The following is a 66469-nucleotide window of genomic DNA, read 5'->3' as shown; positions in this document are numbered from 1 at the left end:
TCACCACGGCCATATTCTTGTGTGGCAGGTGTTTTCATCCCCATCTCTCCAGCGGAGGAGACAGGCTCAAAGAAGACAAGCAAGCTGTCCAAGGGGATGTAGCCAGGAGGCCCAATTCCATCCCCCCATCCCCCACCTCTTCCTAACCCCCACCTTATCCCCAAGGCCTGCTGCATTTTCCTAAATTCTAAGTCACACTTCTCTTAATCTAGGCTCCCACTCCCATGCCCAGGGCAGAGGCCAATACCAGCTGGACCCTTGGAAATGCCACCATGGAGAAATGTGAGTGTCTGCATCATGGGAGATGTTTGGCATGGCAGGGGCAGAGCTGGGCAGAGGAAGGGCTGTCCCCAACCTGGCCACTGCTGCTATCAGCCTCAGGAAAGCCAGCTGTCAATCAGCCCAGCTCATGGGCTTGGGTTAGGCCCTGCTGTTGAGGCTGAAGTAGCCTGAGGTGGGGCCTTAGACTCCATTCCCAAAAGGGTACTAGAGGTGGGATGCTGGGAACCAGCTGTGGGTGTTCAGCTCTCAGCAGCCTGACACCTCTTCTGCCAGGCAACCACATCTTCGTGGACACAGGGCTCCCTGACTTGGCTGTGGGGCTCATTCTGCTGGCTGGCTCCCTAGTGCTCCTATGCACCTGCCTCATCCTCCTCGTCAAGATGCTCAACTCTCTGCTTAAGGGCCAAGTGGCCAAGGTCATTCAGAAGGTTATCAACACTGGTAAGCCCCAGGAACTGGGTGTGTGGGCCCCAGGATGGGCCGTTCCAAATCTCACTAAGTCCCACTTGCTATGTGGTCTGGGTAAAGCTCTGCCATCTCTGAGCCTCAGTTTCTCCCTGTGAACAAAGAAGAGGTTGGGCCAGGTGATTTCTAAGGACCCTGAGGTGCTGGCAGCTGGGGACCTGTGGCTGTCTCTGGCTGTGGTTCCATTCTAGCAGGTGGCTCTAAACAGATCCTCAGAGGCCACCAATTCATTCAACAGATATTCATTAAACCTGTGTGCCCAAGCATGGTTTAGTGCCAAAGATACAGAGGTGAGCCCCAGAAATGAATCCTACCCTTAGGGGGCTCACAGGCCAGAGGGGGAGATGGATATACAATGAAAAATAAATGACTGAGTGGGGATATATTCAGATAGAGAAGTTACTGCTGAGAAGAAATCAAAAGTGACAAATATACAGTATGGAAGATACCTCTTTCAATGGGTGGTCAGCGGCCTCTGTGAGGAGGCTGAATGAGGAGTAGTAGTCAGATGTGTCTGAAGAGTGAGCCAGGCAGAGAGAGGTCAGTAAGGTAACAGGGTGGAGCAGGTCACAGGGTCCCCACAAGCTGTGCTCAGAGCCAGAACTTTATTAAGGGTAATGGGGCCACTTTTGGGTTAAGGGTTGGGGCAGGGGAGTGACACCACCTGATTTTCATTTTAAACTGCATTTCAAACTTTTGAGACGCTGCGTGGCACCAGCAGAGGCTAACAAATGTTGGAATCAGGTACATCTATGGGAGCTTAGGGAAGCAAGAACCAAAGTCCGCCAGAGGGCCAGGGGTCAGGGAGGGCTTTTCAGCAGCCATGATATCTGATATCATGTAAGAGGACTATAAGTGGAAGCCGCTGCAGTTGAGCAGGGGACTGACGAGACCCCACTTGGAAGCTGGCATCCAATACCTCCTCCCTAAGAAAGGTCCTGGCTACTCTCCCAATGCCCTCCTACTGACCCTGCTGGGATGGGGGTGTCCTCGTAGACTTCCCCGCCCCCTTCACCTGGGCCACAGGCTACTTTGCCATGGTGGTGGGAGCTGGCATGACCTTCGTTGTCCAGAGCAGTTCTGTGTTCACCTCAGCCATCACCCCACTCATTGGTGAGTGCCCATGGCAGGGCAGGGTGGGGCAGGGTGGGCTGGCAGGGAAAGGGCTGAAGGAGGGGGCTGAGGAGAATCTGTCTTCTCTGTCTGGCCGCAGGCTTGGGTGTGATCAGCATCGAGCGGGCCTACCCCCTCACACTGGGCTCCAACATTGGCACGACCACCACAGCCATCCTGGCTGCACTGGCCAGCCCCAGGGAGAAGCTGTCCAGCGCCTTCCAGGTGTGCCTAGGAGGGTGCCTGCCAGGGGCAAGACAGGGCTGGGACTGGGGTGTGGCACCTGACCCAGGGTGGGACATCATGTAACAGAGTTTTTGACTGCCTACTAGGGGCTGCCCACCATGCCAGGCTCTGGAAACTATACAGGCCAAAGGAGACCGGGTGCCACCCCCAAAACCTTAGCATCTAATGGGTAGACATTACTCACATTAATCACACCAATGACAGTGAGTGGGATTTGCACTCTGAAGAAGGGGTGCAGCGAGAGGGGGGCTGGCCCATTCTGAGGGATTAAGGACAAGTGGGGGGGGGGGAAGATGGCAAAGAGGTTGCTGTTCTAGGAGCAAAGAAGTAATGACAAACCTGAGGCTGGGGCCAGGGTTCGGACCAATAAGGATGACAGAGCAGCGGAGCCAGAAACTAGAATGAATCTTTTTACTGCTGAGTTTGGGCAGAATCTGTTGGGGAATTTGCAAGAGGGGTCAGTGGGGGAAAATGTGTAGAGTTAGGGCAGCATTTATTTACTACCTGGTCTGGAAGTGTTTCAGTATTATGCTAGGAGCACATCTACCCTCTGGTGACTTTCGTGCTGCCTTTCCAGGCCAGGCTCCTATTATCTATCCCTGCTGGCCTGACAGGGAGCTGGAGCCATGCCCACCTCAGCCCCTCTGCCCTCTCCTCTACAGATTGCCCTCTGCCACTTCTTCTTCAACATCTCAGGCATCCTGCTGTGGTACCCAGTGCCCTGCACGCGCCTGCCAATCCGCATGGCCAAGGCGCTGGGCAAACGCACTGCCAAGTACCGCTGGTTCGCTGTCCTCTACCTCCTCCTGTGCTTCTTGCTACTGCCCTCGCTGGTGTTTGGCATCTCCATGGCAGGCTGGCAGGCCATGGCGGGGGTGGGTGCACCATTTGGGGCCTTGCTGGCTTTTGTGGTGCTCGTCAATGTCCTGCAGAATCGCAGCCCCAGACGCCTGCCCAAGTGGCTGCAGACATGGGACTTCCTGCCCCACTGGATGCACTCCCTGCAGCCCCTGGACCAACTTATCACCCGTGCTACTTTGTGCTGTACCACTCCTGAGCCCCGCTCCCCCCCGCTGCCCGCCAGGGTCTTCCTGGAGGAGCTGCCCCCTGCCACACCCTCCCCCCGTCTGGCACTGCCTGCTCAACACAATGCCACCCGCCTCTAGCCCAGACTGCCACCCAGGGCAGGGAAGGGCCTGCGCCTGGGGCCCACTGTAGAAGGGCAGAGGGGTGTGTCTGTGTACTCTGGGCACGAGTCTGTCCTTGTGCAGGTCCTCAGAGGTCTGGGCTTGTGTGACTGAGAGTCAGTGTGTGTGCATGTGTGGGCATGTTTGGTAATACTGTATGTCAGGTTGCATGTGTGAACTGATGCACCCGTGGAGGGCTGTGTGCAGGCTACAGGGTACCTGGGTATGATTTTGAGTCCTCTGCACACCAGGAGGCTTTGTTTGGAGGCCTGTGCTTTGTTCTCCTGGACACACAAGTCCGACTCAGTGGAGCAGGAGTAAGGTGGGTCTGAGGACAGGACCTGCAGCTGTTTGGTTGTGCATAGATGTGGGTGCCTGAGTCACTGGCTGAGTTTTCACCCTCCCTGTCACCTTCCTTTCTCTACTTGCCACTCTCCCCCTCACCCAGTTGTTCTGTGGCACCACTACAACCCCCTTTCCCAATTCTGCGTGATGAAAAAGGAATTAAATTCTCATGCATTTACAAGTCTGTTTGCTTCCGTCTGGGGAGTGGGGGTAGACCACGGCTTGGGGTCCAGCAGCACTATTTCCTGCAAGCTCACCCCAACAATCCACTTAACCCTACCTTAATGAGCCAAACCAGATTCAGACTCTCTGGGAGTCCCCCCTAGGGCCTGGGGCCACCCCCAAGGCAACCATAAGAAGGGCTCTCTGTACCATCCCCACCCACTCTCCCACCCTCCCCATCCAGCTGACTTCCTCTGGTCTCTCTTTGCCTCTGGACTTACCCACCTTTCTTCCCCTTTCTGGGATAAGATTAGTGTTCCAGAAAACAAGTGACAGGTGGGGGCTTGTCGGGGGACACTGAGGGAGGGGACAGGGAAGGTGAAGATGGGCAAAAGAGGCCATGCTCTGGGCCCCAGCACATAGTGGGCAGGGACTGACCACCCTCCCTCCCACCTTTGTCCTTTAACTTTGGGCAATAAACCAAGCCTCATTTAAACCCATCCAAGCTTTTCAGGGCACTGGGTGGCTCAGTTGGTTAAGCGTCTGGCTACAGCTCAGGTCATGATCTCACAGTTTGTGGGTTCAAGCCCCTCTGTGCTGACAGCTTAGAGCCTGGAATCTGCTTCAGATTTTGTGTCACCCGCTCTTTCTGCCCCTTCCACCCCCAAAATAAACACTAAAACAAACAAATGCATCCAAGCTTTTCAATTCCTCCTTTTCCATAGGGCCCCTGGAGCTGAGGCCTGCAGAGTGAAGGTCAAGGGGTAGGGAATGCCTAAGTTCCTCCTTCTAGTCTAGAGAGTCCTCTGGGGCCTTTGGACTCCAAGGGGGCAGACAGCTATAGGGCCCAGACCTCCTTGTGATGGTCTTGGCCATGTGCTCTTCTCCCACTCCCTTTGGGATATGTGGGAGGAGATGCAAGAACCCGGGAGCCCCAGAGTTGCTCTCCAAGCTACCAGCCCTACTCCATCACCCACTTACACTTGAAAAGGCTTCCTCCTGGCAAGTAGAGGGGGTGACTAGTACACTGGCCTCCAGCCTGACTCCCTGACCCCATAGGGTCTAGCTGGGGTTTGCTTTGGGAGGGGTGTGGGAGGAACTACTTTTACAGTTTGTCCCACACAGAGGTGTGGAAAGTTTTCTTGGGAAAGGACCCTGGGAAGTCAGGCCAGAGGCCTCTGCAGGGCATTCATGGATAGGAGGGCCAAGTCTAGGGGACAGGAGGCTGGAAAGCCTCTGAACTCAAAATCCCAGCCCCATCAGGCAACCCCTCTTCAAGAATCTTTCTGGGGCGCCTGGGTGGCTCAGTCGGTGAAGCGTCCGACTTCAGCTCAGGTCACGATCTCGCGGTCCGTGGGTTCGAGCCCCACGTCGGGCTCTGGGCTGATGGCTCAGAGCCTGGAGCCTGCTTCGGATTCTGTGTCTCCCTCTCTCTCTGACCCTTCCCCGTTCATGCTCTGTCTCTCTCTGTCTCAAAAATAAATAAACATTGAAAAAAAATTAAAAAAAAAAAAAAAAAGAATCTTTCTGGAAACTGGTTTCCTCATCTGCAACTGCCCAACACGCAAAAACACAGGATGAGCCAGCCAGGCCCAGCAGTTTATTTTGACGCAGTCACCAGTGGCCTAGCTGTACTGCTATGTGCCCTGCTTGCGTAGCCCATTGATCAGCTCATGCACTGTCTTGTTGAGGATGCCCCCATGCACACCCCGTCGGCCCATGAGCACCAGGAGGGCGCGCGGGGTGTGGCCCACGCAGACAGCACGCCCATCCAGCCCTTTAGTGCGAGCGTCCAGAACACCATCTCCCTCAGACAGCAGGTGGTCTCGGATGACACAGCAGCGGCGGCCTGCCACACTCAGGCCAGCCTGCAGGAAGGTGTGCCGATCAGGCCCTATGAGCACACCCACCTCCTGCGGTGATATGGCAGCTAGAAGGCCTCCAGGGCGCGATGCCCACACGCAGCGATTGTCTGAGTGGCCCATGATGGCCACGTCATCAATACGCTGGTCCTGCAGCACTGCACTGATATAGCCTTTCCAGTCCCCCATTCTGGCTCAGAGCGTGCCCCTCGCCTTGCGCTTTTAAGGGATATCCGGCTGTTCCGTGTGCCTGGAACTCCATGCACTGTGAGGCATGTCAGGGCGGGGTTGTGACATCGAGGCATGGTGATGTCACAGAGACACTATGTACACTGGAGAATATGTACATCGGGTGAGGGAGAGAAGCTCATATCTTAGACCTGTGTAAAGTTGTAAAGTTAGCCTGAAAGATAAAATCACACCGATCTGTACAACCCTTGAGAAACCAACTTAAATGGCTCACTGAGCGCAGTGTGCACCCGGGTTTAAGAACAAAAAGAAAGAGGGGCGCCTGGGTGGCTCAGTCGGTTAATCGTCCGACTTCGGCCCAGGTCATGATCTCACAATTCGTGAGTTCAAGCCCCATGTCGGGCTCTGTGCTGACAGCTTGGAGCCTGGAGCCTGCGTGGGATTCTGTGTCTCCCTCTCTCTCTCTGCCCCTCCCCAGCTCATACTTGCACTCTGTCAACAATAACTTAAAAAAAAAAAAAAGAACGAAAAGAAAGAGAGCAAGTCTGGACAGCTAGACCTCCCAGACTGGTGACCATTGAACCCCCCAGTATCCTCAGTTTGGTTCAACGTTAGGAACATCAGCATCTCCTGGGAATCCGTTAAACAGATTGCTGGGTCTCAACTCGAGAGCTTCTGATTCAGTAGTATGGGAGGTAGCCAGAGAATATGCATTTCTTTTTTTTTTTTTTTTTAATTTTTTTTTTTTTCAACGTTTATTTATTTTTGGGACAGAGAGAGACAGAGCATGAACGGGGGAGGGGCAGAGAGAGAGGGAGACACAGAATCGGAAACAGGCTCCAGGCTCTGAGCCATCAGCCCAGAGCCTGACGCGGGGCTCGAACTCCCAGACCGCGAGATCGTGACCTGGCTGAAGTCGGACGCTTAACCGACTGCGCCACCCAGGCGCCCCGAGAATATGCATTTCTAACAAGTTCCCTTGTGACGCTGCTGCTGGTGGTCCAGGCACAATTTGAGCCCCACTGCTCTAGTGCAAGTTCGGGTGGGGGTGTTATCCTCATTGCCAGCTCTAAGAGTCCACAGCACTGTTTTAATGTGAAGCATTTCTAACCATGGTGCTCAGCCTTGACTGCACATGGAATCACCTGGGGAGTTTTAAAAACATACCACTACCCACACCCCCTCCCTAGAGATCTAATTGATCTGAAGTGGATCTCAGGCACAGGTTCAAAAAGCTCCCCCAGATGATTCTAATGTACAGTAGAGATTGAGAACCTCTGTCCTATAAACTTCACAAGTTAAAAAGTTAGTTCATACAAGAGATAAATATATGGAGCCACCCTGCTCAGGACTTGGTACACAGTATGGCTCAAAGAACATCAGTTGGACACCAATCTATACCTTGTTTAAGATCTTAATAGACCCTGTTCCCCAAGGAGTATGGAGAAGTGCACCAGTTTACTGTCTTGGCATTTCCCATCAGGTCCCCTGAAGAACTATGCCTCTCACACATTTTCAGACGCACTTTATTGAGTGCCTACTCTATGCCTGGCGCCAGGCTGGTGGTGCTGAGAGGAATCAAACCCAACCCTTGCCATCCATGATTATGCATCAGCCACCCTTCCATTCCAGAATCCCCCCAGGAGGGAAAGACAAGTCCCTGGATGGTCAGGAATTGGTGTGCTCCTGGATCCAGGCCAGGTAGCTGGCCACGTCGGTGTACACACCTGGTTTGTAGCGGTCGCCACAACCGGAACCCCAGCTGACGATGCCTCGCAGGACGAGCTGGTGCTCTGCAGCCTCCTCCTCACACACTAGCGGGCCCCCCGAGTCACCCTGGGTCAGGGACATGTGGCTCAGCGCCCTTGGTCTGGAGTCTGGACTTGATGGGGTGGAGGAGGGCACCAAGCCAGCCCATGGGCTCACCTGGCAGGCGTCGGTGCCACCCTCGAGGAAGCCAGCGCAGAGCATGCCCGAAGTAAAAGAGACTCCGTGCACGTCCTGGGCGGAGCAGCGCTTAGAAGGGATGAGCGGCACCTGCGCTTCCTGCAGGAAGCTGGAATATTTCCCGGCCCCTGCGAACCAAGAGTGCCTTCCTCACACCCTTTGCGACCCTACTCACTCCCCACTAACTGGCCTCTGTTGCAGCAAGCCCGTGAGGAAGAGTTGCTATTAAAACCATTTCATAGACAAGAAAACTGAGACCAGAGAGGAGCCGGGATTTGAATGGAAGGGGAGGAGCAGGAGTGCTTTGGAACCCCACTCCCACTTCCCACCCAATGTTTCCGAACAATATTTCCCAACTAGCCAACCGGCTGCCCCAGCACGAGGCCGGCATCCTTGTTAGCCCTTGCATCGCAGTACCAAGAAGTAACCAAAGGAAATTGTGATTCTCTCTGTACCCCTTAAGAGCCTTGGGGACCTCCCCTTCCCCCGCCCCAGCAGTGAAGCCCAGGCCCTGGCAGGAGCTGACTGCAGACACAAGGGCCCTGCAAATCTTCCCAACCCACCAGGTCAGCGCCACCTGTCCCTAGTGGTACCAAAGCTGAGAATTTCTCTTGCCTACCCACCGGGCCTGCCGCCCCTAGCCAGCCGTTCTGCCTACCCTCAAACTGGTGGCCCCAGCCTGCCACCTCACAGAGGGCGGCCTCGGCCTCAGCTGGGCGGGCAGCGCTGCTTGGCAGGCACACCGGCTGAACGAAAGGCGACGGGAGCGCGCAGTGGCCGTCCTCTCTTTCCTGCAGGCGCAGCAGGGCTAACCCAGGCAAGGAGGAGGGTGAGACCCAGACGCTGGGACTTCGAGCCCTCCCCCACCCTTTCCCCTGGTCGCCGAGGGGGCGCTCCCGCCCCCGCACCCAGGTCGTGCTGGTAGGTGATGGGCGAGAAGGCCTCGTGCAGGCGGTAGGCGCGCACGGCCAGAGTCTGGCACTGCTCACAGCTCTGGTTATGGCGGTCCTGGCCGAGCACCACCGTCAGCTCCTCCGGCGGGGGCCTGCGGGCGGAGGGGATGCGGGGGAAAGCGAGCTCAGAGCCGGCAACAGGCCTCCTGCCCCCGAGTCCCTTGCTGGGTTTCAGCTTCCTCCTAGGGCGCTGGGGAAGAGTGAGAGGGAGGTAGGGCATGGAGGTAGGGCAGGGTGTTGCACGGAAGCTGGGCTCGGAAGAACGAGGAGCTAGGGTCCTGGGCAGGGCGCCAGACGCGGCGGGACTCGCCGGTTCTGCAGGCAGTGCGCCGCGGTCAGCACCCAGCAGGAGGCGATGAGGTTGCCCGCGCAGAAATTGTGGCGCCAGTACAACGCCGCGATGTAGGGGTGCGCCCCGGGCAGGGCCACCAGTCCCCCAACCACGCGGCTCAGCGAGGACAGCCGTTTCCGGAGCCGTTGTCCGCAGCTGGGACTCGGCAGGGGAGTGGGCTGCTCCGGCGTGGCGCCCAAAGCTGTGGGAGGAGCCCAGGCTGAGTTCTGGGAGACCCACCAAGGGCTGGAAGGTAGCTCGCCGCGCGCCCTCTGACTTCCCGCCACTTCCCAACTACCTGGGGTCGGGGACTGAGGCTTCTGCAGTGCTGAAAGCGAGGGCAGGGGAAAATCCGGGTGCTCAGAGGGGACCTGGGTTGGAGGCAGGAACTGAGGAGCCTCTAGGACTGGGGGTTCGCAACGTGCCAGGCGGCAATATTCCCAGCTCAGCCGGTCGCCGCTCCACACGAAGCACCACGGGCGGGTGTCGTTGTCCGGATTCCTGTAACCACCGGAGGGGGCGCTGTTAAAGGGTAAGGAGCGCCAGAGGGCCCTGGGGCAGAGGGAGATGCCCCGCCCGCCCCACCCAGCGCACCTGCAGAAGGCATGGTCGCCCAGTCCCCAGTTCAGCGCTTGCTCTGCAGTCACGTTCCGGTAGGTGGCCTCTGAGGCCCACGGCTGACACCGGGCGCCCGACAGCGCAGTCTCGGCTGTGCCGCGGTAGTCAAGCCCGTGGCCGTCGTAGCATCGCGCCTCAGTGTCTGGGGAGAGAGGCGGCTCCTTGCAGCCTGGAACTGGTGTGGTTTCCCACTGCCCTCTCAGCCACTTTCCCCACTCTCCGGAGTGCCTCTCCCGGAGTCCTTCTTACCTGGGGGCGGAGCTTCTGATTCCTCCAAGATCCCTACTCACCTACGTCGCAGAAGCGTCCTGCGTATCCCATCCGGCAACGGCACAGGCGGTGGCCCTCCGCCTCTAGGCAGCTGCCTCCGTTGAGGCACGGGTTGGTGTGGCAGACTGGGAGATGGAGCACATTGAAGCACCTCTGGGCCCGAAGATCTCACAGAAAATTCCCCTTTCTTTCGGCACCCCGACTGGTTGCCTAACAGCTTTTCCTCCAGACCTCTGCCTTCCTCCTCTCAGGCCAATTCCTGACCCATCCACTCACCCTGGCTGGCCAGCGGCTTGCAGTGGGCATCAGGACCCTTACACTGGCACTCGGCCACACCCGCCGATTCAAGCCTATGCCATGTTTCTTTCTCATGGAAGAACTGGAGAAGCTGAGGCTCAAAGCATTTCTCTGGGGACAAATGGGAGAGGGCAGGGGTCTCAAGAGAAGCCAGGATCATGCCAAGTCTCCGGGGATCCAGAGACCTCTTCAGTGGGCCCAGGACTGCCCCTGTTTTTCCCAACAGCACCTCACATGGCTTCACCATCTCCTTACCTCTCTGGCAGTGCTTCCCAGTGAAGTGTTCTGGACAGATGCAGTGTGGGCCTTTTGGCATGTTCACACAGGTCCCTCCATTCTGGCAGGGGCTGTGTTTGCTGCAGTGGTCTGAGAGATGGATACAGTGGAAGAAAGAGTGGGGAGCCTGAGTCAGACAGCCTGGGTCATGGGAGATAAGTCCCTACCCAAACCTGCTTGTCCTATGACCTTGGCACTCCAAGTTTCCATGCCTTAGTTTACCCACCTGCAAAATGAGGCTACCTTCTCCTAGAACTTCTCCCTCTGGAGGAAGGGAAGGGTCTGGATGGGCCCAGAATACCAGGTGGGTAAGAACTGATGATACCCAGTAGAGTAGGGGGAAGGAGAGGGCCCTGAGCTACCCCAAAGGCTGTGTGTAGTACCTTTCACTTTCTCGGGCTCCAGGCAGTATGCCCATTGCTGGTCCTGCTCGAAGTTGGGACTGGTAGCACACCTGTAGAAAAAGATGAAGCTTCCCTGCTCTGCCCAGGGGATTGGCCCACCCTTCCTTCTCAGAGCCCCCTTTCTCCAAGCAGTGTTCCTTGGGCAGATGGATGGGCAGAATTCGTCTCCCACAGGTCCCTGCTCCAATCCCTTCTGGGTAGTCTTACCAGGGCTGGCGGCCAGGCCGGCCCTTGTGGATGCATGTGTGGTACAGTTGCCGGTTGTACTGGAAGGGGAAGTAGCAGGGCTCCCCAGTGACAGTGAGAACTGCAAAGATAACACACTCCCTGATGATGTTTCCCATGCCCCCCACACCCTGCTCAGGTGCTACCCCTCAGGGCCTGATTGGAAAACAGATAGACCCTTGAAAAGATCATTATGCCTTCAAAAGGTTCAGTTCTGCCAAACTGAACTTAAGATGTTCCCTTCTGCACTCAGACAGCTGGAGTGGGCTCCTGACCCCACCACCTGCTAATTGTGTGACCTTGGGCAAATCTGTAGCCCCCAGGCCTAGAAGAGTGCTTGCCACAAAGTAGCCACTTAATAAATACACGTTGAATGTAGAAGTCACTTGACCACTCTGAGCCTTAGTTTCCTCATCTGTGAAATGACAACAATAATAGTATAGTTGACCCTTAAAAACCTAAGTTTGAACTACACAGGTCCACTTATGTGTGGGGTTTTTTTTTTCGATAAATACAGTACTCTAAATGTATTTTCCTTATGATTTTTTATTAATGTTTTCTTTTCTCTAGCTTACTCTATTCAAGAATACAATATACTGTATAATACAGTTAACATACAAAATATGTGTTAATCAACTATTTATGTTGTTGGTAAAGTTTCCCATCAGTAGTCTACAGTAGGCTATTAGTAGTTAAGTTGTGGGGAGTCGAAGCTTCTACATGGATTTTCTACTACACAGGAGGGAGGGCCTCAGCTCCTCTGACCTTCTTGTTCAGGGATCAACTATATAGCAGAAAAGTTTCAGTTTTGAGAGATGAAAAGAGTTCTGGAAATGGATTGTGATGGTTGTACAACAATAGAGTGTACTTAATACCACTGAATTGTACACTTAAAAAGTATTAAGATAGTAAATTTTATGTTATGCATATTTTATAATAAAAATCACTTTTATTTATTTTAAAAGATTTTTATTTTTATATATTTTTTAAGTTTATTTATTTATTTTTGAGAAAGAGAGAATGCACACAGGGCAGAGAGAAAGGGAGACAGAGAATATCAAGCAGGCTCTGTGGTGCTGGCACAGAGCCCAACATGGGGCTTGAACTCATCAACCATGAGATCATGACCTGAGCCAAAACCAAAAGTCAGACACTTAACCAACTGAGCCACCCAGGCACCCCTTAGATTTTTATTTTGTGTTTTTAATTGTTTGTTTGTTTGTTTGTTTATTATAGAGAGAGCACACATGAGCACTGAAGAGGGGTAAAGGAAGAAAGAGGGAACTGTGGCTCAATCTCACAACCCTGGGATCATGACCTGAGCTGAAACCAAGAGTCGGACGCTCAACTGACTAAGCCACCCAGGAGCCTCTAAAGACTTTTATTTTTAAGCAATCTCTACACACAACATGGGGCTCTAACTCACAACCCCAAGATCAATAGTTACATGCTTCACTGACTGAGCCAGCCAGGTGCCCCTAAAAATCACTTTAAATGATGCAGGTATATTTGTACAGGAAAGTGTTCAAGGAGCATCTGGGAGGCTCAGTCAGTTAAGGATCAACTTTTGATTGTGGCTCAGGTCATGATCTCAGAGTTTGTGAGATTGAGTCCTGCCTCCAGGCTCTGTGCTGCCAGCACATAGCCTGCTTGGGATTCTCGCTCTCTGCCCCTCCCCCACTCATGCTTTCTCTCTCTCTCTCTCTCTCTCTCAAACTTAAAAAAAAAAAGAAAAAAGTATTCATAATTTTAAATGAAGAAGGGCAGTTAAAAACGGCATGTCAAGGGGCCCCTGGCTGGCTCAGTCAGTAGAGCATGCGACTCTTAATCCCAGGGTTGAAAGTTCAAGCCCCATGTTGGGCATAGAGATTACTTAAAAATAAGATCTTGAAAACAAAACAAACCCAAAAAACCAGCATGTCAAATGTGGTCCTATTTTTGTACAAATATATTTACATATACATCAAAAAGAAATCTAGAAGGACATGCTCCAAAGTTTGTAGGAGTGGTTTTTAGAAGATAGCGGATTATGGAAGAATTTTTTCTTCTTTTGCATTTCTGTAATTTCTAAAGTTTTTACAATAAAAATGTTGCTAGTAGCTATTATTATTTTTAAAAACAGTATAGTATAGCCACTCTGTTTGCTGCCTTCTTGCTAAACTGTATTGGTAATCCCTAAACCAATTCTCACGGTGCTTTTATGGTCATTCATGGATGTGCATGGAGTGGTGAAAAATGTGAGGTCCTGAAGCACAAATTCCCAGCTAAGGTGAAACAAGGTAATGCTCTGCTTCTTGTTTCAGCTTTTCTCCTGTAACCACGTGTCCTTTTCACAGTCTATTCAGAGCCACATTTTTGAAATTTTGTGCTTCTGGTAGATGATTTTACTGTTGAAAATGGCCCCCAAATATGGTGCCGATGTTCCTAAGTGCAAGCAGGCCATGATATATATTCTAGAGAACATTTATGTGTGAGAAAAGCTTCGTCCAGGCTTGAGTTATAGTGCTGCTGGCCATGACTTTATTATGAATGAAGGGACAACACAGTAAGTAAGATATCTTGAAACAGAATGACACATAAAATAAGCTTCTATGTTGACAGTTGATGAAAATGTTGTGACCAGAGCTCACAGGAACCTAACCTTAAATTTCCTTTAGGAGCAGTCATTCAGTATTTGCTAATTCAGTGTTCTCTGTGACTTTATAGAACATGACAACCATGAATGACAAGACTTGACTATCTACTTCAGAGGAGTATTGTGAGACCTAAATGAGATAATGTCTATCAAACACTTAGCACAGAGTCTGGCACATAGTATGTGCTCAATAAGCATTTTGTCGTTATGTCATATGTGCTGCTATTTTGTCGTTAAAGGCAAAGGCACAGCAGCACTCGCTGAAGGCCAAACCAGGAATAGGATTAAATGAGGAGAGACCCATAAGATGTAAATGGGATAGATAGAGAGGAGGAAGACTTCAAGTAGGTGATTAGGCAAAGGCAGGGCACTTAGGTTGGCTCAGGAAAAAGAGAGGAAAGCAGTTTGGCTGGGTGTGGAAGGACGAGGCAAGGAGGTAGAGGTAGGCAGTGTCAGGCGTGGGGCCCTACTGCCATGCTGAGGGGCTGGGCCTGGCCTCACCACACAAGGCTTACCAGGACAGGGTCCATCTAGTTCACAATTTGAGGAAAATATTGAGTGCCTGGAAGAATGAAGGCAATGGGGAGCTGTTGCATGGTTTGAGGAGAGGGGAGATACAGACATCCCCCATCTAAAAGGGAACTTGATAAGTAAAAGCTAATATAGTTTAAGCATTCACCATGCAGTAGTCTGTGGGCTGAGTGCCTCACGTGGATTAACAACTCATTTCTCCTTCTCCACAACCCTAAGAGATTTACTATTACCACCCTCATTTTATGGGTGGAGAAAATGAAGCTTGGAGAGGTCAAGTCACTTTCCCAGAGTCACCTAGCACATAAGTGATGAAGCCAGGATTCAGAGACATTTGGGCTTCAGAGCCCTGCTCTTGTCCATAAGGGCCCTGGCCTCTGTGTGGCATGACTGATGCCTATGAGATGTACTGAGGGAAGGAGAAGAAGAGAGGCTGGGGAACCTGAGGGAGACTGGAAGGCACTGGGCTGGGAACTCAGATATAGCCCAAGCCCTGCTCTCAAAGAGCACACAGTTCACTATCACTCTGGGTCCCCAGTGCCCATGGGAAAAAGACCTGACACATAGTAGGCACTCTGGTCTGAATACTAGCCAAGGTAGGGACAAAGTGAAGAGTGTCCCGGATCCCTCCCCGTGTGCCAAGGGCCCCAAACTGACCATCTGCACACTCCCCACCATACTCATTCCCACTGAAGGGTCTTTTAGGAGGCACAGCCAGGATACTTACCCACTGTGTGCTCATCTGCTCTGTGCTTATGCTCCTTAGGGGCTTTCCAAGGTGGAGTCTACAGGGGAGAGAAAAAGGGAATTTTCCCAGAAAGTCAGAGCCTACCTCTGATCCCATGCCAGTCTTCAGCTTCCTCTCACATCTCAGAAATGCAGGAATTTTCTCAAAAGACCCAGACCCTTTGTTCCTCTTCCTATTGTCTCCTCAAGGTCCCCCTCCCCCAGAAATGAAGGCCATGTCCTCATATCCACCAGCTCTAGCTGTCTCTCTTCCCTGCCCCCCTCCCCCAGGCCCTATGGGTTACTCTTGCCTTTCCAAACAGGCCTTCTAGTCACCTGGACCAAAAAGTCATGAGCAGAGGCCAAGGCTGTAATAGGGACCCCCAGGGCCATCTCAGCACAATCCTCCTGGCTCCCACAGCTCTCACCAAAAGCGCTGACTCCAGGCTTCCCAGCAGGGACCCCAGGAACAGGAGAGCCCTCATGGCGTCTGTTAGTCTAGCTGCTTGCCCAGGAGTCCAGATCAATAGAATTGGTCAAAGGTCCTTGAGTCCTGGGAATTAGAGATTGGTCGAGCTGCCCTCTTGGGCCTGGTGGGGCATAGGCTGTTTGTGGAAAGTCAAACAGAGCAGCTTCCTTGCTAGGCCCCCAAGGGCAGGGGAGTTGGGATTTGGTGAGGGACTGACACAGTGTGGGAAGAAGGACCTATGTTTCAGGTTCTACTGGGAGGAAGTTAAGGAGGTCCAAGAGAAGCTTCCTACTAAAGGGATCTTAGAGTCCATGATGAGGTATATTCATTTTCTGTTGCTGCCTAAAATTAACCACAAACTTCATAGCTTAAAACAATACCCATTGGGGGACCAGGGGCTCTGTCAGTTGAGCATTCAGCCCTTGGTTTCGGCTCAGGTCATGATCTTATGGTTCGTGAGTTCAAGCCGTGTGTCAGGCTCTGTGCTGATGGTGCAGAGCCTGCTTGGAATTCTCTCTCTTTCCCTCACTCTCTACCCTCCTCCCCCCACTCTCTCTCTCAAAATAAATAAAAACTTTTAAAAAATAACCATTTATTTGCAAATCTGTAGCTCAAAATTCCAGCACTGTGTGACTGGGTTTTCTATTCAGGGTATCACACAACTGTGATCAAGGCTGAGTTCTCTGAAAGGTCTGGAGGAAAATCCATTTCCAAGCTCATTCAGGCCATTGGCAGAACTCAGTTCCTTGATTTGTAGGACTGAAGTCCCAGTTTCTTTGTAGGCTGTCAGCCAGGGGCCAGACTTAGCTCCTAGAAGCTGCTTGCATTTCTTGCCATGTGGTCCCCTCCATCTTCCAAGCCAGCAACAGAGACTCTCCCCCATGTTGACTCTCTCTCACACTTTGAATCTCTTTTGCCAGGAAGAATCCCATTCCATTTAAGGACTTACCTGATTAGGTCAGGCCCACCAATGATAATCTCATTTTAAGGTCTATTTACTTGGTACCTTACCTACATTTGCAGAATTCTTCTATAGAACATCTAGATTAGTGGTGGATTGAATAACTAGGAGAAGGTATGCATACACCATGGGTCCTGGGGGCCATCTTAGAATTCTACCTACTACAGAAAGTGGGCCAAGAAAGTAGATGATCCTATGAGAAAAATGCTAAACCAAGAGGTGCTAAAATGTGCAGTTGGAGCAAAAGTGTGGGAGATGGGATGGCATTATTATTTCTCCTGCCCCCAAACCATTCACCTTGATTCAGTAGTGACACCCTGCTTTTTCTTTTTGGGAACCACTCCTCCTTCATCCTCTGGGTGAGTCTCTAGTGCTTCCAGTTCTACCTTCAGTTCTAAGCATGGGGGTGTGGCCTAGGTCTGGCCAATCAGAGCATGGTATCTCTAGACCATAGCCATTGGTTCAGGGATAAGCATATGCACAAATTTGGCCAGAGTCAGCCTTGGGACTTTTGCCAGAACTTTGGGAAAAAAGATACTCTCTTCCCACTCATGTCACCAGGAATGCAAGCCGGGAGATGTTGATTTTGTACTGCTTGGGGAGACACTGCCTGAGAAGGAAACCTACACATAGGAAAAGTAGAACAAACAGGGAAGAAAGGATGGAGGGATGCTGTGGGAGTCAGCCTCCAAGATGTTCCCTATTGATGCTCATCTCCTGGATTTCATGCCTTAGTATAGTTTCTTCCCACATGAGTTAGAGTCAGAGCTGTTCTTTGTGTCCAATAGAATATGGCAGAAGTGATGGTTTTGCTCAGCCCAGGTCATAAAAAGGATTGCAGTGGCTCACTCTGGGGGAAGCCAGCTTGCCATGTTGTGAGGACACTCAAGCAACCCTACAGAGAGGCCCATGTGGGGAGAAAGTAGTCTCCTGCCAACAACCAACACCAGTTTGAATGAGCCACTTTAGCCTGGGTGGCTCAGTCAGTTAAGTGTCCGACTTTGGCTCAGGTCATGATCTCAGGGTTTGTGAGTTAGAGCCCCACCTTGGGCTCTGTGCTGACAGCTAGGAGCCTGGAGACTGCTTCGCTTTCTGTGTCTCCCTCTCTCTCTCTGCCCCTCCCCGACGCATGCTCTGTCTGTCTGTCTCTCTCTCAAATGAATAAACATAAAAATTTTTTTTTTGAATGGGCCACTTTGGAAGTGGATACTGCAGCCCCAAACAACATCTGGCATGCAACCTCATGGGAGGTCTCAAGCTAAAACTACACAGCCACGTTGCTCCTGAATTTTTTTTTTTTAAGGTATAATTGATTCTCGAACCTTGGGGACAGTGAGAAATGATAATTGATTGGTTTTTTTTTAAGTTTATTTATTTATTTTTGAGAGACAGAGAGCACTAGCAGGGGAGGAGCAGAGGGAGAGAAGGAGAGAGAGAATCCCAAGCAGGCTCCATGCTGTTAGTGCAAAGCCCGACAGGGGGCTCAATCTCACTAAATGTGAGATCATGACCTGAGCCAAAATCAAGAGTTGGACACTTAACTGACTGAGCCACCCAGGTGCCCCAATAGTTGTTTAAGTTTTTTTTTTTTTAATGTTTATTTATTACTGAGAGAGAAGAGAGAGAGAGAGAGGTGGGGAGGGACAGAGAGAGAGGGAGACACAGAATCCGAGGCAAGCTCCAGGCTCTGAGCTGTCAGCACAGAGCCTGATGTGGGGCTCGAACTCACCAACGGTGAGATCATGACCTGAGCTGAAGTCAGACGCCTACCGACTGAGCCACCCAGGTGCCCCAAGTTTTCTTTTTTTTTTTTTTTTTTAATTTTTTTTTTCAACGTTTATTTATTTTTGGGACAGAGAGAGACAGAGCATGAACGGGGGAGGGGCAGAGAGAGAGGGAGACACAGAATCGGAAACAGACTCCAGGCTCTGAGCCATCAGCCCAGAGCCCGACACGGGGCTTGAACTCACAGACCGCGAGATCCTGACCTGGCTGAAGTCGGACGCTTAACCGACTGCGCCACCCAGGCGCCTCCAGCAAGTTTTCTTTTTTTAATTTATTTTGAGAGATACAGAGAGATCCAGCAGGGGAGGGGAAGAGAGTGAGAGAAAGAGAGAGAGAGAGAGAGAGAGAGAGAGAGAGAGAGAGAATCCCAAGCAGGATCCATGTTACCAGCATGGAGACTGAAGCAGGACTCGAACCCACAAACCGTGAGATCATTATCTGAGCCAAAACTGAGAGTCAGACACTTAATGAATGGAGCAACTCAGGTGCCCTAATTGTTGTTTTAAGCCATAAGTTTTAGGGTGATTTGTTACCAGCATTTGATAATTAATATAGATGGATTGATTCCTAATAACTTACCCCATCCCTCAGCTGAGGTGGGAGTGGGCATGTGACCCATGTCTGGCCAATCAGAACACGGCCTCTCTGTGTCCTCAGTGAGTTGTTCAAAAGGAACAGCTGACCCCAATGAAGTTGGTAAGAGGCAGCCCCAGGGTTTTTGCTGGAATCTTTAAGACAGAGGCTTTCTCTTTCCATAGAAGTTGCCTCATTGGTAAGAAGTGAGCATGGAGCTGCTGGCAGCCATCTTTAACACCTCAGAGAGAAAACCTGCCTGAGAATAAAGACAACACAGATTAAAAACAGAGTCAGAATATGGGAAGGACAAATCTTGAGTGACACCATTACAGACCTGGGATCCAAAGACAAAGTCAGAACTATCACCTCTTCTCTTAAGTTACTTGAACCAATACATTTCCTTATTTTGCCTAAGCCACTTTGAGTTGCAACCAGAAGTCCTAACTGATGCAAGAATTCATATATTGTTACCAGGAAGTTTCTAAAACAAAACAAAACAAAACAAAACAATACTTCCCATGATCACTCTGTAAGTCAGTAGCTTAAAGTAGGGAAATAATGACCTTAGAAGTAGGGACTGGAAAAACAAAACAGCAGTGAACCTGAATCAGGAAACTTTCAATTTCATCGAGGCCACTGACTCCCTCAGTGTGACCTTTGGTCAGGGGCTCAGCCCCTATGAACCTTAATTGCCACACCTCTTTAGGGAGGTAGAGGCACTCATACTGTCTGGCCAGCTTGTTGAGATAGCTGAATGGGAATACATTTGAAAGGGTAGAGCCTGGCATACGGTAAGGGCTCAATCTACAGAAGTTTGTAAAGAAACTTTCCCATATGGACACACTCCCCCTTCTCATCAATTTCTACACAACTGCCCCAGTTCTCCCTGCACACCTGGGTGTCTTCCATCAATTTTGGACTAGGGAAAAAAGGGACCATCTTCTTTCCCTGGCTTCTATCTTTCTACTGCTGGGGTGTGGGTCTATGGGATGAGAAATAGGAAGCCATAAAGTTCCTGCTCACAAATATCTGGATACACACACACACAAAACCCCACTTCTCTCTAGCAGAGACTTGGGGCATAAATTTCAAGAGGTGACAGAACTACCTATTCAAAGACAAGTTTAGGGCTTCAGAAAGTACCTGGACTACCATCTTTCATTCCTTCTCAGTTGGTGGCACCATTTTTCTCCAATTCAGGTTGTCAGCATGGAATCTTTTGTGCAAATGGAAGCCACTCCTTCCTCCAGACAAGTGCTATCTGGCAGAACTTTCTGTGATGATGGAAATATTCTCTGTGCTGTCCAATATAGTAGCCACGAGTCACATATGGCTATTGGATCTCCTCAAATGTCACACCCTGAGACCATTCCCCCTCACTCTTTCGTATTTTGTCTTAATGTCTTTTTTTTTTAAGTTTTATTTATTTATTTATTTATTTATTTTTTCAACGTTTATTTATTTTTGGGACAGAGAGAGACAGAGCATGAACGGGGGAGGGGCAGAGACAGAGGGAGACGCAGAATCGGAAACAGGCTCCAGGCTCTGAGCCATCAGCCCAGAGCCTGACGCGGGGCTCGAACTCCCGGACCGCGAGATCGTGACCTGGCTGAAGTCGGACGCTTAACCGACTGCGCCACCCAGGCGCCCCAAGTTTTATTTATTTTTGAGAGAAAGAGCAAGTAGGGGAAGGGCAGACTCCCACACAGGCTCTGCACTGTCAGCATGAAGCCTGATGTGGGGCTCAAACCCATGAACCGTGAGATCATGAGCTAAACTGAAACCAAGAGTTGGACGCTTAACTGGCTGAGCCACCCAGGTGCCCGCGTCTCAACAGTCAATTACTCTCTGAGACCATCATATTTATTTGATTACTTATAGGATTAACCTTTACCCCCCTTCTAGCACGTAAGCAGAGAGCTTGGCTATCTTGCTAATACCACTGTATTTCCCAGCACCTGGCTCAATGCCTAGCACAAAACGGGTGCTCTGTATTTTTGGATGAATGAATGGATAGGGATCAGAGAAGCCTAGCTGAATTCGGCTCTGCCTTACTCTCACTACTTTCTCAGTTTGGACAAGCCTCCCTTTTCTGGTGTGTAAAGCAGGAGTGGGATATCAGCCTCGTTTTCTTCCTGGCCTTTGGCGTAGAGTCAGCCACTGGACTTCTGGCACTCCTGTTCCCCACCTGTATAATGGGTGTGTGTTCATCCAAACGTCTCGGGGTGGTAGCGCTGCCTTATAAGGCAGCAGAGGCCGAGGGCGGGCGAGGCCGTGTGGGTGGAGAGAAATCACAACATCCGGCTGCGGGGGTGGGGCGGGGGCCGAAGGCTGGGGAGCCGCTAGGGAGGACGCCAGTCTTTTTTGGACTTCTCCCCGCTTCCGAAGTGCGCTCTCCAGAATGGGCCAACCCAAAGAAATATGGCTGGACACATGGCCCAAAACAGCTTACAGTCAGCCCGCAGGAGGCCCAAGATAGCAAATGCATCCCCTACAAACCCTAGAAAAGTCAAGACTAGTTAGAGGGACCCGGGCCACACCCCTATTTGGTGGTCCAATCAGGGTTCAGTGCTGAGGATGATTGACGTTTATTTTATCCAATAAAACTCCAAGATTTCAGGGCGTGACCAAGAGGACCCACCTCTGTTGTCCCCGCGGAGGGCTCGGCCCTAATTGGCAGTTCGCTACCCTACGAAGGTCCAGAAATTCGAACCTAGGGGCTGAACCCAACCTCGGACCAACCAGGAAGAGGTGACGTATAAAGTCCCGCCTCCCTGCTCCTTTGAGCGAATCCCTGGCGCGGAAGGCGGGGGATGACGAAGAGGCTGTCTAATGGGAAGACGGCGCGGGGAGCGCCCGCCGGGTTATTGGCCTCGTAAAGTAAACAGAAGGCGGGGCGGGGCGGGCCGGCGCCCGGGTGGCCCCCGGGAGGGGGCGGAGTGTTCGCGGCGGGCGGCGGCGGCCGGGGAGGCCCGGGAGGCCGCGGCGCGGTCACTGCGAGCCGAGCCGCGCCGATCGCCATCCGGCCCCGGCTCCCGCGAGTGATCCCGGCCGGCGGCTCGGCCCGGCGGGCCCGGCGGCGCCGCAGCCCATGGAGCTCGAGAACATCGTAGCGAACACGGTGCTACTCAAGGCCCGGGAAGGTGAGGCGGCCGAGAGGGCGGCCGGGTGCGGGGTACGCGGGCGCGCGGCCTCTGAGCTCGGCTGGCGCCCCAGCCGCCAGATCCCCTAGGGCAGCGCGCTCCGCGCCCCGCACCCCGCGCATACGCGAGCCCTTCCGGCCGGTCGTCCTCTGCACCTGCCCCGGGTGCCGGGGCCCAGGAAGGGGCGGGGGTCAGGCCACCGCCCTCGCGGCGGGGGGGTGGGGGGGGGTGAGGGAAAGAGAGAGGAAGGAAGAGGGAAGGGTGGGACCTGGGTCCTTGGAGAGACTCTCTGAGGCCTCCCCCAGGTGATAGGTGAGAAGATGCCCCAAGAAAGGGTAGCCTACCCCACGTGCCTCAGGCCCAGACCCTGGCGCCCAGCCTGGACCCGCACAAAGTTGGTGCAGGATAAAGGTTTGAAGAATGAATGAACGGAGCCACCGCAGTAGCACAGCTCACTCGGTTTGGGGAAACGGCTGGTCACATATGCTACCAACATGATTGCCACTTGTCTCGTGCCTCAGGACACTGGGTACAGAGGTGAATGGGTCATGAATTTTGCCCTCAGAAAGCCCACGGTGTAGAGGGCCAAATGGGCACAGAAATAAGCGGGAGCTGAGCTTTGAAGGAAGAGAGCATGTGGGGCTGGCAGGACTGTAAGTGCAAGGCCTGGCAGAGGGATCAAGTCTGGTGAGTGTGTACTGAGCTTCTCATGACTCCCATCCCGAGTGATACTAGGCACCTGGCCTCTGAGGGTCATGGGGGACACAGAGGACCAGACTTGGTCCTCACTGCCTTGTGATCAATCTGGCCCTCACCTGTCATTGTCCACTTCAGTAACACAATCACAGAACACCTCTTCTATTATGTGCCCTGTCCTGTCTTGGGTGCTGGGGACGAGCAGTGAACAAGACCCTTCTTTTTGGACCTCTAGAGCAGGGAGGTCATGACATGGTTATTTTCCACTCTTTGCTGGGCTTCCAGGCTGAAAGAGTCATCTGTTTCACTTTTCTGCTCCATTTTACAGGTGGGAAACTGAGGTTCAGACCAGGGATTAGCCCCCAAGTCATACGGTGAGACTGTGGTTGACCCAGGCCTAGACACAGGATGCCTCCAATACAGTGTGTAGGAAGCCCAGACAAGCCCCCAAATGGCACAGCATCTGGTACCCCCCTGCCTGCCCAGTGTGTGTTGCTCCCTGGGAGATGCTGCCTGGAAATAGGCATGGCAGGCTGGGTCCTTAGTGCCCAGAGCCTTTTTTTTTTTTATCTCCTGTCCCTTATCTAGTCTCAGGGCTAGGCCTTCCTCCTAGCCTCTGGGGGCATCTGCCGATTCTGTTCTGCCTCGTCATCTAGTCAGCTAGGGAGGAGGGGTGGGGAGAGCCTGGCCAGGCCTCCCTCTCTAGGGCTGTAGCCAGTTCAGGCCTCCGGCCTGCTGAGAGCACTGCTTTGCCTGGCTGGAGAGTGTGGCACCTCCTGACGGCCTTCTTCAGGCCATGGGTGAGGCATAATGTGGTATGGCCAGACCTGGACTGATGCCTCCCCTGGAGAACACTTACCCCAACCTGGTTCTGCCCCTCCCACCTGCATGCTCTAAATAAGTCTCTTCTCTCTAAACTTTAGTAACCCTTTTTGTGGAATAGTTGGGGACAGGACATACAAACTTAAAGAAATCCCTGTTGTCATTGAGTCCTAAACCCTGGCCCATAGACTGGCTCCACTGGAATCCCTTCATTAGCTGGCTGACAGCTTAGGGCCTGGCCTTTTCCAGCTTCCCAAGGGATATGAGGCCCTAAGTGGTTTGGGAACCCTTGGTGTATGTATTCAGTTGACACCTAATAGATGGCTGGCATGGCCTGTTTGGGGTGGGAAAGGAGTGTGGGTTGTAGTCCTAGGGAGCTGGGTTTGAATCCTGCCTCTGGCACCTTCAGGCTTTGTAATCTTGGACTAATTGATTCCTCATTTCAAGGCTTCAGTTTCCTCGTGAGGTTATGCCTAGTCTGACAGAATTGCTGTGAGAATGAAGTGGCGCAGCATTGGGGGTGTGAGCCCTTCTTTAGTCCTCCATCCTTTCCCAGGCCCCCAGAGGCATAGGGAGGGGGCCAGGCTAGGTTGGGGAGGAGCCCCACTGACTCTGGTGGCAGTTCCAGGACAGGATATTTGCATGTGACTCTTGCTACTGCCTTGATGTGGCTGGGAGGAGGGGGAGGAGGAAGTAACTGGTGGGGGGAGGCCAGCGGATAGAGGGTTGGGTGAAGGACCTGTGGGGGTGGGGGAGGAGTTCCCCTTCTGGCGAGGCCTTGCCCCGGGTTGGGGGTGGGGGTCTGTTGCTCATTCAGAATGGAGCAATGGCTGTGGAGTATGCTGGGTGCAGGCCGCAGGAGAGCTGCTAGCAGGTTTCCCAATGGGTGCCCTGCAACATTTCCTCCTTCCGACTGCTTAGGTCACAGAACCCATTGAGGGACCCAACTCTGCCCCTTCCCTTGAGCAGCCCCTTCCCTTGTGCCACCTGCCTTCTTCAGCCAGGGCAGATGAAAACAAGGCTGGGTAAAGCAGAGGGGAAACTGAGGCCAGGCAGGGAAAAAGTGGCTGCCTGAGGTTGCCATGAGTTGTTGGAGCTGAGGGCCACCTCTTGCCACAGCCCTACTGGGTACTGGACACAGACTCTCCCAGTCTGACAAAACCTCTGGAGGTAGCTTTGGATCTGAAGTAAGTATGGAGAAGTTGAGGCTCATAGAGGGCAAGTGACAGGCCTGAAGTACGAATTGGGAGATTCAAACCTATGTCTGTGGGGCTCCAAGACTCAGGCTCTTCTATTTTCAACCTCGTGGCCCATGGGCCACATCTGGCTAGCTCTCTAACATGTTTAATTTATTTAGCTGCAATTTGTTTTTACAAAAAATAGGAACCAGTATTTCACATAATGTCCGGAGTCTCAGCTAAAAGGTGAGAAGAGCTGGCCACGCCGAGTCCGTATTCCTGCCTGGAGGAAGGGGCATGCCCAGTCCAGTTCACCACACTCCCCACCATTCCCTGTTGTCTCCCATCTGGCCTACATTTTACCTACCTATCTGGCTCTGTAGGCATTTGAGCTGCTACCCTGGTCTTAGCAGCTACAGATAGGGTGTCAGCTAGGTGAAATGAGGCAGGTATCAGGGCCACAGAACCCCTTGTGTACTGGAGTGGGCATCCTGAGTGCCAGCCCTGCAGCCACCACCTTGTTTGAGTCTCTGGTAGCTCTGATTCAGGGCCAGGTATAGGGGCCTGAAGCCTTCCTGGTGACCCAGGCTGCCCTCTGCCCCTGGCATCTCTGAGGCATGTCCCACATGTCCTAGAATCTCTCCCTTCTGTGCCTTGACTTACATAGTTCCCACTGCTGTCATGTCCTCTGCTTTCTTCACCCGGGAAACTCCTACCTGCCAGAAAGCAGCTAAGGTTTCCTGGAAACCCACCATCACCCGGTGACCTGTCCTTATCACCCCTGTTGGATCTTCCAGCCCAGGAGCTCAGGAACCCCTAGCATAGGGGCCCAGGGGACGGTGTGTCCTAGAGCCCAGTGAGGGCATGCTGAAATGTGTGGAATGAAGGCCTGAGGTGCCTCCTAGAGTGTGCTGTGCCTGGGCTGAGCCCAGAAGGCCAGGTCTCTGGGCTGCACTGAGCGGCCAGGGGAAGCATGGTGGCAGCGGGACTTGAGATCCAGCACCTGTTTGTTCCCACAGGTGGTGGTGGGAATCGCAAGGGCAAAAGCAAGAAATGGAGACAGATGCTGCAGTTCCCCCACATCAGCCAGTGTGAAGAGCTGCGGCTCAGCCTCGGTGAGGCCTGGGTGTTCTGGGGGAGCCTCCCCTGAGACCTCACCCCGAGGCAGAGGGGCAGGGTTGGCGGGGGGTGGGGGGGGGTCTGGGGAGCAGGAAGACTGAGGCTGCAACACCCAACCCAGTTTCGGTTCCTGGGCCTGAGATGGGTGGAGAACATAGTACAAACAGGACAGCAAGGGGTGTTTGGGGTAGGTGGGAGGGTGGGGGTGTAGGGCAGGGTCAGATTTGGGGCAGTCTGAGAGAAGCAGAGGAAAGGAGAGTCATGTCTGGGGTTTGAGGGACAGAGGGTACGGTGGAGGCTGGAGTCAGCCCACAGATTGATTGCATGAGGAGCCCCAAGCCCGTGCTTAGCATAACCCTGTCCCAAGCAGGGTGAGTGGCAGGTGGGGGGGCATCAAAACCTTGACCAGAAGAGGGGTCAGGACGCCAGTTCCTGCTTATCTTGGCTGAGGCCCCAGGTCTGCACAACCCCCAAGGTTGCCTAGGCCCCTCTGACAGCCTGCACGTGGGCAAGGAGTATACCATAGCTGCTTCCACCGCCTGGGAAGGAGGCTTAGCCTCGAGCTTGCCGGAAGCCACAGCTTCCTCTTGCACTTTCGCCGGGCAAGCAACAGGTTTGGGCCTAGCCTGGGCCAGGCCGGAACCTCACAACCACACCCAAGCCCAGCACTGTGATGTATGTAGGTGGTGTGAACCAGGAGATAGCAGTGGGAGGTAAGGGCCCAGCTTTGGAGCCATACATCAAGCTGTGTGACCCTGAGTTAATTGCTTAGTTTCTCTGGGCCTCAGAGTCCCAAACTGTGTTGGAAATAATAGTAGTGCCCACCTCAGTGTTGGGGTGACAGTTCTAAAGGAGGTAGTGGCTTCCATACTGCAGGGCCAGAAGCTACTGTTGGGGCCAGGGCTTGGCAGTATGGATAGGAGTGCCCTGCCAGCAGGCTCCAGGTGTGGGAACCCAGTAGCTTCTACCCCTGCTTGCAGAGCGTGACTACCACAGCCTGTGTGAGCGGCAGCCCATTGGGCGCCTGCTGTTTCGAGAGTTCTGCGCCACGAGGCCTGAGCTGACCCGCTGCATAGCCTTCTTGGATGGAGTGGTGAGTGCAGCCCAGCCCAGCCCCGAGGGTGGGCAGAGGTCCCTAGGTCAAGTGTGTCCCATTTCCCCACACCTGTTGTTCTGCCCAGGCCCCAAGCTTCTCTGCCTCCCACCCTGCAGGCTGAATATGAAGTGACCCCTGATGAGAAGCGGAAGGCTTGTGGGCGGCGGCTAATGCAGAATTTTCTGAGCCACACGGTGAGTGAGCAAGGATGGAGAGATGACGGCAGCGGGCAGAGCTCAGTGATGAGGAGAGGAATGACCACAGCCTGGGCAGAGAGTGCCCTGGAGCGTCTCCCGGTTCACCAGGCAGACCACGGGCGTGGAGCCCAGGAGGGTGGGCCAGGCAGCCTGCCAGTGGCTCTGCTTCACCCTGCCTCAAGGGTAGCAGTGGAACTGAGTTCAGCAGCTGGGCCGGCTGGCACACCACTAGCCTACAGCTGCTCCTAGCGCAGGTCCAGAATGTTGGCCATCTCTGCCCTGGGTGTAGGCAGCTGGCGAAGGGAGCCCCCTGCACTGACCTGTTTATTGCCTATCTCCAGGGTCCTGACCTCATCCCTGAGGTCCCCCGGCAGCTGGTGACTAATTGCTCCCAGCGGTTGGAGCAGGGGCCCTGCAAAGACCTCTTCCAGGAGCTCACCCGGTAAGCCTCTCCCTGCCCATTGGCCTGGAATTGTGTCCTGAGGAGGGGGCTTCCGTGGGCCCTGGAAGGCTGTGAACAGCTCAGTAGCTGGTGAGGGAGCTCAGCCTCTCACCCTGGCCCTGCGCTTGCTGTGTGAGCTTGGGCAGGTTGCCTTCCCTCTCTATAGAATCTTCAGCTTTGGCACAGATGAATGTCTCCTGCTTAGTTGGGTTAGTAAGAGGGTTGGCCAATGAGGCTGCCCTTTAGGCCGAGAATGCATATAACAGGGGGTCCCGTCCCATCCAGCCAAGAACCTGGGGTGTCGGGGGCTGACTGGTGGGCTGGGCCCTCTCAACAGGCTGACCCATGAGTACCTGAGCATGGCCCCTTTTGCCGACTACCTCGACAGCATCTACTTCAACCGTTTCCTACAGTGGAAGTGGCTGGAAAGGTGAGCTCCCTGAAGGCTGGCCCACGGTAGGCCAAGTTGCTAGGGCTCTTACGGGCCTTGGGCCCCTGCTCAGCCAGTGTTTGCTCCGAAATCCCTTGCCTACAGGCAGCCAGTGACCAAAAACACCTTCAGGCAGTATCGAGTCCTGGGCAAAGGCGGCTTTGGTGAGGTAAGTGGCCAGGCCAGAGCCCCTGATGGAGTGGGGAGGAGGGGTATGGTAGGCCCTGGACCAGCACCCCCCCTCCTTGAGCTCCTATAGCCCCAGGAAGAACACAGCTGGTCCCTATTTGCCCATCTACCTTGGCTACAGGTGTGTGCCTGCCAGGTGCGGGCAACAGGCAAGATGTACGCTTGCAAGAAGCTGGAAAAGAAGCGTATCAAGAAGCGGAAAGGGGAGGCCATGGCACTCAATGAAAAGCAGATCCTGGAGAAAGTGAACAGTAGGTTTGTAGTAAGTACAGACAGGAGACCCCTCCCTTCACCCTGGCCATGCACTTGCCCTGCCCTTCTCATTTACCAGGCTAGGTCCCTTTCTGTGCTGCCCTGTCCCCACCCTCAGAGATGCCTGGGAAGGGTCGGTTTGGGGTGTTGACACCAGGCCTGGGGAGCAGGCTGGGCCCCAAGGAGTGCCACTGAGAAGGATTTTTTGGGCGGCTGGTGCCAGCCCTGCCACTGGGTGGCCCATGGCCCCTGCTTGAGGGCTCGGGTCCCCTCGGCCACAGGTGAGCTTGGCCTATGCCTATGAGACCAAGGACGCGCTGTGCCTGGTGCTGACACTGATGAACGGAGGCGACCTCAAGTTCCACATCTACCACATGGGCCAGGCTGGCTTCCCCGAGGAGCGGGCTGTCTTCTATGCCGCGGAGATCTGCTGCGGCCTGGAGGACCTGCACCGGGAGCGCATCGTGTACAGGTCCTGGGCTTCGGCTCTCCCCGCCAGGGGCTGCAGCTGGGCATGGGTGGAGGCTGCAGAAGGATGTTGGTGTGCTGGGCCTGTTGCGGGCATGAGCCGGTTTGAGCCCTACTGAGCCTGGGCTTGGGGCTCCACGCTTGCCCATGCCGCGCAGACTTGAGAGCCTCTGGGTCTGGCTCACTCATGTGAATGCTGGTGTCATCACCCGTCTCTGTATAACCCTGGGCCAGTCAGCTCCCTTCAGTAAAGTGCACAGAGCCTGGCATGCAGGGCTTGGTAGCGGGGAGCTCTGCCTATTGTTACCGGCAGTGATTTCATTTGAACCTCACAACAGCCCCATGAGGGGGACAGATGAGTAGCCCCATTTGACAGGAAAGGTAGAGTCAGCCACCAAAGTGGGGTGAGGGTGGGACCCTGTTAACACTAGTGGTGAGTAAGGCTACTGGTGCTATTCCCCCGGATGGGAGCTGTTCTCCACTTGCCTGGGGATTCCCAGGAAGGAATCCTGGCTGGGTAGATCCTTCAGCTGCCCCCTCAAGTCAGAGCTGCTGTGAGTGAGGGCAGGGCTATCTCTCACCCTGGCAATAAATGGCTCCTGCACCTTGCTGCACATTCCATCCCAGGAGACAAGTGAGCTAGGAGGGGGTGGCGTGCCGTTTGGCTCCTTGGCAAACTGAACAACATCTGACCCTGCCCTTCTCTCCCCACAGGGACCTGAAGCCAGAGAACATCCTGTTGGATGACCATGGTGGGTACGGGGTGCACAGAGGTGGAGTGCAGTGGAGTGGGGCAGGGTCTGGCCCACCTGTTCAATGTGCCCCCCCAACTTGTCCACCCACATTCAGGTCACATCCGCATCTCCGACCTGGGGCTAGCTGTGCACGTGCCAGAAGGCCAGACCATCAAGGGTCGTGTGGGCACTGTGGGCTACATGGGTGAGTCTTCCTCCACCCTGGCCCCCCTGCCTCCTGGGTCCTCTTGCTGTCCTGGGCTGGGTCCCACCACTTCTGTGGAAGTCTTCTGTGTCTCAGGGAATAGAACTGATATCCCTATCTTAGAAATTAAGAGACCAGGACTCAGCCAGGAACCCACACACCTGCAAATCTACATCATTCATTCATTCACCAAATACTTACTGAGCTCCTACTATTGGCTAGGCCTGCAGGTGGCTACCAGAGAAAGATGAGAAGGTTGAGAAGTCCTCCCCTCCCCTGATCTACCCAGATTCAGGGAGGGAATGCCCATCTGTGGTATGGGCCAAGATGTGGCCCTAGTATTCCCTTTGGAGATTATGTGACACAGCAAATAGAGCCCCAATTACAGGCCCCACCTCTTGTTCTGTGTCCTTGGACCACATACTGCTGCTCCTATGCTCACTTTGCCCAACCATAAAGCAATCATACTGGCTCCCAGAGTTGCCTTTAGATAAAAAGTGGTAGGAGAGGCAAAAATCCCATGTGCCCACCCTGGCAGGCAGTAGGTATGCAGTAGAGGAGTTTCTTTCTTGTTTCTTCTCTCTGGTATTAAATCCAGAGCTTGCAAACTGGTAACCACACAGGCCTAATGTGGCCTACATTTGTACTTAAATCAAATTGTTTTTAAAACAATTTGAGGGCTGCCTGAGTGGCTCAGTCAGTTAAGCATCTGACTCTTGGTCATGATCTCACAGTTCGTGGGTTCAAGCCCCATATCAGACTCTGTGCTGCCAGTGTGGAGCCTGCTTGGGATTCTCTCCCTCTCTCTCTGCCCCTCCCGTGCTCATGCTCTGTCTCCTTCTTTCAAAATAAATAAACATGGTAAAGAATGAAACAATTTGAATTGGTTGCCAACATTTGATACGCCAGACAGCTTCCCATTAAAAATATGGATTTCTGACTTCTCTTGAAAAATCAGAAGACCTGGCCTCCTACAGGGCCACAGTGCTCTCTTTGATGGGGCATGTGCTGTCCTACTTGCTGAGGTCCCCACCAGGCTGCTGGTAGTGCCTGCCTGGCGGGCAGATATTTGAGCTGATGCCCCACTGTGCTGGGCACTCCCAGGGCCCCAGGGCTTGGTTCCTGCCTCCTGTCTAGCCCTAACTTCTGTTCCACCCTACCCAGCTCCGGAGGTGGTAAAGAACGAACGGTACACATTCAGCCCAGACTGGTGGGCACTAGGCTGCCTTCTATATGAGATGATTGCCGGCCAGTCACCCTTCCAGCAGAGGAAAAAGAAAATCAAGCGAGAGGAGGTGGAACGGTTGGTGAAGGAGGTGCCTGAAGAATACTCAGAGCGCTTTTCCCCTCAGGCCCGCTCGCTCTGCTCCCAGGTATGGCAAGCCAGCAGGAAGCTGACGGGCTGGAGCTGGGGGCACCAGGCACCTCTCCCAGGTCCCTCTGACTGCCCCTACCCTGCCACAGCTCCTGTGCAAGGACCCTGCTGGGCGCCTAGGGTGTCGTGGAGGTGGTGCCCGTGAAGTAAAGGAACACCCCCTCTTCAAAAAGCTGAACTTTAAGCGGCTGGGAGCTGGCATGCTGGAGCCACCCTTCAAACCTGATGTGAGTGCTGTCCACTCCTGAGGATAGGGCCAAGCCTGGGTGGGGACTCAGGCCCGGGGTTCTTAGAGCAGTGGTCAGGCCACCTTCAGTGCAAGTGTCAGAAAGTGCAACTCAGATGGGTTGGCCAACAAGACAATTCATTGAACTCACACAAATGAAAAGCCCCAGGACAGATAGAGCTTTTGGCATACCTGGATCTGGGGCTGCAACAACACTGTAGAAATTCTGTCTTCCTTTCTCTCTCCACTGTACAGGCCAGTGTGCAGTCTTTATTCTCTGACTACTCTTGCTAGGGTGCAGCAGTAGTGGACCAGCAGTTCAGGTCCACATCCTACTAGCTCAGCCAGCCCGGTAGACAGAATGTATACCTCTTGCCCAATTACTTCAAAAGAAGTCCTGAAAGGGGGAAAAAAAGTAACCCTAAGGCTAGTGCTTATTGCCACAGATTGCTCAGAAGCCCGGCAGTGATCACGGTTGGATCACTTGCCCACCTGAACCACTGCCAGCCAGGGAGGTTAGTTTCCCAAAGGAAAACCAAGACGCCATTGCCAGCGGGGGTAAGGGCTATTGGACTGGCTGAATATTGGCTGCCCACTATACCTGGTAGTGCTGACCTCTCCCTTGTAGAGTCCTACCCATTTACTGAGCATCTCAGTGGGTCAGGCATTCTGTGGGCAGAAACATCCTTGAATCATCATATTCCAAGGGGCAGAAATCCATCTGAAACTTAATTATGTCCAACAAGGAGCTTATTGGTTCATTTGGCTAGAGAGCCCCAGAGTAGGGCCAACATCAGGGCTTCATGCAGTGTTGCCAAGACTTCATCTCTTGGCTGTGCTTCAACCTGTTGATCCTCTTCCTGCTGAATTCAGACTTCTCTGTATAAAGTCACAAGGAAGGTTGTGATTGGCCAAGATTAGGTTATGTACTTGCCCTGCTCCCTTATGTAAGAGGACTGGGTCCTCTGACTGACAGTTCACCAGGAACACTGGGGAGTCAGGAACGTGATTGGGAAGGCCGGATCGATGACTGTCAGCCACACTGGTGATCGTTTATTCCAAATTTCTGAATGCCCATATGTGCCAGACCTCAGAGATCATGAGGTCAACAGGACCCAGTTCTGCCTTCATGTTGTAGTGGGGAGCATGTCAAAATAAAGCAGTAAATGAAAAGGAATATCAGGTAGTGTGAAGTGCAACAGAAAAAAAATAAATCAGGCTAAGAAGACAATAAGGAATGATTACGAGTGGGAGTATTTTTAGACAGGGTGGTCTCTGAGGTGCTGATGGTTAAGCAGAAGCCTGAAATATGTGAAGGAGAGAGCCATGCCAAGTTTTGAAGTATGAGTATTTCAGGGAGAAGGAGCAGCCTCAAGAGAGAGAACAGTGATGAGGCCAGTGTGGCTGGAGTGAGCATGGGCTGGGAGAGGCGTGCAGTCTTTTTTTTTTTTTATTTTATTTTTTTTTTTATTAAGTTTATTGATTTTTGACAGAGACAGAGTGTGAGCATGAGCTGGGGAGGGTCAGAGAGAGAGGGAGACACAGAATCCGAAGCAGGCTCCAGGCTCTAAGCTGTTGGCACAGAGCCTGACCCAGGGCTTGAACTCATGACCCATGAGATCATAACCTGGGCCAAAGTCGGATGCTTAACCGACTGAGCCACCCAGGCGCTCCTGTGCAGTCTTAATTCTAAGTGTGACAGGGGGGCCTTTGGGGAATGTTGAACAGACATGTGAGGTGTGGGGGTGGGCCTAGAGGGGGTGAGTAGAAGCCAGAGTCCAACTAGGGGGCTGCAGCTTGTGAAGGATTGTGTTTTGTGGGCCTCACAGACCCTGGGGTGTGGGCCTTGCTGTGAGTGATTTAACTGAGAGCAGCCTGCCTCAGGTCTGGCCCCGCCACTCGAGTTTGCTCCTGCTTCCCGCTTCTGGTGCACATCATCTCATTTAACCTGGAAGTCATCCCACCACACCTGGGTCTTTTATTCAGAGTTAGAAAATCATTGCCCTGGAATTCAGCTCTTTAGAAACAACAGATGAGGAGCAAGTTTGATGACGATATCATTTCTAATAGATTAATTGAGATTTGATTCACATATCTTGTAATTTGTTCATTTAAAGTATATAATTAAATGGCTGTTAGCATACTGAGAGTTGGGCAGCCATCACCATAATCCATCTTAGAACATTTTCATCACCCCTTTCCCCCCCCAACAAAAACCCCATGCCTACTAGCAGTCATTCCCCATTTTCCTCTCCCTGTGGCCCTGGCAACCACTAATCTATTTTCTGTCTCTACATATTTACCTGTTGTGGAAATTTCATGCAAATGGTGTTATATGATATGTGGTCCTTGGTGACTGACTTCTTTCACTTAGCATATTTTCAAGGTTCATACAGGTGATGTAGCCTATATCAGTAGTTTTGTTCCTTTTTTACCACTGAATAACATTCCATTCTATGAGTAGGCCATATCTTGTTTATTCATCAGTTGATGGGCATTAGGGTTCTTTCCACTTTGGGCTATTATGAATAATTTTGCTATGAACATTCACATGCAAGTTTTGGTGAGGACGTTTGTTTTCATTTCTCTTTGATATATACTTAGGAGTGGAATCGCTGGCTAATATGATAACATTACATTTAACCTTTTGGGGAACTGCCAGATTGTTTTCTAAAGCAGCTGCACCATTTTACATTATGATGTTGTTGGGTTTTTTGTTTGTTTTGTTTGTTTTTATTTATTTATTTTTGAGAGAGAGAGGGTGTGAGTGAGTGAGGGGCAGAGAGAGAGGGGGAAAGAGAGAATCCCACATAGGCTCTGCACTATCAACACAGAGTTTGAGGCGGGGCTCAAGCTCACCAACGGTGAGACCATGACCTGAGCTGAAGTCAGATGCTTAACCAACTGAGCTGCCCAGGTGCCCCACATTATGTTGTTTCAATTGACATTCTTTTAAAAAAAAATTTTTTTTTGAATGTTTATTTTTGAGAGAGAGAGAGACAGAGCATGAGCAGGGGAGGGACAGAGAGAGAGGGAGACACAGAATCCGAAGCAGGCTCCAGGCTCTGAGCTGTCAGCACAGAGCCCGACACGGGGCTCAAGCCCACAAACCGTGAGATCATGACCTGAGCCGAAGTCTGACACTCAACCAACTGAGCCACCCAGGCACCCCTTAATTGACATTCTTAATAATAGGACTTAGAAAATAATATAAAGATGAAAAAGACAGTGGCCTTCTGGAGTGAGGTGAGCTCCCAGCAGGAGCCCCAGGGGTGTGGGGAGTTGGGAAGACTGTTCTAATCCTCTGGTTGGCCATGAAGCTTGAGGGGATGGAGCAGGCCATTGGACATCGTGGGACAGAGGGCCTATCGATAGCTCCAGGTCCTGCATGGGGACGCTCAGCTGAAAGGATCAGCTAAGATTCTGCCTGCACACACGCCACCAGGTGTACCCCCAGACAGCCGTGTACAGGTGGGGGGGCACCTGTCGCTGATTCCCCAAGGCACTGTGGGGGCTGGTTGGCTGCAGCAGGTCAGCTACCATCAACTGGAAAAGGCATGGCTTTTACACAGCCTTATCAGTTGAAAGCAGTGAGGAGTAATGATTCCTAGTTTATAGAGGGAAATGGCCTCAAAGAGAAGGGACTGCCATACTTCGGAAGGGCATGGAGTATCTAGTTTCTGACTCCAAACCAGAGAGGGCTGCAAGGGTCCAGGCATAACCAGGCCAGGGCTGGAGTGATTTTCAGGGCTGAGCTGCCCATATGCATGTAGGTGGGCAGGTGTGCATGTGTGCGTACATGTATAGCAGTTCCTGACTGCTACTTCTGTCCCCACCAGCCCCAGGCCATTTACTGCAAGGATGTTCTGGACATCGAACAGTTCTCCACAGTTAAGGGTGTGGAGCTGGAGCCCACTGACCAAGACTTCTACCAGAAGTTTGCCACGGGCAGCGTGCCCATCCCCTGGCAGAATGAGGTAAGGGCCTGCCTAGCTGGTAGGATGAGGCCCCGAGGAGCAGCCCTGGAGGCAGCTCTCACAGCTCCCTGTTCTTTGGCAGATGGTGGAGACCGAGTGCTTCCAGGAGCTGAATGTCTTTGGGCTAGATGGCTCAGTTCCCCCAGACCTGGACTGGAAGGGCCAGCCACCTGCACCCCCCAAGAAAGGACTGCTGCAGAGACTCTTCAGCCGCCAGGTAACTCCCAGAAGTGTCCTATCTTGGCCCCCAGCTTGACTCCAGGGGACGGTGGGTGGGAGGCAGAGCCGGTGCCCGCATGTGCTGGGAGTGGGTATCCTCCAGCCATACCAGGGGTGCCCAGGGTCTCTGGCCTTATTCCCGCCTGTCCCCTATCCCTGGCTGGGCTCACGGCCTCTTTTCTCTTTCCAGAGGTGAGCAGTGTGGGCTCCCCGTGGGTTGGCCTTGCTGCCCAGCCTCGGGGAGCCACGGGCAGCCCTTCCATGGCAGAGGCGAGATGTGGGCGAAAGAAGTCTGGTGCCCGCTCCCCCCTCCCCCCCCCCACTACTTCATTCCCTGCACCCTGGCACCTTCAAGCTGCTAGCCTTGCTTAGCCATCTGTCTCCCCATGCCCTGCTTCCACCAGCTCCAGGGGAGAGGGTCTGGACAGGGTCTTGCTCTGGCAGAGCCTGAGATCCACCTGGACCCTCTTACTTCAGCCTGCTGTGAGCAGCCTCTGCACTGATGTCCACACATGTCTGGCCTGAGCTGCTGTTCCAGGCCCCTCATGGGGATTCCCCCACCCCAGAGCATGGCTCCAGGCAGTTCCTGGCAGGGCCGGCCTGGGTGATGGCACTGGTGGCTAATGGCACTCGCTCTGCCTCTCTCCCTCCGTGTCTTCCCCATCCCTCCAGGATTGCTGTGGGAACTGCAGCGACAGTGAGGAAGAGCTCCCCACCCGCCTCGAGCTCCCAACCCGCCTCTAGCCCCCAGCCTGAGGCCCCTACCGGTGGTTGGCGGTAGCAGCTACTCCGAGCGCTGTTTACAGTTTTGCACAGTGGTCTTCCCCATTGTCCACTCAAGTTGTGGCCTGGGGAACACAGCCGGAGCTGTCCCCAGTGTCCTCTGCCCCTCAGCCCCTGGTCTGGCTGAGTTTGGCAAGGCCTGGGCTGTCCCTGGGACAAAGGTGCGTCCCTTCAGCTCTTGTCCGTGGAGCTCGGGGCTTTCTGTATTTATGTATTTGTACGAATGTATATAGCAACCGGAGCGTTCTTAAGACCTACCCTGGAGCTGGCAGAAGGGCCACTGCCAAACTCAAGGCTCCTTGGGCCCAGCTCGGACAGGCCGAGGCTGGGTCAGGCAAGGCCCCTGAGCCCCCAGCACTGTGCTCGCCACCGCTGACCTCTGAGTGAAACTCATGCCTGCCTCTGCTGCCCCGGGCTCAGGGCTATCACCTCTGGGGTCTGATGCTGTCCCTCATCAGCACTTGTCAAAGCTGGACTGGGGCCTCTGTATCCCCTAGGCCTGTGCCAAAGTGTGACCAGAGACTGGGCTGACCCTGGGACCCATCAGTCCACTGCCCAGGCTATCCCAGATGGGTCTGCCTCTGCCTTCCAGCTCCCAGGGCGCCTTGTCCCTCATATGCTGGGCCCTGTCCTGAAGACACCTCTTGCAGAAATGCCCCAGCCCAGGCCATGGGAAGTGGGGAGGTTGTCCTTAGTCAACTCTGAAACATTCCAGACTTCCCCTCTTAACAATAGACACATGTGCCCAGCAATAATCCATCCCTCCCTGTGTGTGCGTGTGGGGTGTGTGTGTGAGTGCAAGTGTGTGCGTGTGTGTGAAGTGGGTAGGCTGCGGTGTGTACCTGCACCCCAGGCCCCAGTTCTGGTCCTTCCCAGATTGTGATGGCCATCCTGGTCCCAGTGTTAGGATAGCATGGGATTATAGGGCCCTGGTTTTTCCGTATTTAAAGCCAATTTTTATTACTCATTTTGTCCAATGTAAGCTGCCACGTGTCTCTGAGTGAATACAGTCGAGCACAAACCTGGCCAGCTGCCCTGCCTGCCTCTTTCTTGCTCCTGGTGTTCCAGGGGTCTTCCTGCTTCCCTTGCCCTGCTGGAAGTGGGAAGGGATCAGAGGTGGGCGTGGTGGGGGCTGCCCTTCCAACAAGGCCCTGAACGCTCCCCCTCACGCTCCCCCCACCCCCAGCTGATCTTGGAGTAGCCTCTGGCAGCCAGGCCTTGGTGGCCTTTGGGCATACCCAGTGGGTTCTCAATTTCCTAGATGGGATAAAGCCTAAGGGAAGAAGCCTTGGGTTCCCACTAGGGTGTGAGTCTGGCGCTACCTGTATTAGAGAGGCAGACTCAGCTGGTAGGGTCCCTTCCAAGGCCAAGGTGGTCTGGCCACCAGTTGTGGGCTTGGAGCAGCCTGGGGAGCAAGGCGGAAGCTGCTGTTAGAAACATCTACCCACTGTCTTACCTGGACACCTGTTGCGTGCTCCGCCTAGGGCTGGTATGTTAGAGCCATCTCTCTGCCCTGGGAGCGGGAAATGTGGCTGGGTAGAGGTGAGACAGTGGTGATTCTGGGAGTTAGGCTGTGGCAGAGGTCAGTAGGGATCAGCCAATGAGGGCATCAGGGAGGGTTCTCTGAAAATATTTGAGCCAGGCCTTAAAGGAGACTTATTCACCTGGGCACAGAGGGATTGGGGCAACATTCCATAGCATCCCATTTATGCAAAGACAGGGATGAGAGTCTGTTGACAAGTCTGTCCCAGACTTCATAAACCTGTTGCTGCACCATAGTCCATATGCAATGCCCCCAGCCCCCCAAGGATGCTCTGTAACCACAGTAAGGGTTTGTTCTAGGCTAGGTACTAGTGCCACAGGGGCCACATGAGCTTTGCAGTTGGACAGTTCTGGGTTCAAGTCTCATCAGGCTGCTTTTCAAGCTAGCTTTGCATAGGCCCTTCTCTTGTCTAGAAAGATGGGTGTGATACCCATCACCTCATAGGGCAGCTATGAGAATCCATAAAAGCGGCCAGTCCCCTCTTTGAGCCCCTGGGTCACTGGCAGGACTCTTGCCTCCTAGGAGAGTGGGTCCTGGGTGCCAGGCTAATAGCTATCTCCAGGGCAGCCAGAAGGCTCTAAGCACTGATTAAGCAGAAGGGGCCTCTGGTGGTGGCTCAGCTCTTGGTAGTAGGTGGGACGAGTGCTGCTGCTTCTTGAGGGAAACTGGAGAGGGCTTTGCCCAAGGTCTTCCAGCTGGTTAATGGCTGCTGCAGAATGGTGAGGAAGCCAGCTGAAAATGAAGCTGGATCCTACCCATAAGTGTAAGGTTGGGGCCTAAGGTACGTTTGCTCTGTTTTGGTGGGAGGGCAGTTCAGTGTCTGTGCAGAAGACAAAGCCCACCCTGAGAAGGTGTGCAAGGGTGAGTGGGTGCCAGGTGGACCAGTAGGTCCCTGGAGCAATCTGCCTGTAGGTAGGTCACAACCTCCCACCAGGGACCTCCCACAATCCCCCTTCCCTGGTAGGCACCCAGGGAACTCGTTGGCTATAGTTCACCTCATCAAAGCTCTTGCCACAGTGAGTTCCTTAGCAGTGAAAACTCCCAGAATTCACTTCCCAACAAGCCTTTCTTAAGGTCACCTAACCACCCAGCTCTATGGTGGGAATTGGCGACCCAGATGTAGACAAGGCCCCCGCCAGTTTGGAGCTCTCTCTGGTAGGGAGATAGAAATGGGAACAGGTAAGACCTAGTGTGATCAGCACTGTGGCAGGGATGATTCTAGACCTGGTGGGCTGGGACTGCTGAGGAGGTGGGGGTCAACGCCCCTTTGGCCACAAAAATGTCAGAGTTAGTACCCTTCAGAATTCAGAGCCAGATATACCTGGGTGGAGGAGCCAGATGGATGGTCTAGGGCCTCTAGTGGTTTAGCATGGCTTGGGGTGGGTGCGGTGGGGTGAGTGATGAGTGTGTGATAAGTGAAAGAGGGGAGCAACTGGAGCCAAAGTGAGCACTACACTGGGCTTTGAAAGCCATGTAAAAGATGCCTCATCTAGAAGGCAAGGGAATCCCTGAAAGATTTTAACTGGTTTTGTCAGGGTGTCCGCTTAGCATGTACAAAGGCACCCCATGTTTACTTTGGGGAGCCTCCTGTCTCAGTCCATGTGGTTTAGATGGGGCTGGGTTTACACCCCCTGTGTACATATACACCTAGAGTGTGGGACCCAGCTGTTAGAGATCTTTGGTTGCAAGCGACAGAACTGTTCTCCAACTAACTTAGAGTGTTAAAAAGGTTATGGAGGGATGTGATAGGAAGAACCAGAACTGGGGCACCTCCAGGGTCTTAGTCACAGTCCCCATTCTCATCAGGATATGACCCCCAGAAGCAAGATGGCTACAGCCATGTTTGTGTCTGCATCACTGAGCCTGACTGGAAACCCAAGGAGCCCAAATGGCCCAGCTGGAAATCTGCCCACTGTTCACTGGGGGAGCAGGGCACTTGGGTTCACAAGCCCAGTATGATGGCACCCAGGGGGTGCAATGAGTCCCCCCCCCCCCGCCCTGATGAAATAGGGTGCCTTGTAACCAAAGAAAAGGAAATGGATACTGGGTGGCTGAACACATATCCCTCCAACTGGATTGGTTCACTGAAGGATACTAAGCCAAAATGAATCCAAAAAGAGTCTTTTGGGGGGCTGGCTAGAATTATTGGGAAAGAATTGAGGTTCTCTTCTCTGGGGTTGGGTGGCAGGATATAAACCTAGAGCTGGGGCAGGGAGGTCATCCTTGCCACCACATGGGAATTTTCAAGAATGATGCAAACGGAAGAAAGAGTGGAGAGAATAGATACATGTGTGATACCATTGTTGGGACACCTGGAACCAATTGTGATCGTAGCTAAAATCTACCTCTGGACTTCTCAGTTACATGAGTCAAACACTTCTGCATCCAAGCCTGTTTGTTTTGGGATTCTGTCACTTGCAAACCAAAATGTCCCAGCTGGTATGGTGGTGGAGGGTTTTGTTTTTTGTTTTTTTAAGTTTAATTGTTTTTGAGAGAGAGAGAGAGCGCGCGTGCAGGGGAGGGGCAGAGAGAAGGGGAGAGAATTCCAAGCAGGCTCTATGCTGTCAGTGTGGTGCCGGACACTGAGGTGACTCTCACTAGTGCTCACCTCTGTACCCTGGGTATGAGCAGGGTCCGTGAAGCCCAAGGCTATGGATCCAGCACTGGGTCTCCTCCCCGTACCACTTCTTAGTAGAAGTGGTTATGTATGCTCACTGAAGACACACTGGGAGGGGCCATGAGTTGGGAGGGTCCATGCCTTGGTGAGCTGGAACAACATTGGGGTAACCTGCCTGCTCCAACTCTTTCCCACTACATGTGTGCTGTGCATTTCAGGATGTGGCCGGTGCCTGGACTTGTGTGTGCTTTTCGGGTTGAGCTGTATGTGTGTGTCAGCTGCCTGACTGAGCATCCTGTGTGCTCGGCCGATTGTGTACACCCGGTCTGCCTGCGTGCGCCCGTTCGCACCGCAGGAGCGGTGCGGAGTGGCGCGTGCATTCCCTGTGCAGGGTGAACCCAGCGCCCCGCGTGTGAGTCTCCGCGCCTGAATCTCCGCGCGGCAGGTGGGTGCCAGGTCCTCCGCCTTCGGCTCCCAGGACAGCCTCCTCGCTGGCGAAAGGCTGGGGGTGGGGGCCCCCTGCCGGCTGCCGCGCGCGCGCGCGCGCGCACGCCGGGCTGGTACGCGCCGTGTACGCGCCCGTGCGCGCCCCGAGGCTCGAGCCCAGCGCTCGCAGCCGCCTTCGCTGCCACAGTCAGCTACCCGGGGCCGCCGTCGCCGCCTCCCCCAGGCCGGGGGCTCTGTCCGCGGGGCCGGCACCACTCGCCCCGAGCCAGGAGGACGAGCTCGAGGAGGATGTCTGGGCCCGTGAGTACCGCGGCGGCGGCGGCGGGCCGGGCGGGCCCGGAGCGCGGGCAGAAGATGGTCCCGGGCTGAGCCCCTCCCCGCGGGCAGCTCCGAGCTTTGGCCCCGGGTCGCGGCCTCGGACCCCCGCCCCGGCCAGCCCCTCCCCCAGCCTACTCCGGAGGGAGGAAGGGAGGGAGGGAGAGGGAGGGCGCCAGTGAGCGAGGGAGCCAAAGCCGGGCGCGAGCCGCCACCGGTTCGCTTGGAAACGGTTGCCACAGCAACGGGGTTGCGCTCCCAGGCAACGCGGCTGCGGGGCGGCGACGCCCCCTCCCGCCCCTCCCCCACCCCACGCGGGGCCGCAGCCCAGGGGCGCAGGGGGAGTGGGGGTGCAGGGACTCGCCCTCGAGCGGTGGGGGTAATAACTTCACCCGTCTGGGTGTGCCTGCCTCCACAGCTCCTCGAAGATGGGGGTGGGGGGGTGAGCGGCCCCGTGGGCACGAGCTAGCTCCCACGTGGCTGCAGTCGTCGCAGCAGGGCTCTTGGGGTGGCTGCAAATGTGGGGGCGGCCCAGCCCCTGGGCCTGCCGCGGGAGGAGGAGGCTTGATGGCTGCGTCCGTCCGGCGTCTGTGTTCCGACACCCCCACCACCACTACCACCACTCGCCAGCAAAATGGTCTGACCCGAGTTGGGTGCCACAGAGGCGATGTTCCTTACCAGGGGAGAAGAAAGAAGCTTACGTCCCTCCTCCTCATGGCCAGGGCATATGCCAAACCGCGGCTAGGGCCGGTGATGGGTTTCTGCTCCACGTTCCAAGCCACCATTCTCCAGGGAGTGGTGGGAGCAGAGTGGGTAGAAGCAGAGGAAAACGACATTGCTGACCCAGGGAAGCTGAAGCTCAGGCCAAATGGGAGCGCCCCAGCCCATTGTCTGGATCACAAGTGTCCCTTTCTTGTCTGAGCACAAAGCCCAGACTGTGCTGGGTGGCATGCAGGTTGGCCAGCAGGCAGGCCAGCGCCACATGGAGATGCGCTGTCCTCCAGGGGAGCTCCTCTGGGAGGAGAATGGCCTCTGAGTCAGAGGAAATGACCTCTGGCTCCTCTCCCAACCTCCCCCAGCCGACAGCGGCAGGGTGCTGGGGAGAGAAATGGTCCTCCTGCCAGCTCTCCCAGACCTGACTCAGCAGATGTCAGCCTCCAATCACAGACCTTGGACTCAACAGCCCAGTGACCACAACCACCATTGGGTTTCCTTTCCCATCCAGGGAAGTGTCCTGGGGCACCAGAGGTGACCGTTACCCCAGGCATTTGAGGCCTTGGCATAAGATGTCCTTAGACGGGTGGTGCCCGAACTCAGTCCTGTGTCTTGATGCTGCAGGCAAGAGTGCCCTTGGAATTATTCACAGGCTCCTTTCATTCTGTTCCTGCTGTGTGTTCTGCATTCATTATCTCCTAATCTTTACAATTGTGCAGGTAAGTTTATGATCCCCATTTTAAAAATGAAGACTCCAAGGTTCAGGGAGGTAACGTGATCTCCCCAAGGTCACACAACCAGTAAGTGGTGGAACTCAGTTTTCAGTGAAGGTTTCTCTCCTGGCACAGCAGCTCTCTGCCTGCCACACACCATCTATTGCGGAAAAGAACTGTAGGGCCTTCTAGAGGAGCATTCTTAACTTCTTTTCATATTCTTCCAGTGAGGAAATTCCCTACGTCTTTCAAGCCTTAGTACACTTTTCCTTCTTCCACCAAAATCAGCCAGATTCTTGCTCACCCAGATGTTCTATAGGACTGTGCTGCTGCTGGGCTGGCTCCCTTCCTCCATTTTCTCTCTCTGGGCGAAACTAAGGAGTGAGGGCTACCTCAGTTACCTGAGAACTCCCCAATGTCCAAATTCTTGGTTTTTGGGCTCTGTGGCCTGATCAGCTTGCAGCCCTAGTTGTGGTAGAATTCAGCAGAGATAGGCCCATCCATGTACTGCTGGCTACTGTGGGTGCTCATTTCTAGTTCAGCTGGTGGAAACCCTTGGGCCTCTAGGGCCCAAGGAGCAATGGAATGAGTGAGGTGGGCCGGGGAGCTGCCCAGCTGCAGTTTATGTCACCATGTGAGAATGTGGACTTGGAATGACCAGATAATTTTTAAGATGAACCAAGAATCCAGACTTTTATGTAAAATCTCCTGGGTTTTAAAAATTTGGCAACTAATCAGGATATTTTTAAGAATTGATTGTGGGCCAACAAAACGTGCCCATGAACTGTGTCCAGCCTGAGAGTCATGAGGCCATGACTTCTGGTCTATGGTAAAGCGATGGTAGTTTCTGCTGGACCACTTTCAGGTTTGTGTAGATACAGTGCCATGGGCTGGTTTCCATATTTGAGCCTCTTGAGGCTGCGAAGTGTTGGCTTTTGGTTTGTCACATGCAGCTGTGTACACCAGTCTTGAAGTGTTTTCACTTCCCTCATCAGTTTTGCTCCACCGTTGGCAATCCTAGGCAGGTCTCATCATCCCTGTCTTACAGGCAAAGAAACTCCAGCTCAGACATGGGAACAGCTGGGATGGAGCCACACAGCCTAATTTGAACCCTAGCTCTCTCTTTAGTGTTCTGTGTGTTATGCCAGGCTGACTCTCTGAAGAGGGCATCTTCGTCTCCCCCCTCCCCCCCACCCCAGCCCCTGAGGTGTGGCCAACTCCCTTGGAGGGAGAGATGTGAGTACAGTAGACACTGAGCCACACAGGGCCCCTCTGCCCACAGCTCTCTGTGACCCCGGTCTGTTGTCCTGTTCACAGTTTCCAAGCCCTGGGTTCCTGGCCCAGTGCCAGGGTTGGGTCACAGAGGTGCTACCTGTAGCACCTCTAGTACCTGTAGTACCTTGGCCTAACTGGAAATGAGGCTCTGGTAAGCGCTACGCCTGGCTGACTATGGCGGCAATCCTCTCTCTGGCCTCAGTTCGTCTGTCTTGGTGTGGGAGGAGTGTAAAATTGTTACCAGTGCCTGCCTTCCTGCCAGGACAGTGGGCCTTGCAGTCACCTGGACTTCACAATCCCCTGGCTATGTGGGCCTGAGCTGGCCCAACTCCTTGTCTGTAGAATGGGGATGGCAGCAGCCACCTCCTGGGTGTGAGATAATGAATGTGAAGAGGCCAGCAATGGGACTGGCATGTGCTGGATATGCAGGACAGGTTAGCCATCCTCACTCTACACACCACATTCTCCCACTGCTGTCCCCTGGTCTGAGTCTTTGTCCCTTCGCTTGACTGGTGGCTCTGAGTACCTTATGACCCAAAAACCCTGCCATCTGGGATTCCCTCTGTCCATTCCAGAGCACCTCGCATATGCCTCCATTTTCTTTCATTCACATGGATGATGGGTCCTCATCTCACTTGTAAACCACCCTGCAAAAGTCGAGAGCTGGGTGATGGCTTCTCTCTCACTGACTTTTTGGTGAATGGCTGACATTTCCCAGGAGTGAATTGGATGCAGACCCAGCTCTTTTTTTTTTTTTAAGATTTTATTTATTTATTTATTTGGTGGGGGGTGGGGCCAGAGGGAAAGGGAGAGACAGGAGCTGGAGCAGGCTCCATGCCCAGTGTAGAGCCTGACATGGGGCTTGATCTCATGATGGTGAGGTCATGACCTCAACCAAAATCGGGGGTCAGACACTCAACCGACTGAGTCATCCAGGTGCCCCCAGATCCATTCTTGAAGTGTTTCTCTCCTGTGGCTATAAGACCAAACAGGGAACTAGGCATCTCCAGTCACTCCTACCAAGTGGTTTTGGAGCTGCCATCTGTGTGCCAGATGACAAGACAGATGCAACCTCTGGAGTCGCACACAGGCAACCGCAGCACACTTTGACATCCCTGGATTTCTCCAACCCTGGGGAGTAAGGCCACCTGGAGCTGACTTGTCCAGCAAAGTGAAAGTGAGGCCATGAAGCTGAGTAGTAAGTGTGGGGGCAAGAACTTCGGGGAAAGAAAGCACGACTTAGCAGTGCAGGATGGAAACACAGGCTGGTTGCAGAGGGAAGGGCACTGAGAGGTGAGGCTGAAGATGCCTTGGCAGGAGTTCATCCCAGAGGCCATGATCTAGGTCAGTTCTCCAAGTGTGCTCTCTGGACCACATCATCAGCATCTGCTGGGAATTTGTTAGAAATGCAAACTCTCGGGTCCAACCCCAGACCTACTGAAGCAAACACTGGGAGCAGAGCCCAGCACTCTGTTTTAACAAGCCCTCCCCATAGCTCTGACTCTGATTCAAGTTTAAGAGGCACGCATCTACACTGTCTTAAAGAGCTAGGCTGCTTCCTGAAGGGGTGGGAGTTGCCAAAGGATTCAGGCAGGAAAGGGCCTGGGGGAAACGACAATGTGGAAAGTGGGTAGGCTGAACAGGAGCATAGCATGGAAGTACAGAGGGCGGTGGCAAGCATGGTGACAGGGGCCCAGGTGAGAGATGATGGGGGCCTGGCGAAGGTAGTGGCAGGGGGACCAAAGGAAGTAGACAGATGAAGGCACAGTGCACTGAGGGTAAAAACAGGATTTAGTGGCTGGAGCAAATGGTGGGCCCTTTACTGAGATAAAAGATCTAGTAGATTTTAAGGGTCTAAGATTACTGGGGTTCTTCATGCAGAGGAGCAATGTGGTAGATGCCCACAGCAGTGCACCAGGCACCAGAATAAGAAATCTGTGTGACCTTGGGTATCATTTGATTTCTTTGAGCCAAGTGCTCTCATCTGTCAAATGGGAGGAATGCTAACCTAGTTTGTAGGATGACTGAGAATGATTTGTGACATCCAGCCCTCAGACAGGGAGCACCTAAAGGACATGCACCTCTCTGCATCCCCAGCTCCGAAGCTGCCATCATCAGCACTAATGTGTGTTGGGCATCTCCAAACCCTTTGCATGGACTAGCTCAGTTTTCACCATGGTCACTGATGGGGAAACTGGCATTATGGAGGTTAAGAAATTCACCCCCTGGGGTCTTGTGTCCCCCTGCTGTGCCCCAGTGAGTGTGTGGCCTAAGAAAACATACAAAACAATACACTCACAAACACTGTAAATAAATCAAGATGGAATCCTAAAAAAAAATGTTCAAATAACCTGCAAGAAGGTAAGAAAGGAGAAAGAAGAAACAAATCATAAAATGGCAGACTTAAGGGGGTAGGCACAACCCCTAGCACACAGCTGGAGTTGGACAAATGCGGTATTTGCTCTGGAGAGTCTGGAGGGGATGGAGAGGGTGCGTGACTGTAAGAGGTGGCAGGCAGGATCTGCACTGAAGGGCTCCCCAGACACAGGCAGGAGGCTGCACAGAAGTACGAAGGGGTAAAGGGACAGCTCTTTGAGGAAGATTGGAGAAGCCTGGTCTGTCAGGAAGAGCATCTGGAAAGGTCTCTTGACATTTATGTGTTGAGCACCTACTGTGGATTAGATGAAATGTACTAAGCAACTCCCTGTGGGCCAGACACAGGCCGGAGGGAGGCCTCTGGCAGGACCCATGCCCTCTTGGCCTGCCAGAGTACCACTGAGTGAAGTAGTAGCCTAAGAGGGAGTGTTTAGCATCAAACCCATGCCCACTCAAACTGGGCACTGGCGCCAGCATGACAGAGAGCAGTCTAATCCATAAAATATGGCAGTGATTCCTGCCTCCTTGCTGAGGGGCCACATTGGCACCCAGAGAGTCTTGGTTGTGGCCTGCCTCTGTCCACCTTAATGCCCAGTCAGCTGAGCTGGGCCCCTCAGGGCAGAGTTTCTGTTATTTGTTCCTTGTTAACCTTGGAGCTGCCATCCCATTTCTCCACTCTATAGCGTTTTCCTACTCTCGAGCTGAGGCATGGTGGCCAGAAGCCCCAGGGCTTTGGTGCGAAGGAACAGAAAGGTATGTTTTGGCTACAAGCTGGCCAGTCATCTCAGTGTCCCCATGGCTGCCAAGTCTTCATGTGCCAAGTGCTCACGTGCACTGGGCTCTTCATTTATGTCTCAGTGGTCTTGTAATGGAAAGTATTTTGACTGACTCTCGATTCAGACTCAGGCTAAATCCTTACTCCTCCCCTTATCAGCTGTGTGACCTGGGGCAAATCATTTCTCTGGCCCTGTTTCCTCATCTATCAAATGGGCCCCCAATGAGAAGGAGGTATTACATATCTTGTGAGATTCCAAATGGAAAGGGCCTAGAACAAGGCCTGACATGCAGTAGACAGTCCTTGGCAGGTATTTCTATTTCTAATTCAGCTAAACTCCTTCACCTCCAGTCCCAGAAGTACCTTTTCTGATCTGGAGCTATTCCTGCTCTGCAGGCCAAGGGGCCCCCTAGTTAGTGCCAGCTTCCTCAGAGCATTCCTGAAAATTCCTGTGGGCTCAGGAAAAGGAGAACAACAGATTTAATTAACTCCCGGTGACTGGCAGCATCGTGTTTTTATCTGGGCTGCGTCGCCATGGCAGCCTCATGGCAGGGTTGTGGAGGGGGCGGGTGGAGCTATTGTTCTTGCCATTGTCTGTTCTGGAACACAGGCCCAGGAGAAAGGGACTGGCACGGGGACCAAGTGGCACATGGTATAAGGCAGCCAGAGAATCAGACAGGATCCATCTGGGAGAAGTGTGGGGTGGCCCGTGGCCTGGCTTCCCCCCAGCTTGCTGCCAGAACAGTCTGAGACAGCTTGATGTGGACCTCCTGCTTGGAGCTCAGGCCCACCACGGCCCCCAGAGCTAAATGTGTGTGTGTGCCTTGGATATGCTGAGGATGGGGGGCTGTCCATGGGGCTCCTGGAAGAGGGGCCCACAAAGTAGCTCAAGCAGCAGCACTCTCCCACCCCTGGCTAGGGTTTTGTGGCCAGGCTTGGGTTCAAATTAAGGCACTGCCATCTGCCCTCTACACAGCTAATTGCCACCTCCCCATCCCCTCCGTCTGCAAAATAGGAATAACTGCAGTTACCCTAAAGGGTTATATGTGAAAACCCTGGGTATAAGGCATTCAAGAAGGGCACCCTTCTGTTCTGCGGGGGTGGTGAACAATCGCCTGCTACCCGTCACTCCACAGTCAGGGCTCCATCCTACATACCTCAGGATGCAAGGTTCCTCTCTAAACCCTGGCTGTAGAGAGGAAGGAGGCAGAACTAGAGGCGCCCATGGGCCAGGTGATACACGTGCAAAGGAGCTACTTTTCCTACCCTCTGCAGAAACGTAAAGGAATTGATAAGGCCTACTGGTGCTAGGAGGGTAGGGCCAATGAGGCTGCGAATTGGTAGGAGGCTGGGGAAACAGAGCTGGGATCTGACAGGCGGAGGCGCCTAGAGGAAAGGAAAAAAGGGAACAGCCCACGCCCGGACGTGCAGACAAAAGCAGGCCAGTGGCACGCAGTAACAGCCGGAACGACCCCTCCTGAGCCTCTTCTACAAGAGCGGCGACGACCAGGAGGCCCGCAGTGCGGACCTAGATGTTCCATGCTTTGCGCGGCCATGGGTAGGAGCGGGTACAAGGCCTAGAGCGGCGGATGCCTAGGGCTAAAGCTGGGCGTCGGTGGGCTGCTTGTGGGGCTATAGGAGGTGGGCCACCCTTCCCCGCCGCAAAGCAACCGCGCAGAAACTCCTCTTCAGCGCCCTGAGGGTCTGTCCACGGGCCTCTGAAACCCTTTCCGAGCTGGGGTACCCCGTGGGGTAGCGAACCTCCCTTGAGTACAGAGGCCGAGACTGGCCTTCGCGCGCCCTCTGCTGGCCTGCCTGGAGTCCCCTCGGCTCAGCTGCGGCGGCGGCCGGGTCTCAGATCTGGGAAAGCCCTACCGGGGAAACCTCGAGGTATGACGTCATCCCCATGGTGAAGTCACCGCCCCGGGGGGAGTGCGGGGGTTCCCGCAGAGGAGGCTTCCCCAGAACTGCGCAGGGCACGGGCGCAGGCAGGGAAGTCGTCGGGGCTGCAACGCGCCTTCACCGCGCCCTGTGTCTGTTCTACAGGTCCCGCGCGGCCCCGGGTGAGGCCCATCCGCGCTCCCACCGGCGCCATGGGAAGGAGCGGGCGCCGCTGCTCTTGCCCCCCGCCGGCGCGCGCACGACTTGAGCCCCGCCGCGAGCAGCCCCCGGCCGCAGGTCCCCGAGTGACGCTGGCGGCGCCTGGGAGCGTGGCGCGGGCCCGGGGCCACGTAGAGGAACCCAGTATCCAGTGAAGCAGCCGAGGACCCGCCGCCCCGCCGCCGCCATGGTTATGTCCCAGGGCACCTACACGTTCCTCACGTGCTTCGCCGGTTTCTGGCTCATCTGGGGTCTCATCGTCCTACTCTGCTGCTTCTGCAGCTTCCTGCGCCGCCGCCTCAAACGGCGCCAGGAGGAACGACTACGTGAGCAGAACCTCCGCGCCCTCGAGCTGGAGCCCCTCGAGCTCGAGGGCAGCCTGGCCGGGAGCCCCCCAGGCCTAGCGCCGCCACCACCACCGCAGCGCGGCCGCCTCGAGGCGCCGGCGCACGCGCATCAGCACGTGCACGTCCACCCGCTGCTGCACCACGGGCCGGCGCAGCCACACGCACACCCGCACGCACACCACCACGCGCTTCCTCATCCGCCGCCCCCGCACCTCTCAGTGCCGCAGCGGCCTTGGAGTTATCCGCGTCAAGGTAAGCCCAGACCTCTGCCGTGGGCAACGAGGGCCACTGAGAGGTGGGCGGGATCACTACTAACAGGCGAGCCTTCCATGGGACAGCCTCCCAGAGAACCTAGGAGGTAGCGGGCTGGGCCTGGGGTTGGCAGCTGGCCGGAGGCCAGGGACGGGTGGCCTCACCCTCGGAACATTTCCCACTCCGCAGCGGAATCGGACATGTCCAAGCCACCGTGCTATGAAGAGGCGGTGCTGATGGCCGAGCCACCGCCGCCCTACAGTGAGGTGCTCACGGACACGCGCGGCCTCTACCGCAAGATCGTCACACCCTTTCTGAGCCGCCGCGACAGCTCGGAGAAACAGGAGCAGCCGCCGCCCAGCTACAAGCCGCTCTTCCTGGACCGGGGCTACACGTCAGCGCTGCACCTGCCCAGCGCTCCGCGGCCTGCGGCCCCCTGCCCTGCGCTCTGTCTGCAGGCGGACCGTGGCCGCCGGGTCTTCCCCAGCTGGACCGACTCGGAACTCAGCAGCCGCGAGCCGCTGGAGCACGGAGCTTGGCGCCTGCCGGTCTCCATCCCCTTGTTCGGGAGGACTACAGCCGTATAGAGGGGCGTCCGGCGTTCCGGGCCTCACCCGCGAACTCGTGGCCTGACTGCGGGGCTTTTTAAACGCTTCCCTTGGACTGCGGGGAGGGGTGGGGAGGGAGGGATTTCTTACCCCGTTTGTTACATTTTGAGGATAATAAAGGTGTGTGATCTGGTTTGGTACAAGCGGAGGGGGCACCCACTGCTTGCGCCCAAGGTTTTGGTAGCCAGGCGTGCCTGGGCCTTGGCGACCCAGAACCTGAACGCGTCTTCTGGCTAGAAACTGACCTGAGGTTGAGGAACTAAACTTCACAGGCTGATTCCCCTGGGAGCTCCAGACCCTACCTTCCCTGCCCGTGAGATCACGGTGAGGGTGCTCCCTGTGGCCTTGGAGGTGGGAAGAGTTGGGAATGGGGGTCAGGGGAGGCGGCACACCACAGATCCGCCCCTGGAGGCCCGGAGCAGCAGGCCTGAAGGGATCTGGATTTCTTTATTAACAGACATGAGCACGACCCGTTACAGAAGTTTGTGCTTTCCAAAAACAGTTACTGAACGTGAAAAAGGAACCCAAGCAAAGAGGGAGGAGTTAGGGAGGGGCCATTTAAGCCCCGGGCCCCACCGATAGCCCTAACCTGATCCGCGCCTAGGGCCTCCAGCTTGGGACCTGCCCAGCAGGAGGGGGGCAGGAAAGGGCCTGGAAGCCGAGGGGCCCCAGCTGGGCCTACTTCCTTTGGGCCAGGCGGGGAGGGGTCAAGAGAAGGGCGGGGAGGGGGTCCCAGGGAGCCAGAGCCCACGAGCCATTTATTGCCATGTTTTAAAATTCGTGCAAAATATCTGAAGCCCTGGACAGAGAATACAAAGTGATATTTTTCCAAGAAACATAAAACTAGGAAAAGAGGTGGGGCATTTTCCCACCAGAGCTCCCCCGACGCCAGGCTCCCACGAAGGGCGAGGCCTCCACCCCGTCCAGCTGAGTGAGCAGGGAGGACTAAGAGCTACAATCTGGTCCGGGCGGGGAGGGGGTAGAATTTGCAACAGCGTCTCAACTACCAACGGGAGGAAAACCAGTCAACTGTACAAGTCTCCTATCAACTTTAAAAAAAAGAGAAAAGCTGTAAAAGTCAGGCCCTGTGGGTGGGGAAGCGGCCAAGTCCCGGGCCAGGGCCGGAATCCGGAGTGGGTGCCAGGCGGAGCTGCTGCGAGTGCAGGCACGGCGGGCCGTCTGGCCAGAGGCCGGCACAGGTGGGCGGCCTTGGCGAGGGCAGCCTGAGGGCGGGCGCCACCGCTAATCACCGCCCTCGAAGCCCTCCTCCTCTTCTGGTACTGGGTCTGCATCCCAGCAGGTGATGTCGATTTCTATGGTGTTGGGAAAGGAGGGAAGATAAGGAGATGGCCCAGCACATCCATGGCTGTTTCCCCAAACCCCTGGGAGCTGTGGCTGTATCCACACTTGAACGCAACACCCCCAAGTGATTGTGTGTGTGTGTGTGTGTGTGTGTGTGCGCGCATCTTCACACTTGAACCCAGCATCCCTACCGGAACTCCTCCCTATCACCCACCCCAGCACTACCTGGAGGTTTGTTGTAGAACACAGGAGGCGGGGCCTTTGCGCACAGCTCTTCGGATTGGGCGAACTCCTCCTCCTGTGATTGGCTGAAGTACCCCTCACTGGCCTGCGGGAGGAAAGCTCCAGGTCACTGGGCCCCACCCAGGAGGGCTAGGGCTGACCTACCAGGCCTGAGCGTTTCCCCAGCAACCAGTGATTCTATCAGTGGTTTCCAGGGAAACATATGCCTGCCTTGGGCACAAAAGCAGAGATGGCCCAAGGAGGGAGAATGAAATGGAGCCTCCCTCCAATAATATGGGTCTCAGAGAATGGAGGTACTGCCTGCTAGAACCCTGACCACCACCCCTACCACCAGGCTGTCCCTGCCCCACCTGGGTCCCCTCCTTCTGGGTGGTCTCGCCATTGGTCAGCAGGTGGGGCTCTGGCTCTGGCTCCAGCTCTGGCTCCTGATCCAGCTCCTCTAGAGCAGAGGGCAGAGTTGGGACCTGGGAGGTGGCCAGAGGCTCCCCTTCTATTTCCTCTTCTGGGTCACAGAAGGTAGCTGGCGGCTCAGGCAGCTCATCAAAATTGAGAAGGTTGGCACAGCCTTTGCCTGCCAGTGGCAGTGGCTCCTCAACCACCTCATCTAGCAGGGGTACCTCTGCCAGAGTGACCTCGGCACCTGAAGGTGGTGTAGGGACCCTAGGCTCAGCCTGGGATGTGGAGGCCTCTTCCCCGTTGCCAGGCCATAGGTCAATGAGGCTGGCAGCGGCAGGGGAAATGGTGTTGGCAACAGCGGTATCGGCAGTGGCAGTGTCGGTTTCCATGGCATCAGCTACCGGGATGTCAGTTGTGGTGGTGTTGGCCATAGCAGGCTCCAGAGGGGCAGCCAGGACAGCCTGCTCTGGAGATGCCATGAACATCAAGTCCTCCGTGGGGCTGCCTTGCCCCTGGGGAGGCTCTGGTGCCTGTGGGGGCTCCTCCATGGGGCCTGCCCAGGCCTGAGGGGCTGTTGCTCTGGCCTCTTTGCTGGTCTCTTCACTATCCAGGCCAGGCTCGGGCTCCTGGGTCTCTGCAATAGCACAAATGCAGGAGAGAGATGTGGTCAGCTCCCTCAGGGAAAGAAGCAGGCCTGGGACAGCCACCCTACTGTACTCTGCCCACCCCCTGACTTCCAGGACAGAAGGCTTCCACTAAGAGCTCCATACAGAGCACCTTCCAGAACACCCACTGGGCCCTGCTACCCCTTTATCTCCTAGTGTCTTTAAACTGCTCGGCAGCCCTGGGAGGAAGGCCCCATCCGCATTCCAGTGAGAGATACTGAGATTCAGAGATAGCAGGTCTGACTGCAACACCAAGCTTCCTCCCTGCCATAGCTACTGGGAGGCGCAGTGATGGGTGGCCCAGATCCCTAAGGAGTTGTTACTATGGCCACGTGGGGTTCCCAGCCTGGGGACTGGGGAGAGGCCTGGTGCAGCTAGGGTGCAGCCCCTCATTCACCTTGAGGGGGTGGCGGAGGCAGTGGTGGAGGCTGTGAGGACGTGACCTCATCCAGAGCCCGCTCAATCTGTTCAGCGACAGGGGTAGAAGCCGTGCTGGAGTCAGATGGGCTCCGGGTGGGGATGGGGGTGGGTGCCATCCTCCGGTGGCTGTCCAGGTGGCTGCCTATGGAACAAACCCCCAGGCTGGTCAGTAAGGGCCAAGGGAGCCAGGTGGGACCAGGATTGTCCACCTTGGGGGCCTGGCCATCACCTCCTGTCTGGAGTCTGGGTAGGGGCTAGGAGCCCCCCAGCCCTTCAGGGGCCAGACCACAGCTCCAGACCCTAGCAGCCAGGTCCCTTGGGACAAGAGCCCCTTCAGGGCCAGGGGAAAGAGGCAGGTAATACCTGCTCTGGGGACAAACACCAGAGATCAGCGGTCAGGATGGGGGAGGGCAGGGGCACTGCTGGGAAGTGGGGCCCTCCTTACCCCACCCCACTGAGGCCTGGGGCTGCTACCTACATGGGAGGGAGGAAGAGAGGTTTGGGGTGCGGTGACAGGTGATATAGGGAAAGGGAGTCCGTGGAGGGGAGGAGGAGGAAGAGGAGGAGGAGGAAGGCCCACTGTCCGATGCCTTTATGAAAGGGCAGTACGGACGACCTGCCGAGAGAGACAGACAGAGAGAGACAGAGGACAAGAGAGGGTCAGTCTCCCCCCCACCCCCATGAGGCCTCACCCGCCCCCAGGGCTGGCCCTAGAAGTCCAAACTGCCTTCCGCTAGGGCACACAATCAGCCATACTAGGCCACAGCCTCAAACCATCAGATGATTCCCACCAGCACCAGACAAGCAGAGCAATGAGCTTGCCACACAAAGCCAGACTCAAAGCAGTACAGGGACAGCCTGCCCCACCCCTGGAACCCCAGCACAAGGCCAAGCACACAGCAGGGGCAAACACTCAGATCAGCAGACAGAGCAGGAGGGTGCTTTGTGGAGGGAGGTGGAAGCTGCACAGGGAGAATCCCAACGGTGAGCACTGGGTACAGGCTCCAGGCTGCTTAAACTCAGGGCCAGAGTAAGAGTCCACCGCACATGCACCCACAGCCCTTCAGGCAAGACCTAGTTCAACCCCAGGAGGGCCACTCCCCACACTCAAGGGCAGGGGGAGGGGGCGGGAGGGGTGGTTTCAGCCCATGCCAGAGCTGCCCAGATGACCTCTAGCACTACCTGTTGCTCAGCCAAGGCCAACACCAACCCCCCCCCCACCTGAGCCCCTCTCAGTCCTGCCACCTGGGAGCCAGTGGGTGAAAGCACACTTGATGAATGGATGGCCTTGCCTTCTCCAAAGGGGTCCTTGGGCAAGGAAGGCTTCCCTTCCAAGAAAGAGTCGCAGAGAGGCTCAGGCCCAAAACCTGAGGAGAGGGGGTCAGGTGGGGGGCGGGGTTAGACCTGGGACTACCTGGTCGGTGGTTGAAGGGTGAGGGTGCATCGCAGCTGCCCGCAGAGGCCGACGCAACTCGTTCCTGCTGCTTGAAGAACTCCCGTGGGTTGTCAGGCCGCTGGGCAATAATGGCTGCTGCCTCCTAGGGGCACAAAGAAAGGGTGAGAGCCAGGCCCAGCTAAGGCAAGCCCTGCCCACCTCACTTTGTCCTGCTCCCCCAACTCTCACCTCTACCTCCGATTCTGACTTCTTCATCTGGGTCTCTTCTTCCTCATCCCGCTGGTCACCCTGAAACCAAAAAGACAATGTCCTGGTCATCCCACTCTCCCAGGAGCTCTTGGTCTTCTTACAGGCCTCATGTTTTCTCCAGGAAGCAGCTTGGGGGCGGCACCCCTGCTCCCTTCACTACCCAGTCACATAGTCCCTTTATCTACAAGGCCCTCAGCCACCTCATCTCCAGCTCAGACAGGCCCTGGGTACCCAGCTCAGGGACTCCTGCACCATCACCCCGAGATCCAACAGGCATCCAGCGTCATTCAGGAGTGCTCCCTGCTTTGTAGCTAACTTTTCCTGGACCTCCTACCTCAGTACCTAGCCAACCACACCCCCATCACTGATGCCCGGATCTTGGCATTATGACAGAAGGCTTCTCATTAGTCCCATAACCTTGCTCTCTTCCCATAAAAAGATTTTTTCCAAAATCCAAATCAGACCATGATTTCTCCTAGCTTAACATCCCTTGGGGAGCTTCTCATGAGCCGGAGTGAGTACTAGCTGAGTATGGCCCACAGACGGCTTTTGTTTTGCCAGCATGATGTTTTTATTATTTTTTTTAATGTTCATTTATTTTGAGAGAGAGAAAGTGCATGTATACACATGGGGTAGAGGCAGAGAGCGAGGGAGAAAGAGAATCCCAAGGAGGCTCCACTCTCAGTGTAGAGCCTGATATGGGGCTCCATCCACGACGTGAGCTAAAGTTAGAGGAGTCGGACACTTAACCAACTGAGTCACCCAGGCACCCCCAGTATGATGTTTTTAAAACATTAGTTGCTACCACTTAAAAATCAGGAGTATCACACCGAAATCAGGATCTCTAGTTTCTCCTGAAATGCCAGAAGCCCTGGCAACAATGGCCCGTGTGCTCTTGGCCAGAGCTGTACTGCTGGAACCCTCACCCCAGCTTGCTGCAGACCATCCCCTACTGCACTTCACTAGCTACCTGCACTGGACAGTTTTGAGGCCGCAACCCCAGGAGTAAAGGCAGATGGGGCTCCTTGTTTATCCTACATTCCCTTTTGCTTGCCTGATCTAGCCTGTCACCTCTCTCACACCCTCCTCCCGCCGTGACTCACCCACACTACCTGTAAGATGAAACACAAAGTCCTCAGCACAATGTAGTCACAGTTCCTGGAACACACACACCATTTCCCACCTCCGTGCCTTCACACGGGAGATCAATCCCTCTTGCCCCAAATGCCCAACTCCCACCTCAGGTTCAACTCTTCCTGCTTTCAGCCTCAGCTTGGCACTGCCTCCTGAACAAAAGGACCCTCGCCCATTCAGGTCATTTTTGGGTCTCCATGAGGTGTTCCAGGCATACACCACAGATGACACTATATCATAATTTCCTTTTTCTGGGATCATCACCCCTGCCCCCTGTGGGTGACACAGGCTGAGAAGTCAGATGTGTGTGTGAGCGGCCAGCACATGGTTCAGTTGGCACACATTTGCACAACTGAACTCACTACATCAAAGATTTTTAATCAATGCTGCTCCTGCTACTATTGTGGCAAATGGGGTAGGTTGGGGGAGGGGACTGATGCAGAGAGAATAAGCTGCAGGTAAGGTGGTGAAGTTACAGAGCTTCTTTGTTTTGAGCACATAATCTAAAACTTAAAATTTCCCCTCAGGATACATTAAGAAAATGGCCCTCCAAAGTACCCCTCAAGATGGATGTCACTCCAACCACAGCTTTGTGTCTTCCAGAATGAAATCTAAAGTCCTCCTCTGACATACCTCTATTTCCATTCATATTTCCCTTGCTCCTCAGCTCACTCGGCTCCAGGCAGGGTCCTTGCCTTCCTATAAATTACATGCCACCAGCCTTTGATGATGTTCCAGCACTGGCTAGTGTAACCTCACTAGAGTCCTTTGCCAGATTCAAAAAAAGGACTAGAGGCAAACTCATCACAAAAGCCTTAACTACCAACAACGTGCAAAACACTGAAACAAATTAGGGCTCTGGGTAGGAAAGTGAGATCAATATACTAATCATAGGGTCAAAAGCACTGCTGTGCCTGAGCAGCTTCAGATACATGGGGAGCTCCCTGGCAGCCCAGGCAAAAACGGAACTCAGTATAAGGAATGCAATTCTTAACAGAGGACAGAAAGAACAGCTTAAGCAAGGAGAAAGCATTTTATGGTCCTAAATTCCAAAATTTACACATGAGACTGTCTTTAAAGTCCTGCAGCTGTAGGGTCACCACACGGACCTGCTAGAGCATCCACTGTCACTGTCACATGAGCCACACGTGAAGGGCCAGACGAGACTCTAATGTAATGGTAATGGTGTTAAGACTTCTAAGACTTTGACTAAAATGCTGACAACTGGTGAAGATGAGTGATCAGGGGATTCACTCTACTACTGTTTCTACTTCTGAGTTCATGTGTGTGAAATTTTCTGTCAAAATCAACTTTTTCAAAATGACCTTGCTCTGAATGGGTAAACAAAATGTGGTGTATACATACAATGGAGTATTATCAGCCTTAAAAAGGAAGACATTCTGACACATGGATGAACCTTGAAAACACTGCAAAGTGAAATAACCTAGTCACAAAAGGAAAAAATATTACATGATTCCATTCAAATGAGGTACTTCAGAGGCGTCAAATTCATACAAAGTAGAAAGGCAGTTGCCTAAGGTCTGGGGAAACAGAGAATGGGGAGTTTAATGTTTAATGCAGACAGAGTTTCAGTATGGGAAGATGAAAGTTTTGAGGATAAATAGTGATGACAGTTGTACAATACGAACATATTGGCAATCTTAATGCCGCTAAGCTGTACGCTTAAAAAATGGTTAAGGTGGCACATTTTATGTTACATACGTTTCGGCACAATTCAAAATAAGTGGATTCATCGATTAATTTTGAAAAAAATCTTGCCCACCTTGTTCTCCACTGTTTCGAACACCTGGCACATGGCAGGTGACAAACGTTTGCTGAATGAACGATTGCAGGTGGAGCCTACTAACCACACATCATCTCTGCCCCGAGGGGCTACTGTGATTAGAGTGAACTATGACAGCCACTTCATGCCAGGGCCTCTGCAGGGCTGACCGGTCTCCTCCCTCCCAGCCTCCTGTGAGTATGACCCTGTGTCCCCGCAGCACAAATGGCCATCATAGTCCCAATCCAGATGAGTAGTACCCACCTCCCATCCTGAACTATACCATGTTCAGCCCTGAACGACTTTAGCTATTGCTGAAATACAAAATTCAATTCAAAGCATGAAGACTCAACTCCACTATGATTTTCAAAGGGTCAGGTCCCACGGCCCATCCCAATGTTTGGATGTCAGACGGCACCCTCGGAACAGGGGCTACTCTAAAGGAGATACTACAGATGCTCAGAGCACTGGCCTGGGCTCATTCATGTGGCTCTGCAGCACAACTGTGGTGGGGACCACGCCGCCAGACCCCAAAGTGCAGGAAGTGTGCCCAATCCACCCCAACCCTTTTAGGCTCCACTGGGAGGGGTAGAGGGAGGCTGGTCAGTGAAGGTCATGGTAGATTTTCTCTTCTATTCTATAGAAGAAGCTTCTTCCAAGGAGGTTTCTTTCCACAGCCAAGGAACAGAGGCCCACATGATCAGGTGGCAGGCCTGACACACTGTGATACTCCATGTCCATGCAAAGGTACCCTGAACACCTGGAACTGTCCCCAAGCCACGGATATCCCCCCGCCCCTCCCACGAAGCCCAGGAACACAAGGACCATTCTCACTACCCCTCACTAGGAGACTGGGAGCCCTGGCTAAAAACTTACAAAGATTGACTGCTCTTTCAACCGCCGCTTGGCCTCCTCAGCTTCTAATGTCTGCTGTTTCCTCCTGGAACGATAAGCCAGCATGCACACCTGAGGGTGGGTCCACCGAAGGCCTGGAGCATGTGGCCTGGGGTGGGGCAGGGCCGACCTGTGCTCCTCTATCTGCTGTTCCCGCTCTCGGTAGCGCCGTTCCCGCTCCTCCTGCTCCTGCCGCTCCTGCTCCATCCGCTCTTGCTCAAACCGGAGTCTCTCATCCAGAGCCTTCTTTCGCTCTTCCTCCTTCCTCAGCTCTTCCTCCTTCTGCAACCCCCCACGCCAAGGCAGTGCAGGCCCTGAGCTGGGGCCCGCCTCTGCCCCTCCAGCCCATCCCCAACCCAGGATTGGGGAGGTACCAGTTCTGGGATTTATGCCCTATAGGCATAAAGCCAAAAGGGCTCCCTCTTTCAGCTGGGGTAGCAAACAAGATGGAACACATTGTTTAAGGGAGGGACCTGGGGATAGAAGCCAGAGCTATGCCTTGGGGTAGGGTCAGGGAGGGGCAGCTCAGCCTGAAAGCTGGGGCCAAGGTCCACACCTTGGCTTGCTCCCAGAACTGCTCGCGGTTAATCCGCTTCATTTCCACAGCTGCATCAGTTTTCTGATAGGTGGTGCCCTGCAAAGTCAAATGGCTTGGCATGAGTGGGGAGAATGGGCTGAGTGCTCCGGGAGCTGCCATACACAAAGGGTGAGGACCGAGAGAGGTGGGGCAGGTGCAGCCCTGGCAGGGCCAGCCTGCCCCAGGCACACTGACCACCGGCTCGGCGTTCTCATCCTCACGTAGCCGCAGTCGGTGCAGCACGGGGCTGGAGAGCCGCGCTAGCCCATTGGAGAGTCGCTGCCCGATGGCACCCGCATCTATGTCTTCCACGCTGCTGGCGTTCACAATCACATCAACACCCTGCAGCAAGAAGTCGTGTTCAGGCAGCATGGCTCTGTCCCATCACTACCACCAGCCAGTGCAGAGACCCTGCTCCCACAAGCCCCAACCCCACTCGCACCTGGAAGAATTCAGCCACCTTAGCCACGTGGCTGGCACAAGCGCATTTGCGGGCATCAGGCACATCTTCACCAACCTGCAAAGTACCCAGGGAAGAGGAGGTCGGGAAAGGACAAGAGGGGTCAGCAGCCTGAGGCCCCGGGCTCTCTTTCCAGGGGGCTAGTGGGGCGCTCTCTGGTGGTGTTAGTGGGTGAAGTGGGGCCTTTACTCCCTTCCCAGCCCATAGCTGCATACCCAGTTGATGAGCACATATTTTGGCAGAGCAGCCTGGGAGTCCTTGACGCTGCAGAAGCCGTACATCACCTTCTGGTTCTCAAAGTGGCCGGAGAGCTCCTGCAAACCCCCATCTGGGGGAATCAGGAGGGTATCAGGACTCTCCATCTCCTGAACCCTTACCCTGCAAAGGGCCTGGAGCCCGAAGGAAAGACTCCTCTCGTGGGCTCTGCAGGCACACCCAGAGATCTGGAGGCCCCACAGTTCCGTGCTGATGTGAGACAGGGCCAGCAGGCAGGAGCGAGCTTTGTCTCTGAAACCCCTGGGGCCTGACTTAGGGTAGGACTGAGGAAGTGTTTGTTCTTGACACATCCCTTGTCTCACTGTTCGCACACCATCTCTTACACCGTGCTAGTGCCCGCCGAGGTAAAATTTAAAACCCCTGGGTTCCCGAGAAAGTGGAAGTGATCCGGGCCATACCTGCCAGGCCCCTTCTCTCCTAGCTGAGTGACTTTGGGCAGTCACTCTCCCTTTCTGAGGCTCACTCTTCTTATAATCAAATAGCAAGCAAGGCTCCCTCCCTCCCCACCCTGGGGATCTTAGGGATGGCTGGAGGAAGGACACAGGCAGACAAGTGTGGGTCGACTGGCTGCAAGCAAGGAGATGGCTTGCAGCCAGGCGGGTGGGGAAGAAAACAACCAGAGGAGGGGGCGGAGAGGAAGGCAAAGGAATGGCTGGAATTCTTACCTCCTGATGCTGCAAGCTTGAGGTCATCTGAGCCATCCTCATATGTGTACAGAGCCCTGGGGAAAGGGAGGGGTGGCTCAGAGTACTGTCAGGGCCCAGGCTGCCAATTTTGGGTGGGGATGGCTCTGGGGAGGAGGAGGAACACAGAGGGGGCAGGCCAAGAGTAGGGATTCTGGCCCAGCACTGCCATGTCATCACGACAGCAGGGCTAGGCACCAATTCTGGCTGAAGCCCAGTGGGAGGCAGCCTGGGACCTGGGACAGGGAGGCCTGGGTCAGCCGGGGAGTAGGCAATGGGGCAGAAATCGCTGCCTGGTCGCTGGCTTTGAGGGAGCCTATGTGTCCCATGCTCAGAGCCTGGGCCCTGGCAGCCTACAACCCAGTGAGCGGGTGTGAGATGGGAGATTCCAAGGCGACGGTTCCTTGGTTACCGTTCCCTGGCTACCATGATCCTCATCCTCCATTGGCTGTCGCCAGGAACCTACCTGGCGTGTTCTTCAGTACCCACGGCCCCTCCTCCCATGGCAAGGGAGGGGGAGGAGAGAGAACCTGGTGCTCTCTTCGATGGGCATCCCTGGGTAACCATGGCAACCTGGCAACTGGCACATGACTGGCCCACCCTACCCACATTCTCCTGAACACAAAGGACCCTGGGGACATGGCTTTGGCCTCAATCTTGGCCTCTCAGAAATGGGGATGAGGTCAACGTGGCCACTCTTGTCACTCTTGCCCAGACTCAGACCCCTGGCATGTTCTCCTGGCCTTCCAGCCCCTAGGCCTCTGCCAGAGCTGAGGCCCTGGCCTCCCGGGAATGCTGGCCTTTCCTTCTGCCTTAGCTTCACCAGAAAGCTGACTGTAGCAGCCTTCTTCCTTCCCCCTCCTTAGCTTTTTCTGCCCTGGCTTTTTTTCTCCAAGCAGCAGTGGCACAGCATCCATTTCGTGCAAGGGAAGGCAGAGACGTTTCCTGAGAACCCACTGGAGCGAGGAAGAAGAGCCTTGTCCTGGAGGCTCAGGAGGTCTCAAGCTCCTTCTCCACGCTTTCCTTTCTCTACTCCCAGAACAAGTGGAGGAGGCTAGGAGCTAGAAGAAGGGGAGGCAAGGTGATGGAGAAGAGAAAGGGAGGGGGAAACAGAAAGAAAGGAGGAAGAAAGAGAAAAGAAAGGAAGTGAAGGGATGAAGAGAAAATGAAAGACAGAGGGAGCGAGGGAAGAAAGGGGGAGGGAGAGCGGGAACAGGAAGGAAGGGGAGAGAAGGAGGGGGAGAGAAGAAGGGGGAGGGAGGGAGAAAGGAAGGAGGAGGGCCCAGGGAAGGAAGGAGGGCCTGGCCCAGTCTCAAGGGGTCAGCACAAGTCAAGATCCCTAGCCCCCTGCTTCTTGGGATCCGCCCCCCTCCAGAAAGGGACACAGGTGGGCTGTGGGGCTGGGAGCTCCTGGTCCAACTGTTGCCTGGGCCCCAACCCTGGCAGCTGCTTCCCAGCACAGCTGTCCCACCACCTGTCTGGCTACCCTAACCCACCACTGGGAACAAAGGGCCCTCAGAGAAGCAGGGAGAGTCTGTCTGTCTCCATTCTGCAGACCAGAAATGGAGGCAGAACTCAAACCATGGCTGCCAGACACTGCTCTAGATATCACATCTCGCTGGAACAACTTGTCAGCCTCTCTGGGGGCCCTTGCTCCCCGCAAGAACACCTGCCTGCCAAGGACCCCTTCCGCCCCAACCCTTGCCTACCCACCTCTGGCCATCTTTTCCTGCTATGGCCACAGCCCTTGCCTGGCAGAAACCATGCCTAAGTTGCAGGCCTTCAACCCTGAGCTCCGCCCCACCTCTTTCCAGCCAGACATCCATATCCACACCAAACACTTGGGGTGTGCTGGATGGCTCCCTTATCCCAAACACAATTCTGGAATATTTCCCACCCTGGAGCCTCTGCATATGTGGTTCCCTCCACAGGAAGGTCAGACTTAGTTCTCTACCCCACTGCCCACCCTTGGCTGAAATCCTTCAGGGCCCCCAGTGCCAGCTCCCAACAAAGCCCTGCCCTAAGCTGCACCTTCCCAGAGCACTTACCACACCCCAGCAGGGACAGCAAGAGGCATCTGAACCCATCCTAGCTTTCACTAGACCTGAGCTCCTCCAACACATCAGAGGCAGCCTGGGCCTGCATGGGTGGGAGCTGGTGACACCACAAGGTATCAGGAAGGGAGGCCCAGGAATCTACCTGTCTTACCAGCTCCATCCCCTGAAGACAGACAATGCCCTAGCTGTAAGCTTTGTGAAGCTGAGCATTTGATTTGGTCAATCCACACTTATCACTCCCTGAGTTCCAAGACCAGCATAGGGCAGCAACAGTAGGTACCTGTGATACTGACACAAACTCTGAGAAACCACCTAGGCCAGAGACACTGGACTAGGGTGGGGTGGGGACTGGAGTGTAGCCACTCCAGGGAGATCCTGAGTTCAGCTGAGGTGGGGGACCAAAGGCAGATGGACTCTTCAGGACAATCCCACTCTCAGGATGTTGCAGCTGGAAGGGCCTTGGGGGTCCCAAATATGGTGGAGTCCTGTCGCCTCTTCATCTTTTCAAAAAGACCAGAGGGGAGCAGACACTTTGTGTGTGGTCACACAGTGAGTAGTGTCACACCCAGGACAACACTTGCTCTTCCCACTACATAACCTGACTTCCTGGGCCCAGTGCCAGGGCAGTGGTCCATTTCAGAGGCTCGGCCACCTAGGAGTGAGCTCCCCCATCCCCTTCCCTCCCACTCAGAGGCAAGGTAAGTGAAGGCAGTGCCAAGCCCCTTGACCAAGACAGCAACTGTACCCAAGATGCCCTCCTCTGGCCTCCTAGTGCAGGGTCTGCCCATGAGTCTTGAGACCCCACTGTACCCCTGGCTCTGTATTGGGCTTTGGGGGAATTCATGGCCCACTCCTCAGGATATGATTCTCACACTCTTTTTACAAAATGCTATCTGGGCCCTTGGGAGTGAGCAAATGTGTGCATGTGCGAGGATGCGTGTCTGCGTGTGTGTGTGTGTGTGTCCCACACACAACCCAGATGGGGGGGTGACGCATGCCAGTGATGAATAACTTGCTTTGGCCACATGGATGCTGCTGGGCGTTGGGAGCCCAGGCCTCTGCTAAGCAGGATGTGGGCCAGCAGTGGTTGTGTGGCCCTGTACTAGGCCGCCAGAGCCCAATTTCTGGGAGGTTAGGGGGGAAATGGGGTGATGGCAGACACTAACCACCAGACCGGAGGGTGAGGGGGACGTCTTAGGGTGGGCTGTGCCTCTCTGCAGACAGGGCCCATATCCCAAGGCTAACTCCTCCACCAGGCCAAGCCGGCCACTTGCCCTGAACTCCTCCCATGATCTCAGCCCCCTTGAGGCAGGGCTGGGACAATAGGTGGGCCGCCTGCCCACTTAGCCTGTGCTGGCCTCTCCTGTGACTGACCTGCAGGACATGAGAGCTTGTCTCCCGCGTCCATCCCTCCAGGCCTGGCTGCCAGCCAGTGCTGCAGTACCATGGCATGGGCGCCTGGCCATCTTGCCCCTCCTCCAGCCCCCAGGTCAGTGTCCCTACCCAACTGCCCTCCTAAGGTGAGGGTGAAGCCAGCCCAGGTGAGGTCCCTCACGCCTATCCTCTCTCTGTGCCTCAGTTTCCTGCCTGTCAGGAGAAGAACAGGCCTAGAGAACAGAATGGGTACCTGTCCCAGGAGAGAGTATTTTCGGGCAAGATGATTCCTGAATGGGGCAGTTTGCTTTCCTGCCACCCAGGGGACTCCAGAGGGAGAGCAGGTGGCCCATCCCCTCATACAGCTCAGGGGAAGACAACAGCTGGGGAAGCGGGAGAGGGTAGTTCAGCTTTCCCCCACCAGGGAGCTGAGAGTCCCTGGCCACTGGGCCATGAGGCTTAGGGGCTCAGTGGATCTACTCGTCGTCTCATCCCTCTTTGGGGTTCCCTCCACACTTGTGCGCCTGAGGGCTTCCTCCCAGGAACCCCAGATGGCCACCTAGCCAGGCAGTTCAGTCCCCGTTGCATCTCCCAGCCCTGATGCCTAGTCCCCACAATCCCCTCCGGGTCGGGTCGGAGAGAAGAGGACTCATCTCTGCCTCCTCCACGACCCCTGAGGGGAACAGGAGTCACTGGGTGATTGCTATGTGGCAAAGAACATCTTTCCATCACACCCCAACTCCGAGAGGCCCCCCGGTGGGCGGGGCGCCCCGGCCCCCAGCCCGCCCTGCTCCTCCCCCGCCCTAGCTTTCCTTTGTGCTGTGGCCGGGCCGGGCTGGGCAAGGCAGGCTGCGCTGGCTCCGCTAGCTCGGTCCCCGCCTCGTCCCCGCCCGGTCTTCGCCCGCTCGAAGGTGGCGAAGGTGCCCTTGGCCGCCCCGTGCACACCTGTCCCCCGGGCCCGGGGCGGAAGGGCAGAGGGCGGGGGATGGGCTACCGCAGGGCCATGCGGCCCCGGACCACACATCTGGGACCCTGCCTCTCCCTGACCTGCGTCGGGCCACCGCTCCCACCGCGAGACTGGGGCCGCCTGTGGGAGCTCGGGCCCGGCAGTGCCCCGCCTGGCCCGGCCCGGCCCCTCCCCCGGCACGCACAAAGGCAGCCCCTCCCTGGCCCTCCCGGGCCGCTGCACCATTTCGGGGTCTCCCCCTCCCCTCCCGGCTGCAGGGCGGCGGAGCCGGGTGGAAACAAAGGCGCGGCGGCGGCGGCGCGGGGACAAAGGGGCCGGGGGGGCGGGGGCGGGGGGCTCACCAGTCGGCCGCGCTCTCCTCCCGAATCACCTCCTCGTACGCCGCCAGCAGCTCCAGGCGGTGGCCGCTGAAGCTGACGCCAGCCATGCTGCTGGCCGGACCGAGACCGAACGGACAGACGCACAGACGGACGGACGGCCAGAGGAGCAGGGAAGGAAAGAAGGAGTCGCCGCCGCTGCCGCCTCGGAGCCTCTGCAGCGTTGCGAGCCGAGCGAGCCAGCGGCCGGGGGGAGGGGAGCCGGCCGGCGGGGGGCGGGGGGCGCAGGCTCCGCCCGTCTCGCTCCCTCCGCGCGCTCGGTCCTAGCGCCGCCCTGGCCCGGCGCAGGGGGAGGCCCGCCCCCCCTTCCCGGCCTGCCCCGGGGCGCCCCCACGCCCCTCACCCACAGCCCCTGCACTCTTCGCCCGGGAGCGGGTCTGCCCTTCAGCTCTCAAGGCGCGTCCCACCCACGTCCTAAAACCTCGCCTACGGTGTTCCCAACGTAGGCGCTCACCCACTTCTCCAGCCCTTTACCCAGCCGAGACCCTACCTCACCACACTTACCGTATGCAACCACTACCCAGGCCCAGCTTCACCCCTCTTCTTTCCAGCTCCTTGTCCCAGTTCCAAACCCACTTCATTCCATTCGGGCCCAGCCCCACTCAGCCCCACTCCGTGCTTCATTTCTCTTCGTCCCAGCCTCACCGTCATCCCAAACCAGTTTAAACCCATTTCTGTCCCAACCCCCTAACCCAACCCAATTGGACCAGCCACCCTGGCCCATCTGC

The 66469-nt window shown here is 54.9% G+C and overlaps 6 protein-coding genes across 15 annotated transcripts in view; 3 read left to right on the top strand and 3 right to left on the bottom strand.

Annotated features, from left to right (window-relative positions):
- Positions 1–3816, top strand: part of SLC34A1 (solute carrier family 34 member 1) — a 12173-nt gene extending 8357 nt beyond the window's left edge. For 4 of the 5 annotated variants that reach the window (XM_045447020.1, XM_045446986.1, XM_045447003.1 and 1 more), the window contains 5 exons: positions 213–282; positions 556–723; positions 1744–1860; positions 1961–2085; positions 2769–3816. In XM_045447020.1, the coding sequence (XP_045302976.1) occupies positions 213–282; positions 556–723; positions 1744–1860; positions 1961–2085; positions 2769–3272 (984 nt within the window). In that variant the 3' untranslated portion in view covers positions 3273–3816. The remainder of the gene's footprint in view (positions 1–212; positions 283–555; positions 724–1743; positions 1861–1960; positions 2086–2768) is intronic. The other variant, XM_045447012.1, reaches the window with a different exon arrangement.
- Positions 3817–5371: 1555 nt separating this feature from the next.
- PFN3 (profilin 3) lies at positions 5372–6167 on the bottom strand. Its single transcript, XM_045447162.1, has one exon. The coding sequence runs from the start codon at positions 5849–5851 to the stop codon at positions 5438–5440; it is 414 nt and encodes a 137-aa protein (XP_045303118.1). The 5' UTR covers positions 5852–6167; the 3' UTR covers positions 5372–5437.
- A 1192-nt stretch (positions 6168–7359) lies between these two features.
- Positions 7360–15624, bottom strand: F12 (coagulation factor XII). Its single transcript, XM_045447049.1, has 14 exons — positions 15493–15624; positions 15066–15123; positions 11155–11254; positions 10927–10997; positions 10523–10633; positions 10247–10378; positions 9991–10095; positions 9677–9842; positions 9381–9583; positions 9062–9284; positions 8707–8843; positions 8457–8606; positions 7778–7926; positions 7360–7687 (listed from the first exon to the last, which is right to left on the bottom strand). The coding sequence occupies exons 1-14, from the start codon at positions 15547–15549 to the stop codon at positions 7520–7522; spliced, it is 1830 nt and encodes a 609-aa protein (XP_045303005.1). The 5' UTR covers positions 15550–15624; the 3' UTR covers positions 7360–7519.
- Positions 15625–21781: 6157 nt separating this feature from the next.
- On the top strand, positions 21782–37431 carry GRK6 (G protein-coupled receptor kinase 6). 2 transcript variants are annotated; one of them, XM_045447060.1, is made up of 16 exons: positions 21782–21998; positions 25714–25809; positions 26794–26906; positions 27026–27103; positions 27448–27548; positions 27886–27978; positions 28084–28147; positions 28289–28429; positions 28701–28891; positions 29602–29639; positions 29737–29826; positions 30991–31199; positions 31291–31428; positions 35267–35404; positions 35487–35621; positions 36296–37431. In XM_045447060.1, the coding sequence occupies exons 1-16, from the start codon at positions 21947–21949 to the stop codon at positions 36365–36367; spliced, it is 1749 nt and encodes a 582-aa protein (XP_045303016.1). In that variant the 5' UTR covers positions 21782–21946; the 3' UTR covers positions 36368–37431. The 2 variants fall into 2 exon arrangements, with proteins under 2 accessions (XP_045303016.1, XP_045303025.1); XM_045447069.1 differs by having other exon boundaries at positions 21784–21998; positions 35814–37431.
- Positions 37432–40336: 2905 nt separating this feature from the next.
- PRR7 (proline rich 7, synaptic) lies at positions 40337–50628 on the top strand. 2 transcript variants are annotated; one of them, XM_045447150.1, is made up of 3 exons: positions 40337–41011; positions 49228–49880; positions 50070–50628. In XM_045447150.1, the coding sequence occupies exons 2-3, from the start codon at positions 49469–49471 to the stop codon at positions 50465–50467; spliced, it is 810 nt and encodes a 269-aa protein (XP_045303106.1). In that variant the 5' UTR covers positions 40337–41011; positions 49228–49468; the 3' UTR covers positions 50468–50628. The 2 variants fall into 2 exon arrangements, with proteins under 2 accessions (XP_045303106.1, XP_045303096.1); XM_045447140.1 differs by lacking the exon at positions 40337–41011 and adding an exon at positions 41096–41313.
- A 288-nt stretch (positions 50629–50916) lies between these two features.
- Positions 50917–66057, bottom strand: DBN1 (drebrin 1). 4 transcript variants are annotated; one of them, XM_045446943.1, is made up of 15 exons: positions 65706–66051; positions 60949–61004; positions 60223–60335; positions 59990–60064; positions 59743–59889; positions 59527–59604; positions 59101–59252; positions 58953–59016; positions 55139–55198; positions 54929–55052; positions 53993–54130; positions 53492–53656; positions 52384–53063; positions 52016–52118; positions 50917–51801 (listed from the first exon to the last, which is right to left on the bottom strand). In XM_045446943.1, the coding sequence occupies exons 1-15, from the start codon at positions 65789–65791 to the stop codon at positions 51731–51733; spliced, it is 2112 nt and encodes a 703-aa protein (XP_045302899.1). In that variant the 5' UTR covers positions 65792–66051; the 3' UTR covers positions 50917–51730. The 4 variants fall into 4 exon arrangements, with proteins under 4 accessions (XP_045302899.1, XP_045302920.1, XP_045302928.1 ...); XM_045446964.1 differs by lacking the exon at positions 53993–54130 and having other exon boundaries at positions 65706–66037; XM_045446972.1 differs by lacking the exons at positions 53492–53656; positions 53993–54130 and having other exon boundaries at positions 65706–66057.
- Positions 66058–66469: the final 412 nt, after the last annotated feature.

The sequence above is a fragment of the Leopardus geoffroyi genome, chromosome A1 (assembly GCF_018350155.1).
Source record: "Leopardus geoffroyi isolate Oge1 chromosome A1, O.geoffroyi_Oge1_pat1.0, whole genome shotgun sequence".
NCBI lineage: Eukaryota > Metazoa > Chordata > Mammalia > Carnivora > Felidae > Leopardus > Leopardus geoffroyi.
The sequence above is the reverse complement of the archived record's forward strand: the minus strand, read 5'-3'. Positions and strand labels throughout refer to the sequence as shown.

What these genes read in the sequence shown, in the direction of transcription:
- PFN3 (XM_045447162.1), bottom strand. Translation starts at nt 5,851, where the DNA reads ATGGGGGACTGGAAAGGCTATATCAGTGCAGTGCTGCAGGACCAGCGT.
- F12 (XM_045447049.1), bottom strand. Translation starts at nt 15,549, where the DNA reads ATGAGGGCTCTCCTGTTCCTGGGGTCCCTGCTGGGAAGCCTGGAGTCA. An exon ending in AGCAGATGAGCACACAGTGG is followed by an intron (nt 11,255 to 15,065) that starts GTAAGTATCCTG and finishes TTATCTTTGCAG; the next exon opens with TTCTCACTGTCACTGGGGAG. An exon ending in GCCTCAGTCCCCGACCCCAG is followed by an intron (nt 9,285 to 9,380) that starts GTAGTTGGGAAG and finishes CTCCTCCCACAG; the next exon opens with CTTTGGGCGCCACGCCGGAG.
- GRK6 (XM_045447060.1), top strand. Translation starts at nt 21,947, where the DNA reads ATGGAGCTCGAGAACATCGTAGCGAACACGGTGCTACTCAAGGCCCGG. An exon ending in GCTACTCAAGGCCCGGGAAG is followed by an intron (nt 21,999 to 25,713) that starts GTGAGGCGGCCG and finishes TTGTTCCCACAG; the next exon opens with GTGGTGGTGGGAATCGCAAG. An exon ending in CAGTGGAAGTGGCTGGAAAG is followed by an intron (nt 27,979 to 28,083) that starts GTGAGCTCCCTG and finishes CCTTGCCTACAG; the next exon opens with GCAGCCAGTGACCAAAAACA.
- PRR7 (XM_045447150.1), top strand. Translation starts at nt 49,469, where the DNA reads ATGGTTATGTCCCAGGGCACCTACACGTTCCTCACGTGCTTCGCCGGT. An exon ending in TTGGAGTTATCCGCGTCAAG is followed by an intron (nt 49,881 to 50,069) that starts GTAAGCCCAGAC and finishes CCCACTCCGCAG; the next exon opens with CGGAATCGGACATGTCCAAG.
- DBN1 (XM_045446943.1), bottom strand. Translation starts at nt 65,791, where the DNA reads ATGGCTGGCGTCAGCTTCAGCGGCCACCGCCTGGAGCTGCTGGCGGCG. An exon ending in AATATGTGCTCATCAACTGG is followed by an intron (nt 60,065 to 60,222) that starts GTATGCAGCTAT and finishes GGTACTTTGCAG; the next exon opens with GTTGGTGAAGATGTGCCTGA. An exon ending in CCTCTCTTCCTCCCTCCCAT is followed by an intron (nt 53,657 to 53,992) that starts GTAGGTAGCAGC and finishes TTTGTTCCATAG; the next exon opens with GCAGCCACCTGGACAGCCAC.